Raw genomic sequence first — 72089 nt, forward strand, 5'->3', positions numbered from 1 at the left:
GTTTTATGATAAGATGCTAGACATTGTTGTTGAAAAAAGAGTGTTTGTGGTAATTAGGTATTGTGTTGTCAACGGGATTGAAGGAATTTGAGGGTGTCGATGCAGTATACTAACTTAAAAAAGATTGTCGTCTTGGTGAGATGAGGTTCATTAGACTTACGATATACGCTCTCGACAGGACTGAAGAGAAAGGCACTTAGACATAGACAGTGGCGTAGCTGAAGATTGAGCCCCCCCCCCGCGAAAATTTTTGTGGGCCCCCGTATTATAAACATAACGACAACTAATAACAGTATAATACTAAAATGTGTAAATGACAATATTTGGCCTTCATCAGTTAGTGTTAATACTTAGATTTTTTTGGGAATAGACATGAAAACCTGTTATTATACATGTTAATCCGACAAACACGCTCGGACAGGTCGATTTTTAAAATAATCATAGTATATTATAGCATCAAAGTTTCGAACTTTACGCGATCCCTCTTCAGGTAACAGTCATACTTTTGATTTTTTGAAGTTATACTTCTTTACGCGCGATGAGGGTGAATTTTTATATGTTAAAACCAGGCGCATACGCATCACCCAGGCGCATACGCGCATTATAACTTTTTTCTGATTGGATGTTCAAATGACATGTCAAAAATTATCCAATATGGCAGCTGTAGGACAGCTGTGATTTGGAGGAAAAGGTAAAGGTAAACAAATGTATAATATATTAGTTTTATTGTTGTGAGGACAGAAACAAAACAGTTTATAATATTGTAGTGACTTTTAAATAGTTTTTAAAAGCAACAGGTACGTAATAATTGTTAATGTATCATGAGTATAAACCTACCTGTTTGATCTGCCAAAATACATAGTATGTAATAATGTAATACTTTTATTTATATAATTTGATTACCATCAATATTCACCTAATATATTGTTTTCTTACTATATGTTTTGTTGTATTTTTTTTCAATTCTAAAGTCCACTTTACATCAACAATAATTGAATAAGAAATTGACAACAAGTTATTCAAGGTCAAATTTGGCTTATACAAAACACAATTCTACATCCAATTTTGCCGCGAATAAAAAGAAAATAAAGAAATTTGACAAAATAAAACATATCCAATTGTTCTATTTCATCAAATTCCTTCATTTTCTTTTACAAACCATACATTTTGTACTCGTCAAATTTGGCCTTGAATAACTTTGTCAATTTCTTGTTCAATTTATTGTTGATGTAAAGTGCACTTAAATCATTTCAATTCAAAATTAAAATAATATGATCAATTTTCAAAATATCACAAGTTTAATGACGTTCTACACCTTCGGCAAAGAATTAAGGATTTGTATGAAATTTTAGTATGTTATAGTTTACTTCAAAAAACTAAGACTTGATTTTTAAAAAAATGTTTTACCGTGCCGTTTAATTACTATTAAGGGTCAAAGTTAAGTTTTAACATGGGCTCTTATGGGAATTCTTAAAAAGTTAATAACTTTTGAGCCAAATTTACGATTTTTAATTATTTGTGCTTAAATTAAAGGTATTTTTGTAAGGAATAACATATTAAAAAATGAGGATTGTTTACCATACCATTATTAAATAAAAGTGAAATTACTGTTTCGAAATTTAACAAAGTTGGTAGTAGTGAGATCAGCTGCACTCATAATTATATCCGAAACGAACATGTCAATCACATGACCTCGGTGGTCTAGTTGTTGAGCGTTCGGTCAGAGTTCGAAACGTCCCGGGTTCCAATCCTCTACGATTCATTTTTTTTTAGTTGTTTTAATAAAATTTTTTTGAAAGTGGTAGATAAGAAAGTTAGTTTAATATTTAAATAGAATACAATTACTTCGTTAAAATTATATAATAGAAGTATAACTTCTTACGTGCGTACAAAGTACACACACATTCTTTTTAAATGGGAAAGTACATCATGTGACACCTCATTTAAAAGCTTTTAAAATACTGATTACAAAAATGTATAATACTTGACCAAAATTTTGGTCAAATATGCTTTTTAAATGCATTAATTTTTTTCGAACACTGACAAAACTAGTAGAACACTGAGTATTTTTAAAAAATTTAAACACAGAATGAAAGATTACATTATTACCGAGTGTCAGCAGTCCCTTAGAATAAAGAAAAAGTTTCTTTTAAGTGATTTGAAATTAAAAATCATACTAAATTTTCTTTCGTTTTCACCCCTATAACTTATTAAAATAAACATTATAGAGGTCTTTATGGACTTACGGCCCTCGATAATAATGTAATATTTTATTCTGCGTTTATATTTTTCAAAAATTCCTATTATTTTTCTCAGGATTAAAAAAATTAATGCATTTAAAAAGCATTGGACCCAAATTTTGCTTAAGTATTATACATTTTTGTAATCAGAATTTTTCAAAAGATTTTAAAAGAGGTGTCACATGATGTATCTACTTTCCCATTTAAAAAATCAAAGTTATGCCTGTCACCTGAAGAGGGATCGCGTAAAGTTCGAAACATCGATGCTATAATATACTATGATTATTTTAAAAATCGACCTGTCCGACCGTTTTGATTATGTGCTAAAAATAAATACGTTAATATGGGGGGGGGGGGGGGGTACATTGAAAACATTAACTTCAAAACTTGATGTCTCAGCGTCTCAGCTGAGCTCATCGTAAATTTTTTTATACGTTTTATCCGTTTATTTTTAAATTTTGATGTAATACCCCACTACTCTGCCATTTCAGATTGCAAAAATCTTGATGTTAGATTAATAAAGTTAAGTATTTTAGATTGAATAGTAATATTAACGACAAATTCAAAATTATTCATATGCTCTAATAATGCATTAGGTTCTATTTTTCATCGTTTTTAGATAGCAATGAAATTTTCGTTAAAGATTTCATCACTTGTCGAAAAGCTCGATGCAAAGCCATAACAGCATCATGTCTGGATGACCATAGGCGCCCATACACACGGGCAGGGGGGGGCCGTGGCCCCCCTAGCTTTTCGAGAAAGAACAAAAATTAAATTTATATTACATAAACGTATTTTTGTCAAAAAATTATTGGATAATTTTGAGAGATAAATTGGAAACAACATATTTATTAATAAAAAAAATTCACATATTGGGTAGTTATTAATAGTTTAAGAAAATCTTTGTGTCTGCGACAGTGGTCTATATAGAATGTGCATAATACACATTTTCCACAATCACGGTATGCTATTAACGAAAACATTGAAAGAGATTAGAGGCGTGGGAAACATAATATACACTGTAATCGACACCCAAAATTATCATTTAAATGAATCATTTATAATACTGCAAAAAAAAAAACCATATCAGCAAGAAATCCGATCTCTGACCGATAATCTTTGAGAACTGGTATAAAGTAATTATATTTTATATTTCGAAATAAATTCATACTGAAAAATAATTTTTTAAATTTATCGAACATAGTCAAATTTTAGTTTGCATAAGTATTTTTTTAGTAAGTAGATTATTTTTAAAGTGTGCATTATGATGAACAGAACAATTTTATTTAAATGAAAAACAGGTGATCTTTCATAATGAATGAGTGTTATATACAGGGTGTCCCAAAAGTAGCGGAAAGGTCGAATAATTCGCGAAATGAACATCGGATCGAAAAACTGAAAAATACGTGTTCAATAATTTTCAAAAATCTATGCGATGACACTAAACAAATCCACCACTTCAACCCCTGGGTGTGGAGCGGGGGGTAACTTTAAAATCTTAAATGGAACCCCTAATTTTTGTTGCAGATTTGGATTTTCCTTGTAAAAATAAGCAAATTTTATTCGAGCCATTTTGCGAATTGTGGATACATAGCGCTATAATCGGAAAAAACGGTATATCGTGATACCATAGCAAAATTATAGAAACGGTCTAATATCTCGAGAATATACTTCCAAATAAAAACTAAAAAACACGTGTTTAATATTTTTCAAAAATCTATAGAATGACACCAAACAGGATTTTTCATTCCACACTCTGGAGGTGGGGTGAGAGTTAACTTTAAAATCTTAAATAGGAACCCCCGTTTTTTCTTGCAGATTGAGTTTCCTCCTCAAAAAATAAGTAACATTTATTCGAACTTTTTTAGAATTGTTGACGGATGGCGCTATATTCGGAAAATGCGATTTATTTGCGCCATCTATCAACGATTCTAAAAATGTTTGGAATATGTGTGCCTTATTTTTCATAAGGATTCTAAATCTGCAAAAATAAAGGGGGCTCCTTTTTAAGATTTTAAAGTAAAAACTTGGTTCGACACATACTCATGGTTAGTCTGCTCGCCAAAGTTGAAGGGAAGGCTTTGCAAGCATTGTATTCTTTTCAAACGGGTTTTAAAGAGAGGTACAACTTTTGAGGTACCCATGACATTTCCATTTAAAAACTTGGTCTAGTGTTTAAATGTATGAATAATTTCTCACAACAGGGTTCATACTAGGTTTTTTAGGTGGTTTAAACTACAGTAGACTCCCTCTATAACGAGAACTGAAATGGTGGATTAATTATCTCGTTATAAGCGGATCTCGTTATATCAAACAATAATAATATTGAAATGTTTTGATGCCTCTTACGTAGTTTATTAGATGTCGATGGTCAACCTGAACAGTGAACAATATGTGACTTCGCCGCCATAAATTGTAAATTTCCTGTAGTATTCAATATCGGTCGATAAACAGGCAGATGTTTATTACAGGTGGCCGAGTTTATTACGGCACTGGCCTCGATAATAAGACAGATGTTGGGCATTTCTATGTACAGGTAGTTGGGGCATTTATTTATTTATGACCATTACAACGCTAAAAACAGGTAAAAACAAGTATTCTTCGATTTAAATTTTCCTCGTTATAACCAAATATGCCTCGTTATAGAGCGTTATAGTTCAATAGGAATTTCATGGGACACCTAATGTACCTCGTTATAAGCGAAACCTCGTTATATCCGTGTTCGTTATAGAGAGCGTCTACTGTATATATTGTCATCCGAAATATACAAAATGTAATGTGCAACATCTTCACGTTTGGCCCCCCCCTAAAAATTTTTATATGGGCGCCCTTGTGGATGACCACCGGGTTTCACCTTTTAAGTGTTGGCAAACGCAATGAATCCAAAGTCATAATAGTACATAGTACATAGTACATATCATCTTTTAATACTTGCCTTAAAAAAAACCTAATCGTTTAATTAGGTATATCCTAAAAAAAAAACAACTCCTGTACACCATCAAAGGCATCATTTAACACTAGGTTCAGATTATGGGATGCACACTGAACATATAAAGCTGTTTTTTCAATGTCAGTTATGCACCTTTGTATGCCTGAATATACACCACTAATAACGTCCCATCATCACCCTTTCCCCTGCAGCTGTGTACGGAAAGGTGCTTTGCTTGTATAAATTTTCAAATTTAATTTACAAGACTTTCTGCAATTTGGTCTAATATGCGAATAAATCCCAAAACACTTTCAACAACTTCTGCTTTGGAAGGTAAATTATTTTCATCGCAAGTTATTTTTATATACCGGAAAATAAACCTCAGCTGATCGTGTTTTGAAATATTTTGAGTGGTATCAAGAATTATGGAATAAAAACAACATGTGTTTTGGTTCCCAATTTAAAGAAAGTACTGTTCTTACGATGTCAGTTGGACCAGAAGCATTTTTGGGGTCCGGTCAATAATTCTACGAAGAGCATAGAAATAAAGATAAACCATATAAACATTTGCTTGCTTCAAAATTGATCACTCCTTGTATTAGTCCACATGGACGCGGGTGTGGCTTACTACTTTCTAACGTATCTTATTGGGCAATACTGAAGAGTAATTGGTCAAATTGTTCGGAAGTGCTTAGGCTCAAATCATATCGTTATCTGGTCAAAATACCTTCTCATGTTTCAAAGGCGGCAAGCAATATAAACACTAAATAAACAGTGTCGTCGTCATAACTTACAATTATTTTATTTTTATAATACATTTTTTGTCTCATTTCTTTAGTACTTAAAAAATGAATAAGCACATTAAATTGCATTTGTAAGTATTATATACTTTTAATGATCAATTTTAAATTTTATTGTATTGTATTATACTGAAACTGTATTGTTTATACAGGATGTCCCATATATTATGCGAGATTTAATGACGTCAATTTGCTATTTTCTGTTTTAATACAATATAATATATACTTACAAGTCAAAAGTGACATTTGGAAAAATTGTGTAGCTCATGTTCAAGTAAAATAAAAATATTATCTTGCTTTGTCACCAATATTAATGTCTTCTTCTTCTTTTCCTTCTTCTTCTTCTTGTGTAGACATGACTGTCTGTTTTTCAATGTGGCTCCAGTAAGTTGTCATTCCATCGTTTTCGTGGTCTTCCCACTTAGTTTTGGATCCCGCGTATGAAAAAAAAGTTGATTAATAGCAAGCTGAAAATTTTTGAATAGCTTAAGGGTGTGTAGTTGGAGAAACTTTGATATATGGGAACACTGGAATAGGGGAAGTTTTAATTGTGGAACAGGTTAAAAATTTGGAACGGCCAGACCACGAAAACGGCACATGTATTTTGTCCGACAGAACAGACTTAAACTCTACGAACAGAGATTAAACTCTCATGCAAAAATCAGCCTACTATTTATCACCAAATGGGCGTTTTAATGAGTGGAACATGTAGAATATGTCAAATGACAGGAATTATGACAGCTGATAAATAGCAGTCTGATTTTTGCATGAGAGTTTAATCTCTGTTCGGAGAGTTTAAGTCTGACCGTTCCAAATTTTTAACCACAATTAAAACTGCCCCTGTTACAGTGTTCTCATATATCACAGTTTATCCGACTAGACACCGTTTAAGCTATTAACAAATTTTCAGCTTACTATTAATCAACTTTTTTTTTTCATACGCGGGATACAGACCTAACTGATCGTCTTCCTATTGGGGAACCGTCTCTCGCCGTCCTTACTACTTTGTTTTTTGTCATTTGGCTCATGTAGTTGTTCCATTATACTCTTCTGCTTTTTACCCAGTTATTGATGTTGTCCACCTTGCATATCTGTCGTATATCTGCACTTCTACCTCTTCCCATATCCCATCGATTTTTCAAAGTATTTTCATCTCTGCTGTTTCTAGCATTCTTTCTGTCCTTTCTGTATCAAGTCGTGTTTCTGCCGCGTATTTATGTCATTATTGGTCTGATAACTGTTGTGTAAATTGCGCCTTTCACTTCTTTTCCAATATTGGTGTGGTAGTTATAAAGACGACAAGTGTCGAATCAAGTTCTGAACACACGGATAGTGATATATTTCAACTTGTCAAAAATATGTCCTATGTATAGTATTTTTACTACAAAAGCGATATTACGTAGGTCAAAATTTTTGACGTAAGAGAACTGTCAAAACATTAGAATGTGAATTTTCATTATTGCCATGTTTATTATAAACATGGATATAATGAAGAGTCACATTCTAATGTTTTGACAGTTCTCTTACGTCAAAAATTTTTACCTACGTAATATCGCTTTTGTAGTAAAAATACTATACAGTAGTAAAAGTGATCTCTTCATTAGTCATGAATTAGACAATTCGACTGGAAGAGGAATTGTTCGTTTTCATGTATTTTATGTGTATATTCAAAGTGTAGTCTTATTTTTTTAGTTCTCAAATTAATAAGCACGTTAAATTTCATTTGTATTATGTATTTTTAATTATCTTTGGTGTCAATTTCATAAAGAAATGTGAACAATTAACAACATTATTACTGTTTAACAAATATTGAACCATAATTTAAAAATAAAAGTTTACTCATTAATTTCTATTGCGCCGCCTATGTTTTACAAACGGTGCCGACAATCGGTGTCGAATTTTGTTTTTATACTGGTCCAACTGACATCGTAAGAACAGTAGAAGTATTAAGCTTGAAGGCTTTAAGGGGCCCATCCTAACGTCGGGGCCCCCCCGCCCTGCGGGCCTCTCAGCTACGCCACTGGACATAGACGGAGAGCGCCATTCTGAACAGAGTTTAATAAAATATATGTCAGATCTAGAGGCAGAGCTCTGAAGATTCTTAATAAAGTAGTTCTACGGAAATATCGGAGTCAAATATCATATCGAGAATTCTACCAACAGATAGGGGGAATTTAATAAAAATGGGGACAAGGGAATAGGTCCCTCTGAAAATTTTTATTAATTTGGTTTTGCTCTGAGAAAATAATAATCCTAGTTTTCTTTATCTATCTTCAAGAAGATTTACTGCGCTTTGTAGGTTGCTTGTGGTGGGAACAGATTTACCATGACAGTAAATGATTAGGTCATTAGCGTGCTGGAAATATTTTATGGGAGCACGGCCCCTGCATAGATCATTTATTTGAAAATGAATAAAGATCCATTTAATAAGGTAAACTAGGGTAATAGTATGCGGTCGGCTATAAGTACGCAGGGAATTTTTAAACACTTATCATCACTGCAGGAATTTCGTGATATCTTGTTTTAGTGTGCTTTCAATTGGAGAAGAACCCGCCATATTGTCATCCACCTGACACTCAATTTTATTAAGGTTACTTAAGGTTACTTAACAGCGGTAGGCATATTTTGTATTAATATGAAGGCAAAGACCATACCATTAGCTATCTAATGAGTGGAGTTAAAGAGAAGAGTCTGTTTAGTGCAGGCACATAGCCGCAATTCTTTGAATCATGTCACATGATTCTAAAAGTACGCAGTCTAAAGATTTCAAGGATGGAAAAGCGGATCAAAAGGAAAAATATGAAAGATAGTGACAAAGAAACCAAAAAAAAAGCTTCAAACGTCAACACTAAACTAACTTTTGAGCAACCCAAACCATCTACCAGCTCAAACCGAGAATCAGAAAAGATTGTTGAGTGCCCAGGATATGGACAGTCATTTAATGACAATTGGATTCAATGTGGATTATGTGCACGTGCAGAATGGTGGCATGAGGCCTATTCAGCGTCTGAAGGAAGCGGACCTTTCGTTTGCGGCCATTGTAAGACTCTTAGCAAGTGCGTACTTTTACCCTAACTCATTCGTACTTTTAGCCTCCCTGGAGCTCAAGAGTACGCAAATGACACTTTTTCAAAATAATCTTTTTACAGGGATGTTTTTTTGTTTAAACATAATAAAATATGATTTTATTGTTACGTAATAAATAAAGATCGATATTCAACAAATATGGTATTGTTACGTCTTTCTTTCACCAAGCAACAACCCAAAATAAACTAAGTGCGTACTGTTACCCTCCTTTACCCTACAGATCCTTGAGGCACACCATGATTTTATGTAGGTACCTTGACATAATCTGACGATTTGAGCGGGACGTAAAGAAATGGGTGAGTCACAAAGTTTCACAAAAAAAGCGAATATTTCGCAAAATAAACGTCAGATCGAAAAACTCAAAAATACGTATTCAATATTTTTTAATACTCTATCGAATGATACCAAACACGGCCATACACGGAGAGGGGTGGGGGGTAAATTTAAAATTGTAAATAAGAATCCTGCGATATTTCGCGAAATGAACATCAGATCGAAAAACTGCAAAATACACGTATTCAATATTTTTTAAAAATCTATCTAATGGCACCCAACACGACCCCCAAGAAGATGGGGTGGGGGTTACTTGAAAATCTTAAATATAAGCCCCAATTGTTATTGCAGATTTGGATTCTTTAAACTAAGTAACTCTTATTCAAGACATTTTTTCGAATTATGGATGGCGCTATAATCGGAAAAAACGAATATTGGAAATGGAAAATTAAATTAAAAATGGAAAGTCCCCCACTTTAGGGAGCGTTCAAGTATTACGTAACGCAGGTGGGGGGGAGGTCAATAATCTTCAAAAATTGCGTTACGCAATAGTTAAACGCCCATTAGAGTGCGTTACGTTGGGGGGAGGGGGGGGTCAAAAATCTTCAAAAATCGCGTAACGTAATACTTGAACGCTCCCTTATGGAAAACTTAACTTTTAGTACCTAATCTTCACAACCCAATAGGTCCCCACAACGCTCGAGTAACTATAAATTTAGCATACTTTCCTACCCTACTATAAATAATTTGTTTGCATATTACTTCAAAATTTGTAACAAATGCTAATATTTTAACTATTGTTGCAGTTGAATATACCTAGTATCTTTTTAAATAAATCTTTTTATTAATTGATTCCTTCATTCTATTTTCTTAAACACACCAACTTTAGATTGATGTAGTAACTTCCGCACGTTATAATTACACCGGAATGTTACATCTTCCTCTAGTAAATTAAATTTCAACTCCGATAAAACCAATTTATTCGCTACCCTTTAATTAATCTCTGCTCATTAGGGTCTACCTTTCTCACATATCGGCGTCATCACTGGGAGTCATATTGCTCTTTCCACTCTCGCGAAATCCACACTCCCTGGGATGCGGATTGCGTCGATTTATCACCTAAGCTGATGGGTATAACTCAGTTTTCTCAGAAACCGAAGACTTCGGAGGTTATGTTGGGAACAGTAATTTTAAATAAATATACAGATATATTAGGTTAAGTTAATAATAACGCGATAGAACAATCATCTACGCCTACGCTATGCCATTCAATTACCAATTGTTATTAGTCAATATAACAACCATTTCTTACTTACTTACTTAAGCCGTCCTCTTGTACCTTACGGTGTCGAGGTAAGTGGAGAAATCAGATGTCTCCATGCCTTTCGGTCAATAGCTAGTCTTTCTGCTTCTCTCCACTCAATATTTCTTTTTACGCAAGCCTTTCCAATATTTGCGTTCCATGTTCTTACTGGCCTGCCTCTTCGTCATTTGTTGTCAGATGCCGCTTTCCATACCCTCTTTACAGTTCTACCTTCACTCATTCTCGCCATATGTCCGAACCACGATAACTGTTTCGTTTCAAGTCTGTCTAAGGTCCTTCTAACACCGCACCTTTCACGTATGTCTTCATTTCTTATACGATCACGTCTGGTTACTCCGAATACCGCAAGTAAATATCGCATTTCGCATGCTTGAATTTTACTACGGTCGTTCACTGTCAACGTTTCACTACCGTAGAGTAGCACCGGCTCGTATACAGTTTGAAATACTTTCATTTTTGTTTTCAGGCTTACTTCTTTCTTCCTAATAAAACTTGTATTTAGTGCATAGTATAATTTTGTTGCACTCATTACCCTGCTCTTAATTTTTATATATTTCCTTGCCCATTCATTGTTGATCCTAGATACTTGAAGTCCTCTACTTGTGTAATGGTCTCATTATTCAGCTTTACATTTATATTTTCTTGATTTTTCGATATTACTAAAGCTTCTGTTTTTTCAATATTTATTTTCATGCCAAATTTCTTAAAGGCTTCATAGGGGAGTGCAATTAGAACGACAACATGCATTGTTTCGGAAAAATTCAAACAAGCTTATATTTTTCTAAAACTTTTTTTGTTAGTTTATATACATGTTAAAGTAAAAAGTTCTACTCGCAGATTTGGCGCTAATTGTTTATTAATTGTTTAAACAATAACAATTGTTTTGTATAAATAATTTTAAAAATATCGTTAAATTCATCATTTTACTTTCATAAAAAATGTTTCTATTTTGTTTTTGATTATGCTGAATCCGAATACGGCACTGCAATGCATTCCAATCTTATACAGAAGTTCTTATACAGTGTGTCTGCGTAGCTAGGAACCACGTGGAAAACTGTTTTATTATTAATTTTACGAAAAAAATTTATTCTTAATAAAATGCGCTGAATAGTCAAAAATCTAAAACTGAACCATCAGATATCAAATTTTATCAATTTTATACGAGTTATGTTAAAAATATGAATTTCGTTAAAGAGTAAAGTACCTTTATATTCCAGAATATCAAAAAATGCTTTTATGAAACGTTGTTTGAAATTAGAAACTATGTCTAAATTTACAATTACATCATTCTAATCGAAAAAAAAAAAAATTCAATTTTTTCTCAAATTACGGATTTTCATCATCATTTTATTACAATTATGATAACTATTTTATTATCACTTTTACGAAAAAAAGTTATTCTTCATAAAATGCTGTCCCTGGTATAAAATCTAAGATACAACCATCAGATATCAAACTTGTTTAATTTTATACGAGGTATGTAAAAAATATGAATTTTTCTTAAGAGTTAAGTGCCTTTATTATTCACAATATTTTAATTAGAAGAATGTAATTGAACACTAAAACAAATTTTTTAATTCCAAACAACTTTTCTTAATAACAATTTTCGATATTGTGAAATGTAAAGATACTTTACTCTTGAGTGAAATTCATATTTTTTGACATACCTCGTATAACATTAATTAAATTTGATATTTGATTATTGTATCTTAGATTATATACGATGCAGAGTATTTTATAAAGAATAACTTTTTTCGTAAAACTGATAATAAAAACGTTATCAATAGGTTCCAAGTTACGCAGACATACTGTATAAGAGCAAAAAAAAATTTTTTTGCTGAACATTTATTATTGTTAAAGCTTATTATTAAATGTATTTTAGGTCAGTTTTACAGAAAAAAGTTTTGATCACTTTGTATAAACATTTTTTTAGCTGGTAATTTTCGGTTTTTGTATTACATTTTTGTTATCTTTCTTAATTTTCTTAAAAAGAAATAGTTTTTTTCATTTCTAAAGTAAAATATTTCAGTGAATTTTAAAGATTATATCCTAAGCTTTAAAAAACCACTTATAAAACTGCAATAGATCTGTTCAAACTTGAGTAATACTGTCTTAAAGTGGTGGCAATTCTATAAAACTACGAAGATTTCAAAAATTACATTTTTTGAGACGTCATATCATTTGAATTAAATTTTTGAGATTTTTTTTGAACGAAACGTCATTTGGTAATATGCTTGAAAGGTAAGTTGTGCACAATTGAGAGTTTTTTAAGAAAAATTGTATAAGTTACACATTTTTAAATCATTTTTAAACAAAATTCATGTAAGGCTCACTTTCCGCCCACACCATACTTATGCCCATATATTTTATTTCTTTCTATTATAACCGTAAGATAGCTTAATTATTCTTCTTTCATGTTCAATTTGTAAAATTTCATTTGATCCATTAGTTAAAGAATTACATTAAAATAACTCAACCGTGCACTTCGCCGTACGTTAGTTTACAGTGCGCCAATGTTTGTGAGAAGGGTGACTTTAGAGTTATAAATAAAAAATTATAGAAGATACAGATTTAATTTTAGAAAATTCTTTATAAAGGGTTTTTTTGTAAAATTTTCTGAATTTTTTAATGGTTAAGTCAGTTTTTGTCTAAAATTTATATTTTCGGAGTTATTTAAAAAAACATCTAATTTCGTAGTTCATTTGTTTAATAAAAAATGAAGCACCCACTTCTCGGGTAGAACTTTTTGATATGTTGTTTATTAAACATTTCTTAATGAAATTACAAAAAGTTCTATCTTGTTTGATTTTTTCCGAAGTGAAAATCTATATGCACTCCCCTATCATTCCAAACATTCACATTCACTTGCAAGTCTTTTTCTGATTTTGCCACAATTACCAGGTCATCGGAATATATCAACTCTGGCACGTAAACTTGTTGAAGTTTATACACCCCAACCCTAGTTCTTTTTACCTTACCCCTGAACAACCATTTCTATAACATTTATTAATGTATTTATAAATAAGTTTCTATCTTGGGTCGTATCAACATCAATCCCCATTACCGACACTTAGTCCTGTCTAGGCGTCTCCTTCCAGGTCTTCTTTGGTCTTCCCCTCCTACTTCCTCCAGAAACCCGCAGATCAGCAATTCTTCGTATTCGGTGATTAACGTCTCGGCGTTGAACACGACCAATCCATCTTAACCTATGCTCCCTCATTTTGGCATGAATTGGTGCCACCCCTAGACTTCCCCTAATATACTCATTCCTAATTTTAACCTTTTTTGTTACTCCACTCATCCATCTGAGCATTCTCATTTCTGCCACATGCATTCGTTGTTTATCTTTCTTTTTACTGCCTAACATTCAGTTCCGTATATCATAGTCGATCTTATAACTGTTTTATACAATTTTCCCTTCAGCTTCATTGGAATTTTTCTGTCTCACAACAAACCACTCGCTTCCTTCATTTCATCCATCCAACCCGGTCTCTATTGCATGCATCTCCATCTATTTCCACATTACTCTGTAATACCGATCCTAGGTACTTAAAATTCTCACTTTTCACAACCATTTCACCATCCAAAGGTATCATTCTATTTGTAGCAACTTCATCTTTAAACGAACTTTCCAAATACTCTGTCTTTGTCCTACTAAATTTTAAACCTTTTCGCTTAAGAGCTTGTCTCCCTTGTTCTGGTTTTTGTTCCAAGTCGCCTTCACCATTTTCCACCAACACCACATTATCAGCATACATTAAGTACCAGGAAATGTTACCCTGTAGTTTCACTGTTATCTGGTCCAAAACTAATGAGAATAAATACGGACTAAGTACCGAGCCTTGGTGCAATCCTACTTTCACTTGAAGCTTATCAGTCTCTCCCACACCTCTCCTAACACTAGTTGTCACAATATTTACATATTCACCGGGGACTTCTTTTCCTTTTGAGTGCCCACAGAATCTCTCGAGGAACTCTATCATATGCTTTTTCAAGATCAATGAATACCATCTGATCGTTTGTTTCTTTATACCTGTATTTTTCCATCAACTGCCTTATAATAGATATATAATATATACTACATATATATAATAGATACTACTTTGATACATAGATTGTTTATATTGGGCAACAATTATTAAAAAAATAAAGCTTATTTTTGGTTTTTATCATAAAGTAAAATCTAAGAATTTAGCCCCCTTTATACCTGACCGACCATCTACCTTTGTTAAACATTGATCTTTTCCAATAACTTTGTCTCTGTAGATTGACCACCTAATGCGTCATATTTTAAATTATTTACAACATTCAAATTTCTAGAAAATACAATAAGATTAAAACTAAGTTATAATACAATAATACTCGAATTTCGAGAAATGGTACAAAGGGATTAAATTCTTTATATAAAATGTACGTTTGAGCACAAATACATTCAAACCATTGTATAAAATGTACATCTTAAGCGTCTTAAAGTTTTAGTTAATTTGAAAAACCTTTGTTTGAGTACTTCCTAATTTCTTACTAGTAGATAAAAGACAGATACTTTTCTGAATGCCACTATAGTATGCGGTCTACCCTGAGGATGTGATCCACCTGTGCATAATATATAATATCTATTATAGTGTGCAGTCTACCGATCTCAATCTGAACATTTCTGAATGATTTGCGGAATATAATGAAATGTAAGAAAACTCTTGTAGAAAAGAATATTTATTCACAAGTAATAAACATCTAGTCAGTGAAGCAAGTTATCGGAGGGCCTTAAAATCAACATTTAAAAAACAAAGTGGATGGCAGTTGGAAAGATTAATATAGATCAAGGTCAGCTTTCTCTTGATGGAGAGGAGTTGGCAGCTGGTTAAATGTAAATTGTAACTCTGATGAAGAGATAATAACTAGGATCGAAATACCACGGAAGGCTTTTATGACCTGGAAACCAGTTTCATGTAACAGAAACCTGTCGATGAATATTCGAAAGAAGGTGCTGAAATGTTATGTGTGGTCTATCCTATTGTATGGTTGTGAGACATGGACGTTAAAAACCACAATGCTAAACAAAAGAGAAGCATTCTAATTGTGGTGCTATCGACGAATCCTAAAGATATCGTGGTTTCGCACACTTCCAATGAAGATGTTCTTCAAATGATGAATTCAGAACGTCTGCTCATAAGCATCATAAAGAGGAGAAAAACAGAATACTTCGGCCATATAATTAGAGGACCTAAATACCATCTGCTTCGGCTTATAATACAAGGAAAAGTGGAGGGAAAGAGATGAATCGGTCGAAAGAAACTTTCATGGCTGCGTAATATTAGACAATGGTGTGGCTGCACAGTAGAAGAATTATTTCGCGCAGCAGCGTATATAGAGAGATTTCAGGAAATTGTAAACATGATGACGGCCAACGTCTGAATACAGACACGGCACCTAAAGAAGAAGAATAAACATTTGGAGTAAAAAAATGTCTACAATGAAAGAGGACTCTAATAATTTACCCCAACTAACTATAGGGTAGAACCTCACATAATGGACTCTGGCAACTCGTCAACTTCAGTTGCCAATAATTCGAGTTCATTCAATGAGGTTCTACCATCCGGGCATTGTAACCCATGTGGTAAGAGTCTTGTGATGGCTCAGGTTAAATCCAGGAATATTTTCAATATCACATCTTTTTAATAACATTATGTAACAAATTTTAAAATTTTTTGACATTTAAACGGTTTTTACTCAAACATTTTGGTGGCTCAGACATGAACATTACTGGAATTAAACACTGATGATGGAACAAGTATTCCGAAAACGTTCTGTTCTCTGATGTAACACTTTTTAGGGATGTAAAAATTTTTTTACCTTTTACAAAGTAATTTACAAGATTTTTTATGCATTTTATAAAAGATATTAATAATTTTCAAAGATAGACTTTTGAAGCCATTTTGCAATAACTTTGCCACTTTGCAGTAACAAATTAATAAAAATAACTTTGCAAACTTTCATTTAAATGGATTTTCTATACTTTTTCAGAGAAATTATATCACTTTTCTTTCAAAAATTGTCAAGAGTGCCACGAAAAAGGCTTTTATTTTGTTAATTGCTCTGGTCTACAAAGGGGAGCGTGCATTTAAGTACCTATGTATCATTAATTAAAAAAGAACGGAAAAAGGAAAATCCTCTGTTCTCTTAATAGAACTCCATCGGTGATAAGGTTCAATTTATTTGTTAGAAATTACAGAAATACAAAGATCAGAGAAGAATAAGAGAAAGATCCAGTTTTACAGAAGACAGAAGATTCGAAAATGAAAAGAAAAAAATAGTCGACCATCTTGGCAAGAAATATCAACCTTATGCTCAGGAGGTGACGATGGTTCAGCGAAGAGAACACACTTGGTGATTGGTGATTTCATAGAGCAGAATAGCCGAAGTACTTCGTCTGTTACATTCTGAAATTCTTACAGCTACTATATTATTGCAAAGGATATATTAGAAACTATTTGTGATGTTTTCACCATTCTCACGCGAAATTATAGATATTGTGCATTTTTAGAAAACTTATTAATAATCAACTATTATAAATGGGAACTAGCCACAATTTTACTAAAAAAATGATTTTATTAACGTTTCGTTGTCCACATCGGATGTCGTTTTCAAAATAAAGTTGTCAAATAGTTGACATCCGATGTGGACGTCGAACCGTTAATAAAATCATTTTTTTAGTTAAATTGTGGCTTATTTCCCAATTAGAATAGTTGATTACAAAAATGACACAAGGCAATAGCTTCAGAACAACTTATTAATAGTTTTACAAATTAACAAAAATAACTTTACAATCTCTCATGTTAAATGATTTTCTACACTTTTTCAGAGAAATTATCTCACTTTTCTTTCAAAAATTGTCAAGAGTGCCACGAAAAAGGCTTTTATTTTGCTAATTTCTCTGGTCTACAAAGGGGAGCGTGCATTTAAGTATGTATCATTAATTAAAAAAGAACGGAAAAAGAAAATACTCTGTTCTCTTAATAGAACTCCATCGGTGATAAGATTCAATTTATTTGTTAGAAATTACTTTCTGAAGTGTCACTAAAAAGTTTTCCTTCTTGGGAAGTTTCCGTGTCTTTACGACAGCAGTCTCGTCACCTGTTTTTGTTCCCTTTATCTTCAGAGGGGGTGATGTTACTCAGGTATTGTGATAAAACAATGGCGGAATTATGAAAATGAAGATCTTTGATGGTGATATTTAGGTTTATGCTTATTATGATCTTTCATGCTGGTTGTAATTAGTTGTAAAGAAGGAATATGTTAAAGGTAAAAGAAGTTATTGCGGAGAAAAGGCAATTATAAATCGTTAAAAAGTCGCTAAAGTTATTGCATCGCAAATTCCATTTGAAGGAATTTGCGATACATTTTTGGATATTTTTATTGTTTTAAGTTTATTTTTCGGGGGTAACTACAATATTATGCAAAAAATTATGTTGCATCGCAGATTTAAAATGCGTTTATCTCGAAAACAGTTGAGTTTAGCAAGATGAATGTAGTATACCTTTTTGATACAAGGTGTCTAAAATTTTTTTTCCAAATTAAATTTATTGAGACAAAAAGAAGAATGTATGTAATTTATTTAATTCAAAATACATTTTAGTGTTATCAAAAAATATGAAAAAATGTTTATTTGACAAATAAATATTGTTTTCGCTTAAATTAAATGATCAAACTGCCAAGAAGCAGGTGGGTGGCAGCTAAAACATCGAATTTAAGCGAAAAACAATATTTATCTGTCAAATAAACATCTTTTCCTGTTTTCTGATCACAGTAAAATGTATTTTGAATTAAATAAGTTACATACAATTTTTCTTTTTGTCTCAATTAATTTAATTCAGAAATTTTTTTTTGTGTACCCTGTATAAATAATTGTACGTTATCACGCCCAGATGGATGGATCACTAGTATGATATATACGCCAAAAAGTCATAATTTGAAAATAATCATCGACCTGTTCCGGGATTTATTTCCAAAATCGCCCGTTCACGAAAAAATGAATTTATTCCAACCTTTACGTACTCACTGTATATAAAAAAAGAATGGAATAACCATATACGTAACCAGGGGAGGTTTTGGGGGTTATAACCCCCCCATTGGGATGTACTTTGAGCTCTATAGTCTTAACACCATAGCCCTCAGAGACCTTCCAGTAGTTGTAACCCTCCCTTTAGGATCATCCTGGTTACGACTATGGGAATAACCACATAAGCAGAATGGGGAGACCCGTATTATACACATAAAATAGAAAGAGATCAATCGGCAGAAACAGTATTGGACGACAGCGAAAAAGATGGAGTGACATCCTTCCACATAGAGGTATGTGAACAAGCAGAATTTCTTATAAAGAAAAAGAAGAAGAATCTCTTTCTACAACTTGTTTTTTAGAATCTTACAAACAAACTAAAACTGATAGAAAGTTATACATTTTTCTAATTGCCCTATTTTATTCACCTACTTATTTTTATTTACGGTAGAATAAAGGTATACATAATAGTAGGCTTACCATAATTACGAAGAGCCAAACCGGGACGCAGAAGATGAAGAGGCTCATTTTCGTTTTGCTTTTCGTTTAGTTTGTGTAAAAAATGTGAATATATTTTTTATGAGAAAAAGAGATAAAGTACAATACAAACAACACTAAAAATTTGACCAGTTATATTATTTATTTATTTATTTTTATAAAATTATATTTGCCATAAAATTCAGTACATGACATGTTCAAGTTGAGTTTGCACGTAAACAAGGCATATTCTTCCTCCCGATCGTCAGACCACATTTTTTTCATCCGTGAAAAAATTCTCTCCAGTGGCGCTGAAGTACCGGGTAGACACATAGTAAACTCCATAATTTTTTTAATTCAGCACCTCAATACGATACTTGTGAAAATGGGTGAATAGCTGGACCCATTTCTCGGAATAACTAGTTTCATTAGAATTTTGGAAGAAGCCTTTTACCACAGTATAAAGAGGGGCAGTAGAACCACTCTCCGAAAAATTGGAAGTAAAATCTGTAGTCGCGCATGGCGACCGCGCAATGTTCTTAGTCGCTTTTGCCCCACTCTCGCATTGCTAGTCGCATAGAAACGTACGGGTTTTAACAGGGAAAACCCGCATCCACCACTGGTGAATTATCAAGTGCGTACTGCCGGTATTACTTCTTGAGATCAAAGTGCCGACAGAGAAGTGGTTTTACTGTCCCTTTTTATACTGTGCCTTTTACCATTAACACCTCATCAAATAACTCATCAATCTTTATTTGGGTTTTCGATTGAGGTTTTTGCATTTTATTTATATTTTTTGCTGCTTTTTCGATGTCACTCCAGTTAAGCTCATTTTTCAAGCAGAACTACTCAAAATCTTCGGCTCCGCCGAAGATCTTTTCCCACAATTCTAAATAAGAAATGCAGCGCTCATAGAAAGCGTGAACGTCACTAATGAAGTTTTCGACATTTATCAACATTTATCGACATTTCAACATTATCATTAAATTTATTTAAGAGTTTTAAAAAAATTTGTTTTTCATCCTGTTTTGAAGATTGTTTTTTAACTTTTGTGAACTCCATACCTACATCTGTCACAGTTGAGTTAGTCTTTTCCATAGACTAAACGGTTTTGTTGAATACATTTAACTGTCCGAGCACAAACCAAAAGTAAAGTGCTCCCAGTTCTGTTGTGAAGAAATTTAGCAATGCGAGAGGGTAGTTTACTTGAGCAAGAAAATAAGATTTCAAGCATTAGTGTAGCGGCAGTATCCTTTCCACAGCTGGTAATAAAGACAGCAATCTTGTATTTCCATGTTTCACTAATTTTTTGAACTCGATGACAGCTGTCTCACAAAACTCTTTTAAGTTTGTAACGCGTACTATACGGTATATATACAAAAATATTTGTATATTTTTACAATGATTGCTTGTATTTCGACAGGAAGACCATTAACTGCATGTTGAATTATTTTGTGAACGATGTGTGCGCTGGAACAAATGCCTTTTATGGTAACGCCGATAACTTCCTTGAACCTGGAATAGACGTTGTTGTTGTCTCGCCAGTTTTCCCTCCGAAATTCGTATTACAGTTATCACCACAGAAAGCTGCCATCTTGTTTTCTATTTAGTGTTTTTTTATTATCGACATTATGTGATTTGCCAAGATTTCAGACGTTTCTCCGGCGACAAATTAAAAATCGAGTAACTTGACAGACAGATATTCTGTCTCAGGTACCAAGTACCTAACAACTTTTGGTGCCTGTAAATTGAACATCATGTATGTTTGATGTATCTGTTGAAATGCCCGAAAATTTGCATTCTTTTAGCTCGTTGTGTAGTTCATCTCTTGCCATCGGTGCGAGGTGCAATCACTCCCGTGATGATCGCTTAGCACTTGGTGCGTGTAGACCCCAATTTGGGCTCAAACAGCTTCGATATTTATTTTGAGGAGCAATCAGATGTCTTAAATTTATGTATTATTGTGGATTGCTATATGGAATGCAAAAGTAGCTTCTTTAGCAGCAATGGAAAGTTCATTTTCTACGGGTTCAGCATTTTTGAAAAACGATGTTATGGTAGATGAGTTTGCAATGGTACTTGCGCTGGACTTGTGTTTTGAGCACTTTAGACGATCCTTGATCAATGGCTTGGGTGTCGGTGTTGTTCAAGTTTGACCGGGACACTAATGCAAACCGGCCGGGACGCCGGGACAGGGATCTCAAACCGGGACCGTCCCGGTCAAACCGGGACGTATGGTAAGCCTACATAATAGGTATATAGGGTGAGGCAGATAAAGGGCCTATTAGAAATATCTCGAGAACTAAAGGTAACAGAATCATGAAAATTGTAGTACAGGGGTTTTGAGGTATGAGCTATTTAATGAAAATATTTTGGTCTCTTTGCTACTTCCGGTTATACCGGAAGTTGATTGTAACTTCGTTTTTTTTTAATGGGACACCCTGTATATTTTTACATTTTTGGATTCTGCTTAATGTCTTCTTTCTTAAAATATGAGGTTTTGTAATATTATACAGGGTAGTTTAAAAGATACATAATTGCGATTTTTTATAAATTTTGTAGGAAACTTCACACCCTGTAGAATTGTACAGATTTGATATCAAAAACTCCATTTATGTTTAAGTAATTTTTAATATAGTCTGTTATTATTAAAATTTATTAATATAGCGAAATGTTTCATTTTAGTATACAGGGTTGGTCGAAACTCGGAATGAGTATTTTTTGAGTTTTCTTAAATGGAACACCCTGTATTTTAGTATTTAACTGAAATGGTATTTTATAGTATTTTTTTATTTCTTAAGCATTCCCCATACCTAACTTATTTAATTTGTAAGTTATTCGTAGTTCTTTAAGCCAAACATTAACTGCATAAAAAATTACGTGAAATTTTATTAGGTTTGCCGTGAAAATATTCAATCATAAATATTTTTGAAGTTATACTTCTTTACCGGCGATAGAGGGTGATTTTTTTATATGTTAAAACCTATCAGCCCGGCGCATGCGCATTATAACTTTGTTCTGATTGGATGTTCAAATGACATGTCAAAAATTATCCGATATGGCAGCTGTGGTTTGGAGGTAAAGGTAAAGGTAAACAAATGTATAATATATTAGTTTTATTGTTGTGAGGACAGAAACAAAAAAGTTTATAATATTGTAGTGACTTTTAAATAGTTTTTAAAAGCAACAGGTACGTAATAATTGTTAATGTATCATGAGTATAAACCTACCTATTTGATCTGCCAAAATACATAGTATGTAATACTTTTATTTATATAATTTGATTACCATCAAAATTTCTATCAATATTCACCTAATATATTGTTTTTTTACTCTATGTTTTGTTGTATTTTTTCAATTCTAAATCATTTCAATTCAAAATTAAAATAATTTGATCAATTTTCAAAATATCACAAGTTTAATCCGTTTAGTTACTCGATCTTCGTAAATAATGACACATAGTGTCCGTGGCTAAGCGGAGAAGGCGTATGAATTCCAATACCAACCGCTCTTATCAGCGCTATTTCGAGTCCCAATAGAAACTTTCTTTTTTGTTTTTTTTAATACATTTTATGATTGTAAGTATATTTATTATATAATTGTATTTTCAGAAAATACGTATTTAGTTAAAAAAATTTTCGACAATTAATGTTCAGACATCATTTGTGGCTTGTTTAATGTGTTTGTGTGTGTTTTATTCTTTTATTATTTTAATTTTTGGCACTGTTCTAATAAAAATGTTTGAGAAGTAGTAAGTATAAATTAGTTTAATATTTAAACAAAATATAAATAAAAAGTATATTAATTTCGTTTAAATCATATAATAGAAGTATAACTTCTTACGTGCGTACAAAGTACACACACATTCTTTTATTTTGAAAATAAATACAAGTTAATCTAGAATGATCCTTAATTTATTAATATTGGATGAGATACCAAAATGCCTACGTTGTTAAGATTGTTGGTGCATAAAATATTAATAAAAACAAACCATATTCTAGCTAGTTGGCTATGGCTTTGACACTAAACTTGATTAAACAGTAGACATTATATTACTTTTATAGTTCCAGTCAGTGGCGCACCTAGAATTTTCCTCTGGGAGGGGTTGGCTTGGACACCGAATTTTTTTTGTATTGTTTGTGAAAAACAAGTTACATTTTCCTATAGACGAGCATATAAACCATTACGTTATGTAACCTTTTGCGTTTTATTCGAGGGAGCTTTCGGAAAATTCTTGAATGCTCGGCATGAGGGACAAATGAAAATTGCATTATTGTAAACGGAAAATGCATTTTCCAAAGTGCTTCTTAAAGTGTCAAAAAATAAAAATTAAAAACTCGGAAAATAATCATGGAAATGAGTTCAATTTTTATACTCGGGGGTTTTGAGGTCGTTGAACAGATATATGGGGTCGGCGAAGCTGTAAGAGGTACCTGGTGCTCGGTAGACACGTCGTCTGCAGTAGTTTTATGGAAATTTATTATGAAAATCATTGAAACTTATTATTCCGAGGTGTTCGAGGTCGCTGAACACGAATATTGCTTCGGCGATGCTGTAAGAGGTACCTGGTAGGTATCTATATTATCTCCTGGAGTTTTGCAATAAATATTGTATGGAAGATGCTGTATGAGTATGAATTACCTGGTGCCCGGACTCGACTTCGTCTTCTGGAGTTTTATAGAAATTCGTTCAAAAATTCAACGGTGAGTAACAATAACAGTAAGTTGTTTTAGTTCAGAGCGCAAATTATGAAAAAAAAATAAATCGAATTTTTTTTCACTATTAATAATAATTTCTATTATTACGTATTTTTTATGGGAAATAAGCCACAATTTTACTAAAAAATGAATTTATTAACGTTTCGAAGCCCAAATCGGGTTTCGTTGTCAAAATACAAAATAATATTAAAATAAAACAAACATGTTGTTGCTAAGTAAAAAAATTCTTCTAATAATTTATTTAATCTGACTCATTTATATTGGCAATTCAGACGTATATTATACATTTTAAAGTAGAAGACTTTAAAATGATATCGCCAATATTTATGAGTTGCGTTCCTGGTATTAGTTTTTTGAAGGTAGATTAAATGTAAGACCAAATACTTACGATGTCGGGATAGTATCACGAGGTTTTTTCCTGGTTTTCCCTCGTGATTTACTATGGAATCTCTAACGCAAGAATTTTACTGTCATCGTTGCATTTGGTTGTCTTTTTAAAGACAGATCACATGCTATGATTTTTTTGCGACGGATATTCTTGAGTTGGGATTGATTTCATGTAATCGAATGAACTATCTTTTAGTAAAGTCGTCCCAGGAACGCAACTCATAAATATTGGCGATATCATTTTAAAGTCTTCTACTTTAAAATGTATAATATACGTCTGAATTGCCAATATAAATGAGTCAGATTAAATAAATTATTAGAAGAATTATTTTACTTAGCAACAACATGTTTGTTTTATTTTAATAGTATTTTGTATTTTGACAACGAAACCCGATTTGGGCTTCGAAACGTTAATAAATTCATTTTTTAGTAAAATTGTGGCTTATTTCCCATAAAAAATACGTAATTATAAAAATGCCACAAGGAAATAGCTTCAGAACAACAATAATTTTTATAGTTGCCTTAAAAACCCCGGAATAACAAGTTTCAACTAATTGAAGAGCTTATTGCAACATAATGGTAAGCCACAAAATAATAAAACCGAGATATCAATGTTTAAAGTTTTAAAAAAATCTAAAAAATATTGGTTTAAATGTAAAAACCTGAACGCTTGTTAGTTAGTTATATTAGTTATTAAAATACATGTACATTTATTATTTCACAAAAAAAACACATATTTATATTAAAAAAATAAGTTTATTAAAAAAAATGTGGCTTAACATGTTCTTACATTTAAAAAATCGCAATACAAAAAAATCAACTAAGTTCTGTTTCTACAATTTCCACTTCTTCATTAACTTCAGAAGCTGCGTTTAACTGATTATAAAAAGTGTGGTAGACTGGCGGGATATAAGGTAACAAACTTTTTATATTGTCCAGTTTATTTTTCGCAATTTTCAGAGGTTCGTTATATTTCTTGGGAATGTTTGACAACTCTATTATTGCAGGTCTGCCTTTCCGTAAAACGGAATTTTCTTCGCCAATTTCACGTGAACTAATAATCGTCTTGGTTTTCTTAGAAGTATACTGTAACTTTTTCTTTCATTTCGATCATAGTGTTCCTCATTTAGTTGTCTCCATCTTGTTGGTTTTTTCTTCTCTGGATTAACCTCCTTATCTTTAAAAAGCCTGGGTATTGGTTCCTGCAATTCATCCTAGAACAACAAAAAGAGACTGTATTACACTCTAGAATTTGCGAATATTTCAAAAATTTTATATCAATAACTCGATAAGCCACATGGCATACCATATTGTTCCATGTAATATATATGAATATTTTTGTGCAAAAACATGGTAAGCCAAAAAATCAGAAAATAAAGCTTACCTCACTAGATTGAGACGGAAAATCATCGCCACTGGGCTTATAGTCTTTGTCTGCTACACTGTCATCCCTATCATCAATAAAATTGACATTTAAACTGCTATTTTCGCTTAAAACCGCTCTTAATTCAGCACGTGCACCTGATGTCGACGCCATTTTAATGTGGCTTACCACGTTTTACGCGAAAAAGTGAACAGAAATGGGCGATTGTATAAACACGATACAGCAATAACTCCGCCATCTATTGCAGTAATCACCAAATAATTTTTATATGGCTTAACGTAGGTTTCTTTAAATACATAATGCAATAAAAGAGAATTCTGTAGAATTGTGGCTTACCATTATGTTGCAATAAGCTCTTCAATTGTATTACGAATTTTCATAATATTCCCGGAGACGACGTCGATACAGGGCACCAGGTATCTCGTTTAGCATCTTCGTTGGAATATTCGTGTTCAGCGATCTCAAGACCCCGAGATAATAAAATTCAACTATTTTCATAGCGAATTTCTATAAAATTCCACGAGATGACGTAGATTCCTGGCACCAGACACCTCTTACAGCTTCGCCGACCCTACATTCCTGTTTAGCAACCTCAAAATCCTCCGAATATGAAAATTGAACTCATTCCCATGATTATTTTTTGAGTTGTGAATTTATATTTGGTGAACACTTTGAGATGCACTTTGAAAAATGCATTTTATGCCTACAATAATGCAATTTTCATTTGTTCCTCATGCCAAGTATTCAAGAATTTCCCTGGAGCTCTCCCGAATCGAATGCAAAAGGTTTCATAATCCGTCTTACTTTAAAAAAGTTAGAAGTTTAGGCGATTTTAGTGCTTTTTTTCCTCGCCTACTACTATTCTTTATATATCTTTGTTATATGCCCTGGGAGGGGTTTTAACCCCCAAAACCCCTCCCTGGGTACGTCACTGGTTCCAGTTGCTTTGTTACCATTACTAATATACATTTTTGTAATGAGGAACTGATTAGTAAAGTTTTTGTTCTAGGAGAGTATAACAAAAATGTACTACTAGCAATATAGTCCAGGAACTGAAGCTTTTCACCTCGCAATTTTTACAGAATGGACCGATTTGCTTGAAAATTTGAGAACAAGTAGTGGATAGTCCAAGGATTAAAATCTTTATGATGCCGAAAGGCGCTTTTACCATGGGGGTGGTTGCCACCCCATCCCGGGGGTGGAAATTTTTTATTATATTTTGACCGCAAAAGTTGATAAAAACATTCATTCTAAGCAAAAAAGTTTCTATACATTTTTTTGATAAAATGAATAGTTTTCGATTTATTCGCTATCGAAAGTGTTAGTTTTATATCGAAAAAATAAGTGTTTTTCAATAATATATTAATTTACGATTCACCCAATTTTGGCCGTACAAAAATTTTCTCAAACCAATTTCTTGGGAATTAGATAACCTACAATTTCATATTTAAACATTTTTTCGTATCTCTGATGCTAATGTTTCTATTCTGAAGAAATCGACATTTTTACCAAACTACAAAAATTCGTTATTCGCTTTTAACTCCAGTTTTTTAAAAGCTAATCTTTCTAAGCCAGTCAAACTTCTAGAATCTATTAATAATACATAAATAAAGAAGAATGAATAAGGCCAATGACTAAAAACACCGCTAACTTACATTATTATGCTTCTAATTGGATTTCTCCTTTTTTTTTTTCTAAAAAATATATTGATTTTTTAACCGTAACTTTTCTATTTTTGATTTTAGAAAGTTTGGCAAAAAAGAATTTTGTAGGTTTTTATAAGGTCTATAAGTCTATTAATATTAATTCTTTTTAAAATCCTCAGTCGCAAAAAGAGGTGACTTTGAAAGGGTTGGTAAAGGTGGTTTTTGCATGTTATTACAAGTCTTAATTATCCATAGCTCACTAAATTTTCGCTTTAGTAAAAATTTTTGCAAACCAGTTTCTTGAGAATTAAATAAGCTACAATTTCATATTTACACATTTTTTCGTATCTCTGATGCTAATCTTTCTATTCTGAAGAAAAGGCCATTTTTTTCCAAACTACAAAAATTCGTTATTCGCTTTTAACTCCATTTTTTTAAAAACTAATCATTCTAAGCCTGTCAAACTTCTAGAGCCTATTAATAATATAAAAATAAAGAAGACCAAATAAGGTTAATGACTAATTTTAATTAGGGTGGTGATTAGGAGGTTGCTTCGGATCACTTTTTCGCTGAAAAAAGTAGGGACTAACATTCTTTTCAATATACGTCACTCAATTTTTGAGCTAAAGACTTTCTTTTTATTTCTGGAGATAGATATTTTCAAATGCTTTAAATTAGTTTGAACAAGTTATCCTCGAAAAATGCATAGTTTTGCCGTCTTTTGACTTTGAAACTACAGTATTTAGCATTTTACCAAGAAGAGCTATGATTTAATAATGTATTATAGCTCGATTACTATTGGTCTTAAAAAAATTAAAAGAAACGGTTTTGTTTATTGTTTCAAAAGGTACATTTTTGTTAAGTAAAGTTGTTTTGATAAAATGAAAACTTTTGGAGTTATTAGCCGAAAACTTGTTAACAACCATTGATTTTTTCGATATAAAACTAACACTTTCGATAGCGAATAAATCGAAAACTATTAATTTTATGAAAAAAATGTATAGAACGTCTTTTGCTTAGAATGAATGTTTTTACTAACTTTTGCGGTCAAAATATAATAAAAAATTTCCACCCCCGAGATGGGGTGACAACCACCCCCATGGTAAAAGCGCCTTTCGGCATCATATAGATTTTGATCCTTGGACTATCCACTACTTATTCTCAAATTTTTAAGCAAACCGATCCATTCTGTAAAAATTGCGAGGTTTTGTCCTATTTTAAGCTTCATTACTTGGACTAATAAGAATTTATCATCTGCAACTCCCTGATAGACGACAACCAAGAAGAAAAACTTTTCAAAGTTTACTAGAATAGTTTCGGCGTACTAGACACTTAGATTCTGAAAACGTTAATACTAATATGCAGATTCTCAGTAACACTAACATTTAATTCATTTTAATCATTTACAATAGTTTTTGTTCGATCAAATTTCTCGTAATCTAAATGTCCAGTTCGTTGAAACCCCTCTAGTAAATTTTGAAAAGTTTCCCTTTTTGTCGTCATCTATCATGGAATTGCTGATGATAAATTCTTATTGCTAGTACCACATTTTTATTTGTTGTCTCCTAGAACAAAAAAACATCTGAATCAGTTCCTCTGGAAAAACTGGAACTTCAAAAATAGTAGAATGTTTAAGCAAAGTAAATGTTTAAGCATATTTGGTGTCAAAGCCATAGCCAATTAGATAGAATATTGTATGTTTTTATTAATATTAAACACACCAGCAATCTTAACTACGTAGGTATTTTGATATATCAACCAGTATTAACAAGTTAGGGATAAGTCGAGATTAATATGTGTTTATTTTCGAAAAATTGTTTATGATTGAATATTTTCACGACAAACGTAATCAAATTGCACCCAATTTTTGTTGCAATTAATGTTTGGCTTAAAGAACTACGAATTACTTACAAATTAAAGCAGTTAGGTATAGGGAATGCTTAAGAAATAAAAAAGTACTATAAAATATCATTTCATTACAATACAAAAATACCGGGTGTTCCATTTAAGAAAACTCATTCCGAGTTTCGACCAACCCTGTATACTAAAATTAAACATTTTGCTATATTATTAATTTTTAATAATAACAGACTATATTGAAAATCACTAGAACATAAATGGTGTTTTTGATATCAAATCAGTAGGGGAACAAGGGGCTTGTTGTAACAGGGGTAAGCAGGGCCGCGTTTAGGTCAATTGACGCCCTAGGCAATTCTCTAGTAGCCGCCCTTCAAACATGTACCATTTTTGCGAAAAAAAAATTGCAGAAATTTTTATTTAAATAAGAATACACTAAAAATGTATTTAAACTACGATGTTTATATATCTATAACAGAAAAAATTGTCATTCGAGTTCGATCACATCAGAGACTTCTTTTCAAAAAAAAAATTTTTTCTTGACAAAATCGACAAATTGTTAACACCTTCTTGGATCATACTTGATGGAAAATTATTTTTAATTCTTGACATTTTCGAAAATGACCTTTCACCGGACACGTTGGCAACTGGGATGCACAAATAAATGTGCAAAGCAATTTAAAAATTAGGGAAAATATCTTTCAATCCACTTAGTGCAGTCACTGAAGGTTTTCACCTCCGATTTCGTTGAACCTTCATCGATTTTCATGAAAATTGGTGAGTATTTAGAGGATACATCAAGGAACAAAGGTGACATGATGCCAACTTGCGTTTTCCCTTCCCGGGGGTGAAAATTATTTTTTTTAAATAATACCATAAATCGATAGAGACAAATGCTAAACAAAATTTGTTATATAAAGTTATTAATATAAATCAATACTTTTTGAGTTATTAAAGATCAAATCAAAGATTTTATTTTTCGTAAAAAAATGCATGTTTTAAAGCTGTTTTTACGTATAACTCAAAAACTATAAGCTTTTACAAAAAAGTTATTATTACTAAAATTAAAGATAAAAAAAAGCTGAATACACTCCTCACTTAAAGAACTAAACTAATGTTAATTCAAAGTGAGCTATGGGTAACTGAATGTAATTTTTTTCGACGAGTACTCAAATCTAACGCTTGGTTCACACAATAAGAATTTTGACCGTGCGGTGGTTAAAATCTACAGAGTGGCTCGAGAAATCATATGGAATCTCTCTCCCTTCACCGCTTGAAACGTTCGGTGAAGGGAGAAAGGTTCCATATGATTGCTCAAGCTACTATGTAAATTTCAACCATCGTACGTTCAAAATTCTTGTAGTGTGTTTCGAGCGTTTGTATCCAAGCTTAAATAACGGGAAAACGATGCATTTTATAAAATATACCTGCTAAGCACTTGTCAAAGTACATCGGAGTACCTTTTAGAACTTTTTAGGAAAAAGTAAAAAATAAAACATACGCTATTTCCGCAAAAATTTTAATTCCTAGTAATCCTTAGAAGAATTTCTTTATATTAGCATAAGTAATGATTTCAACAATTTTGACCGGTTTAGAATGAATATTTTTGAAAAAAAGATTAAATTTAAAAAAGTCAGAATTTGTCAAATTATATCTTGATTTTCATTTTATTTTGACAATAACTCTAAAAATACTCAATATACGTAAAAAGTGATATATGTATAACCAAATTTTAGTTTTTTCTGTATAAAATATTTTACCTTTTTACTATTTCTGTAGGGTAAAAATAACCAAGATAGAAACGTTTAGAGCTTAAATTTTGCTGCGAAAACCATGTAGCCGAGGTTATTTAACGTTTTATTTTTAAAAAAGTAAGTAGTTTAGAAGATCATATTCAACGTGATTTAATAGCCATTAAAATTAACTTTCAAATGCTTTTTAGGAAAACCTGATATATGTAACCACTCACCAATTTTCATGCACATCGATGGAGGTTCAACGAAATCGGAGGTAATAGCTCATATCCACCTTCAGTGACTGCACTAACTCTTCTTTAAATATTAAGATATGTCAATTGGTGATTTTATTGTGGTATCCAAATGACCCTTTAAGTGAATGCATTCATGTTATCTTGGTCGTCTTTAATTTGTATCAGATTTTCAGCTTCTTTAATAATTTCTTCATTGCTTAATTTCGGCGATAAGATTCCAGACGTCTATTTAGGTCTCTTATCAGAGTGTCGATCATAATATAGAATGTGTGGATTTTCATCTCATCACTAGCTGAAACGTTAAGTTCATCATCGGCCCTCTCGTCAAATTGAATTTTTCTTTTTCTCTTTCTTATTTCTTTATATTTTTTATTTGAGCACAATTTTTTGGCTTCCTGTAATTTGAAAGAGCTTCATACTCTTGAATGGCAGAACCCAGATCCATAATTATTTATATATACAAATATTTTTTGTACAGTATTTTTGCCGCCCTCTCATAATGTGCCGCCCTAGGCAACTGCCTATATTGCCTAATGGATAAAGCAGCCCTGGGGGTAAGTAGTAACATGGCTTTTTCGTAGGTTATTTAACCGTTTTTAACTAATTTAGCTGACTCAATCTTATTCTCTTATCGCCCTGCAAATGACACCGTCTAGCCAGTCATGCAGTCATCCTCCTATAGTTGCAAATAGTAGTTTTGTGCACGTGCTTCATTTGGATGAGGTAATTTAAAATTTGACTCTCATAAAATTTTGGTTATCGCTATTGTTTTAAACGGAAATGAAACTTTCGGTGTTTATTTCTTTTCTAAATTTAGTTATACTTTGATGTTGCTTAACGATTTTACGATTAGCAAGATATTTTAACAAAACGTTGGGGCTTGTTGTAACATGTTACAAATTTCGCTGAATCTTACTACATTTATGATCTACAATATAAAAACGTATTATTTAGTTTAGTAATAGTCCAGAATGAGACAACATAAAAGAAAATCAGAAAGGGCAACTCAAGGCAACTTAGGAGGTCTAAGTATCTGAAGGGCTCACAAGTAAATCCTGCCCCGATATACCATAACCAATGGCAACTCAAAGCCAGAAAGTGAAAGTCTACCAGTTAGGTTCAGCGGAAATTTTAGATAATCAATGTAGCATAAAGCAAGCAAGTAAAAGAGCACGGACTGTGTCATGTATCTTGATACCGATATAGAAAAAAAGAAAAACATTAAGAGTCTACAAGTGGGCTGTACTAAACCAGGGATAGCTTTTACAGCCGAAGAAGAAAGTAAAATGGCTTCGTATATTCTGAAGTGCACCGAAATATATTTTGGACTAATTCCCATGAAGATGCGAAAACTGCTTTACCAATGTGCTGTGAAACTCAGTGCTAAACAACTTCTTTCTTCTTGGTATCAAAATTATAAGGTTGGTCCAGACTGGGTTCAAAATTTTATGCGTAGAAATCTACATTTATATTTAAGAATATCGGAAGCCACGTTATTAAGTCGAGCAACATCTTTCAACAGGATCAACGTTGGTATTTTCTGCGAAATATTCCAAAAGATTCGAATTTTCGTAATGTTACAACCTGCCCCAATAGATGTTACAACTAGCCCCAAGCGCGGGGTAAGTTGTAACAATGCACTTTTTTTGGTAAAATACTAGTTGATTAAAAAATACCAGTCTTTTTAACTTTTCTTCAGTTCAATTTTGTTCAGAAAGAGTTAAACTGACGTTTAGTGTTTAATTAGTGATAATTGGGAAAATAGCTGTCAAGATATATTTGATTTTATGAAAATTGTTACAACTAGCCCCCTGCTCCCCTACAATTCTACCAACGGCGGATCCAGCAACCTTGCAAGGAGGGGGCAATGAAATAAAAATTTTCTCGTCAGGATTCTTTTTCGGAATAGGCTGTTACTTTATTTTTCTTCATGTACCATGTCCTTTCAGAATATTTGTTACCATCATAGCTATCTTAGTTTTATTCATTGCCACCTTAAATCAACCACGAAGTGCTTCTTCGTCCTGGACTGCGTTTGCCTTCTATTTTCACTTGTATAATATTTTGTAGCAACCTATATTTGAAACTTCCAATTGCTTGTCCAAAATACTCCACTTTTCTCTTCTTGATGCCTTCTTTAATCTCAGTAGTCTTGCTGAGACGTTCTAGTATTGTGGAGTTTCGAATTTTCTTCACCCAAGATACTTTTCAAATTTTTCTATAGATCCACATTTCGAAAGCCTCAAGGCGATTTAGGCTAGTAGATCGATTTTATTCACAGTCCAAGACTCGACACCATAGAGTAAGACAGAGAACACGTACTTTGGAGAAGGAATTCTGAATTAAGTTTCATTCCGTTATTCAGTTATCAACAGAACACAAAACCCACTATTTATTTTCAATCGTAATTATCTCTTTCTTAAAAAAGGCGACACCAGGCGAAGTCTCAAGGAGGGGGCAATTGACCCCATTGACCCCCCTTGGATCCGCGCCTGAATTCTACAGGGTGTGAAGTGTGCTACAAAATTTATAAAAAATCGCATTTATCTTTTAAACTACCCTGTATAATATTACAAAACCTCATATTTTAAGAAAGAAGACATCGAGCAGAATCCAAAAATCTAAAAATATACAGGGTGTCCTATTTAAAAAACGAAGTTACAATCAACTTCCGGTATAACCGGAAGTAGCATAAAGACCAAAATATTTTCATTAAATAGTTCATACCTCAAAACCCCTGTATTGCAATTTTTATGATTCTCTTACCTTTAGTTCTCGAGTAATTTCTAATAGGCCCTTTTATCTGCCTCACCCTGTATATGTCATGACTGAACTTCATACATTTCAATTCAATACTGACTGACATGTAATTTACTGCAAAATCGATGAAATGAATAATGTAATTTCATATCTCATTTGAAATCAAATAGGAAAATACTTCATGTGCTTCGATACTTTTTAAACTTTTTAATTCAATTGTAATTAAAGATTTTATCTGGTAATATTTGTAATATCCTGCTTTAGATTATGTCTTTTATTTTAAATTCTATTATTACAGATTTTATTTTAACTTTAAATTGGTTGATTTTTTGTTTATTTTGAACCACAAGGGAATGTGATGTTGCTTTGCAGAGTGTCAATTTTGACGATTTCAATTGTTACATCATTTATTTCTAATGTGGTAAGTTTTATTCAAGTTTTTTGTAAAAAAATATTATCACACTATCCTGTGTGTAACCCAGCCTGAGAGACTTGTACTCCCCTTGAGAATGACATTCATGGTGAACCACTTTCTCAGGTTTTAACGCAAACATATTCTTCTTATTCTTCTTGGTCTTCCCTTTCCAAATTCTTTACCCTGAAAAATGAGTTGCACCAAGCCATATAACAAGCCAAGATATACTAATTTGCGCTCTTTAATTTTTTAAGAATCCCACATTCCTTGCTCAATCTACACGTAGGAACTCAACATTAGTCAAACGCAGCCCCGGATTAAGAATCTTGAGGCCCCTAGGCAACCAAAGCTATGAGGCCCCTTAAGAAACCTCCGCCTTCTCACTCCAACCCTGCATCTCCGAGCTATATTCCATAGATTATATTAGTGGACATTTTGTAGAAATTATAGAGAACAAAATTTGAGTTTTTGTTTCAACAAAGATTTGACTTCATTTTTATTTTTGTATGAAAAAATGGATAGGTAATGTTTAGGTCTTAGGTAAATCCTACATTTTACTGCAAGAATCATGAAACCGTGGCCTTGTAAGAGCGTAGGCGTAAAATTTTGACCCAATGCTTTTTAAATGCATTCATTTTTTCGAATCCTGATAAAATTGATAAGTATTTTTGAAAACTTTAAACGCAGAATGAAGGATTATATTATTACCGAGGGCCAAAAGTCCCTGAAAACTTCTCTAATGTTTATTTTAGTCAGTTACAGGGGTGAAAAAAAAAAGAGAAAATTGAGTGTGATTTATAATTTCAAATATCTCATTCAAACGAAACTTTTATTCTAAGGGACTTTCGGCCCTCAGTAATAATGTAATCTTTCATTCTGCGTTTAAATTTTTCAAAAATATTTATTAGATTTTTTAGGATTCTAAAAAATGAATGCATTTAAAAAACATAAGCCCGAAATTTTGTGCCTACGCCCTTAAGCTTTTATCTTTAAAAAATAAGGGATCTAAAAGGTTAAATAAGGTAACACGATTTAATAGCTTTAATATTTTTGCACGTTGCACACACACGACCGCCGATCAGCAGTCGGTGTGTGTGCAATATCCCTTTTGTTCTGTAGGGCTTCTTTATCTGAGTCAATACTTTTCAAGTGACTTGCTAGTGAAAATGTCAACAAAAAAACCACGGATTCAGGCGGTTTTTCGAAAATAACTCAAAAAATAAATATTTTACCGAATTAAATATTATCGAAAAATTATCGAAATAATATTCTTAGCAAAAATGTATCTCATAAAAATAAAAAAAAAATGGTGTACCTATTCATGAAGTCTATCAACATAATAAAAGGAAAGTTGTAGCTCATGAAAAATTGTTCTTATTCGTTCAATTTCAAATCGGATATTTCAACGTGAAATAACCAACAAACGAAGCACTTTTCGGGGAAAACTCATCGGAACTTCGAACATCGCAAGCTTCTAGCATCCAAACTAAGCGAGTTACGCTCAAAATAAAATTGTCCCCTTTTTTGTTAAAAAAAAAACGTGAAAATCTCCCCCCAAGTTCGATCGGTTAAAAGTTCTTATCTTTGAGAAAAATTGGTTTTATAGTAATAAAAGTTTTTTTTATTTCAGAAAATTGCCTTTTTTTTTTCAAAATAACATAAAAAGTATTAGCAAGTTCATGGCCCTCCCGAAAATCGGTCTTGGATCCGCTCTTGAGTATTAGTAATACGAAAAATCTTAAACAGTAAAGAAATGTAGGTTTTGCTTTTATAAATATTTTTTTTTCACATTGAAATATTCTATTTGGAATTTGACTCATAAGAACAATTTTTCATGAGCTACAAATTTGCATTTACTTGGTCGATAGACTTCATTTTTGTATAAGCTAAAGTTTTGCTACTTAGGAATACTTACTTTTTGAGATATTTGCGAAAAACCGCCTGAAAACGTGTTTTTTGTTGAATAATGTTGAACATTTTCACTAGTAAATAACTCGAGAAGTATTGACTGGATCAGGATCACTTCGGTGATGACATTGAAAGTTACACTGTATCGCCGTATTTCACGTTTATTTAATGGGCTATAACACATGTAAGTTTTTGCTACACAATCATGTCACGTTTAGAAATTTTTTAAAGGGGGCCCATTTCCAATTCTGCGGGGGGCCCCGACGGATTTTGTTACGCCACTGAACAACAATAATCTTGAGTTTTAGTACATACATACAATAGAATCATAAAGCTTCAGAATGTAGGTGAGAAATATGCATACTGAAGTAAATTTCTTATGGTTGATATAACCTTGCACTATATTGTACTTATTCTACTTATATTGCTTAAAGATTTACCAGGTATTTACCTGAAATGTTTCCAACTAAAAATATTTTAGAAGGTATTATTCAAATTAGATACGACGCCGAAGGGTAGGAACATATTGTTTAGATTATATTGTCAGTTGGGTAGAGATAAAAATTTGTCAATTTTTTATATTTTAAAATTTTATAGTTTTCGTTTTGAGCCCTGCGAGGCCCCCTTTGGGGCCGAGGCCCCTAGGCAACTGCCTACTTTGCCTATTGGTTAATCCGGCACTGGTCAAACGATTCACCCACGAAATTCTTAAGATGCGTCAGTAACACCACATCTCTAAAACCTCAAGCTTTCTTGAAGAATTTTCCCTTCAGAAAGTAAATTTTCCCTTTTAAAAAATGTACTCCGTATCTTCTTTAAGTACCATCTCCGCGATGGAGGTCGGCAATCATCTTAGCTATTCGGTCTTTAGAGACAGCTGCTCTGAAAAGTTTATTTGATGTACATGATATTCTACGTCTCCCTATGTTTCTTTTTCCTTGAATCTTTCCCTGCATAATCAATTGGAAAAAGTTGTATCTTGTGTAATACCGTTTATTGATGTATTGGGGGGGGGGGCATATTAATATTTCAATCAACGGTAATAGTTGTATCCATGTGTAATAATCATCATCATCAGCCCATAGTCGTCCACTGCTGAACATAGGCCTCCTCGAAAAACTTACATTCAGATCTATCCTGCGCTGCTGCAATCTAGTTGGTACAAATCCTCTTTATGTCGTCAGTCCATCTTGTGGGTGGTCTTCCCGGGTTTCTTCTATCCGCTCTCGGTCTCCATTCCAAGATTTTTTTGGTCCACCTATCATCTCTCATTCTGGCGACGTGTCCTGCCCACTTCCATTTAATTTTGGCTATGTGTTTTATTATGTCTTCTACACCACTTCTTCTACGAATTTCTTCGTTTCTTACCCTATCTCTTAACGTTATGCCCAACAATGATCTTTCCATTTTACGTTGCGTCACTTGTAGTTTTCGTGCAGATGTCCTTGTTAGGGTAAGTGTGTCTGCGCCATATGTAAGAACAGGCAGGACACATTGATTAAAGGCTCTTCTTTTTAAGCTGATAGGTATATCACCTTTAAAAATATCACGTAGTCTTCCATATGCTGCCCATCCCAGAGTTATTCTTCTTAGCAGCTCAGCAGTTTGATTGTCTCTGCTAATTTTTCCCGTATGTCCAAGGTATATGTAGCTGTCAACAACTTCAATTTCGACGTCTTCTACCTAAAGTATGGCTCGGAACTAAATGCGTCATCATTTTGGTCTTTTGGTAATTAATATTTAGATCTACTTTACGTACTGCATCGCGGAGTTCACTCAACATATAATTGGCAGGTTTTAGGTCATCTTAAATCAGAACAACATCATCTGCGAATCGTAGATGACTAAGCATCTCACCATCGATATTTATTCCTTTATTTTCCCATTCCAGTGATTTCGAAGCATGTTCAAGTACAGTAATGAACAACCGGTAGGACCGTGCAGATTGGTAGGACCGTGCAGATTTATAGTTGTTGTAGCATTTCTGTATATATTTTCTATAATATTGGTGTACCTATGATCAATTCGACACTCTTCCAATGCCTTAAGTAGTGCGGGTAGTTCGATAGTATCAAACGCTTTATGGAAGTCTATAAACGTTAGAACTAGAGGTCTATTGTATTCAATTGATTTATCAATCAAGACTTTGATGCAATGTAGGTGGTCATTTGTACCGTAGTTGGGGCGAAAACCAGCTTGTTCTTTTGGTTGGTACTGCTCAAATTTTGAGCTATGTGTAATATGTCCGAGATATTCTAATTTTCTTGTTTTGATTGTATTAAGACTTCTATTTTTCTTTATCCATCTCAGAAGTCAGAATTCAGAACTTCTTTGTTTGTGAAGTGTTCTGTCCACGATATTTTCAGAATTCTTCTATATACCCACAACTCGAATGATTCTAGTTTTTTTATTGATGCCGCATTCAAGCTCCAAGTCTCCATTCTATAAAACAAAGTCGATAAAACGTAGCACCTAGTATAAAACACCAAGTTAATTTGCTTTAGCCTCTTCTATTCTGATTTTGATTTCCTTGAACTAATCATTTGTGGAGTTAATCATTGTTCAAAGATATGCATATTGGTCTACTCGTTCGACGTTGGTTGTCTATGAAAAAATTCTCGTTATTTCTTTGAGTTGTCAATATTCTCATAAATTTTGTCTTCTTGACGTTCATTGATAGACCGTATTCTTGTCCATACTCCGCTTTTCTGGTCACCAGCCTTTGAAGATCTTTAATATTTTCTGGCCAGATGAATATCTTATATGAATAACAGTGTCATCCGCATATCTAATGTTGTTAATGGGAACTCAGTTTTCCTTTATTCCAGCTGTTTCAAACTCAAGAGTTTTTTATATTATTAGACTTTATTTTACATTATTTCATGCTCTGTCTTATGCAGTCTCTATTTGATTTTTATTTTTTTACAGGATCTGAAAGGGTCAGGATACATTTTTAATAATGAATTTGCACGATTAATTGATGGTAATACCTCCTGGTTAAAACTGACATATTTCACCTTTGGTCCGTATAATCGTACAGTAAAAACAGCAAACGTTGAATTAGAACTCTTTATGGACGTAACCAAAGAAAATGATGTAATGGTAATAAAACATACGAATTCTATTTACAGAATAATCTGCCTTAAACCCATACATAAATTCTAAAATTAGTCGGTTTTATATTTTCAATTTTACCAATATGTCATATTGATATCCTTTATTTTTTATTTTCAAGGCGCATTTAAGTTTTTTCATTTTTAAAAATAATGAATATAAGAAGACACCAATCAGTTTTCCAAAAAAAGTTTGTGATGTTCTGGGAACCAGATATTTCGATCTACCAAACATAACAAAGAACTCAACTTTTAAAGCTTGCCCGGTACTAAAGGTAAGTAGATCATAAAGGTGAGATAATACATATATAATTATTTTTGAAAAATTTGCTATCATTTATTATTTGTTGAGTTGTTGCATTGCAACACTCTGTAGTCCATTTAGGAATGCTTGTATACTTACTATACTAATTTGTTTACCAAAACTATTGCATGTACGCCAAATGCAATAGTACTTTCGTTATATTTTTGATATCGAACTTTCAGCCGACTTCGAAAAACCTTCTTTAGACGCTGCTGGCCATATACCTATTGTTTCTAAAACTTGAACCAAAGAGGTATAACTGGGTGTATCCTATTCCTGGAGAAGAAATTCCAAGATGATTGCTGCCTGTCCTTTAAGAAGCCGTGCCATTTCTTTCTCAGTCCAGCCATTTCTTTCTTGCTCCTGCCATTTGCTCTAGCTTTTCCATGAAGTTTTCCATGATGTTTGACTATCGAATGTGGGTTGTTCTAAAATTTGTTGCGGCTCGAAACAGTTCCGTTGAGGTTTTCTTAAACCACGTTCACAAATTCCACAGCCATAATATTCTCCTTCTACCAGGTCCACGCTTACCTTTGACTTTACCTTGCAATATGGACAGCAGCAGGGAGTAACGGTGCTGATTTCTCATAACGTGTCCCAGATACTGTAATTTTATATGTTTAATGGTAAACACAATCTTCGGTTCCTTCTTCCTTCTTCCTAGGACTTCCTTGTTCGTGATCTTTGCATGATATTCTCAGCATTCGACATTAGTTACTAAAACAATATTGTATACGGAAGCAATATTAGATATAGAAGCTTGGGTACCGGTTTTTCTTTCTATTTTTCTATCTAAATTATATTTGAAGTCGTTTTGTTGTTGTCCTATTTTATTTTCTAAACAGTTTTCTTATTTGTGTAATTTGTGTTTTAAATCGATTTTTTATTGGTCAGTTGTTCTTCTAATTTGTCTATTCTACAACTAATTGGACTTACCTCTAACAAGTTTTCGAGAATTTGAGATAAACAATGATTTCTACTTCTACATTTTTACGCCTCTCTCCCTCTTCTTATCTACGCTTCTTCTTCACCTCTTGCTCCTCTTGCCTAAGCCTCTCCTTTGACTCTTTCTTTCCTTGTCTACGCGTCTTCTTCACCTTTTCCTCTTCTGGCCCACGCTTCTTATTTGCTTCTTCCATTTTAGAAACAATGCAAGGGTCCGCACGTATCTATTTCTTTACGAAATTCCAGTGAACTGGGTTAGCTGTATACCGTATTCGCTGTGTGCAAGTACTTGGAGGGGATACGAGAAACGATCGTGAGCAAGTAGTGGATAAATATTGCAACTTTCTTAACATATGTCTTAAATAATTCATTTTGTTAATTGAAATTTTCACATTGACGTTTATTTCATACCTACTGTCATTGAAGAAAATGGGATTTCGCAAGTGATGTGTTATAAATTGTAAAAATTATATGTTGCTCCATAATATTTATATGATATGCAATTATTAAAGTGAATTTAATTAATGGTATTTTGCTTGTAACACAATGTTTACATTTTAATAACATAACCTCAATCTTACTTTTTCTTCTTATTCTTTTTTGGACTGTGGCCTTGACAATTATCCAGTAACCAGGACTAATATACTTGGCCAATAGAATTAAAAGTGCTAAACATGTTGCTGAGCTATGAAACCAGGTGTCGCTCTTCCAAACTGCACGGTCCCAATACTTAAAAGGAACTTTAACATTGAAGTAAAATATCCTGTTGTAAATTGGTATATTTTAATTAATTAATTTTAAAAATGCAGATGGATTAGATTAATGTTCAGAACGTTTTCGGACTTATCAGTTTATCTTCAGTGAACTTTGAAGTATGTACTTGATAAATAGCCTCACAACCAAATAGGTTGGAACCAAATATGTAAGATTTAAAGTATTTGTTATATTTTAAAAAGTATTAAATTAGCTGTAAATAGCCGTTGAAAACGGATAACTTTCCAGGAATATAAAGTCCCTACTTTAAAATGGACGACCCTATCGGAATTAAACGTTCTGAACATTAATGTAGGTAATCCATAGTTAATAGTATATTGTTCAACGAGCATGTAATGATAGCTATTACTCACGATGATGAGGCGAGTGTCGTAAATTCATTAGAGTATATTTATATTTATATTTATAGAAGTATTTTGTATTTTGACAACGGCACCCGATTTGGGCGTCGAAACGTTAATAAAAATCATTTTTTAATAATATTGTGGCCTATTTCCCCTTATAAATAGTTAAAACTATACTTTTTCTACGACTTTTTTTTATTTTAATTAGTAAAAAATATAATTATCAACTACTCAAGATTCAAATTATAATAATTTACAAAAATACCTAAATGCTGTTTACCCCTAGTACGTGGCTGAATAATTGGTTGCCTACTTTTACCAAATTCTTATTTATTGTAAAAATACAACAAGAAATAGTCAATCCAAGTTCTATTCGTTTCCGAAAAATTATATGCATAAATTTGCACCTACTGTCAATGAATCTAATAAATAGGAAATTGCCATTATCGGCGGACTTGTTTCATTCATAAAGTTTTATGTATAATTTACATTTAACTATACGGGTGAGGCAAATAAAGGGCCTATTAGAAATATCTCGAGAACTAAAGGCAACAGAATCATGAAAATTGGAATAAAGGGGTTTTGAAGGATGATCTATTAAGTGAAAATATTTTCATCTCTTTGCAACTTCCGGTTATACCGGAAGTTGCTTATAACTTCGTTTTTTTTAAATGGGACACCCTATATATTTTTACATTTTTGGATTCTCTTCGATGTCTTCTTTCTTAAAATATGAGGTTTTGTAATATTATACAGGGTATTTCAAAAGTTAATTACGTTTTTTTATTAATTTCGTAGCAAAATTAACACCCTGTAAAATTGTAGTAGTTTGACATCTAAAACTCTACTTACGTTCAGATGATTTTCATTATACTCTACTATTGTTGAGAATCATTAGTATAGCTAAATTTTTAATTTTAGTATACAGGGTTGGTCGAAACTCAGAATGAGTATTTTCTGAGTTTTCTTAAATGGAACACCCTGTATTTTAGTATTGTAATGAAATGATATTTTATGGTACTTTTTTATTTCTTAAGCATTCCCTATACCTAACTGCTTTAATTTGTGCTTAATTGTTAATCGCACCAACAATCTTAACTACGTAGGTATTTTGATAGCTAAACCATTATTGGTAATTTTAGGGACCAGTCTGGATTAATATGTATATATTTCTGAAAAATTATTTGGGATTGAGTATTTTCACGGCCAACCTAATAAAATTTTACGTATTTTTTGGTGCAATTAATGTTTAGCTTGAATCACCAATAACTCACAAATTAAAGCAGTTAGGTATAGGGAATGCTTAAGAAATAAAAAAGTACCATAAAATATCATTTCATCACAATACTAAAATACAGGGTGTTCCATTTAAGAAAACTCAGAAAATACTCTTTCCGAGTTTCGACCAACCCTGTATACTAAAATTAAAAATTTAGCTATACTAATGATTCTTAACAATAGTAGAGTATATTAAAAATCATTTGAACGTAAGTAGAGTTTTAGATGTCAAACTATTACAATTCTACAGGGTGTTAATTTTGCTACGAAATTAATAAAAAAACGTAATTATATTTTGAAATACCCTGTATAATATTATAAAACCTCATATTTTAAGAAAGAAGACATCGAAGAGAATCCAAAAATGTAAAAATATACAGGGTGTCCCATTTAAAAAAACGAAGTTATATTCCGGTATAACCGGAAGTTGCAAAGAGATGAAAATATTTTCATTTAATAGATCATCCTTCAAAACCCCTTTATTCCAATTTTCATGATTCTGTTGGCTTTAGTTCTCGAGATATTTCTAATAGGCCAGTTATCTGCCTCACCCTATATATAATATAATAATATAACTATATACTATGTTAACATATTTATCACAATACAACTTAAAAAATAAACACAATATTAGTTATAAATTCCAATTAACACAAACAAAATACGCTAATGTCACTGTCACTAAAATAAATGATACCTAAACGTCAAAATTTTTAGTAAACAAGATATAAACGTAAAAAATATACGGACATTGTTACAGTTAAAATTCCTTTAAAAATTTTTTGAAGTTAATTATTGATATAAAGTACAATAATTATTGTATTAAATAAACAAATTTAAGTACTTTTATTTGCAGTTTACGATTCATATAAAGTGGCATGCACCACTTGAACCTAACTTCAGCCCGTGAGTAATGACCCGTGAGTAACTTCAGCCCGTGAGTAATGAATTATTACTCACGGGCTAAAGTAATGGGTGCTATTATCTATTAAAAAATAGCAAATAATGAGCATGTTATTAAACGGTCGTAGAAAAAATATTTTACATTACAACAAGAGTTTTTACTTCGTTATTAATGTTTTTCTAAATAAAAAAAAGAATAGAACATCCTTCAATGTTGGCATCCAAGCCATTTTTTCACATTGATGTTGTTCTGAAGCTATTCCCTTGTGGCATTTTTATGATTAATTATTTATATGGGAAATAAGCCACAATTAAAATGAAAAAAATAATTTTATTAACGTTTCGACGCCCAAATCGGGTGCCGTTGTCAAAATACAAAATATTACTAAAATAAACTAAAGTGTTGTTGCTAAGCAAAAAAATTCTTCTAATAATTTATTTAATCTCACTCATTTATATTGGCAATTCAGACATATATTATACATTTTAAAGTAGAAGACTTTAAAATGATATTGCCAATATTTATGAGTTGCGTTCCTGGGACGACTTACTGAAAGATAGTTCATTCGATTACATGAAATTAACCCCAACTCAAGAATATCCGTCATAAAAAATTATAGCATGTGATATGTCTTTAAAAAGACAACCAAATGCAACGACAGTAAAATTCTCGCGTTAGAGACTTCATAGTAAATCACAAGGGAAAACCAGGAAAAACCCTGTGATACTATCCCGACATCGTAAGTATTTGGTCTTACATTAATTTACTCTCAAAAAATAATACCAAATTCTGACTTGTAACATGTTTAAATTATAAATAATATTAATAATACTAGATATATAAGTAATACTAAAATATAAAATATGTACTAGCTCGATATTATTGACTTATTAATCTTGGTATTTTCTTTCTATTGACTTCCTCTTTCAGTATGGGTAACCACATCCTACTGCATTCTACCGAGGAATTTGCGATACAATTGGTTTCATTTAGCATAATTAGAGCCGCTTCTTTGATTTTTCTCTTTTTACTATCTGATTCTTTCAGGACTATACTTGAATCTCTCCACTGAACTCTATGTTCATTATCCCATGCGTGTTGACATATTTGAGATCTCTCAAATTCTCTATTTTTAATATAAGATTGATGTTCACTTATTCTAACGTCTAATGGTCTTGATGTCTCACCTAAATAAAATTGTTCGCATTCACAAGGTATTTTATAAATGCAATTTTTTGTTCTTTCTTGATCATTGTTAGGTTTAGTTTTAGATAGAATAGATCTCAATGTGTTTGTTGTTTTGAATGTTGTTGAAATGTTGAATTTATTTCCTATTGTTTTAAGTTTCTCGGATAGTCCTTTTATATATGGTATTGATATTTTCCTCGTATTATTTCTGGTGAATGTTGTAGGATCCCGTTCTAAGTTGTTCTGTTCCATTCGATCCAATCTTGACAATTCCTTATTTATAAACGATAAAGGATAATCATTTTTTAATAAAACAGATGTTAACAATTGTTTTTCTGCTAAAAAGGAATTTTCGTTAGAAATATTATATGATAGAGCCAAAATTATATGATATATAAAAATTATATGATAGAGCCAAAATTACTTGTTCTAACGAAAATTCCTTTTTAGCAGAAAAACAATTGTTAACATCTGTTTTATTAAAAAATGATTATCCTTTATCGTTTATAAATAAGGAATTGTCAAGATTGGATCGAATGGAACAGAACAACTTAGAACGGGATCCTACAACATTCACCAGAAATAATACGAGGAAAATATCAATACCATATATAAAAGGACTATCCGAGAAACTTAAAACAATAGGAAATAAATTCAACATTTCAACAACATTCAAAACAACAAACACATTGAGATCTATTCTATCTAAAACTAAACCTAACAATGATCAAGAAAGAACAAAAAATTGCATTTATAAAATACCTTGTGAATGCGAACAATTTTATTTAGGTGAGACATCAAGACCATTAGACGTTAGAATAAGTGAACATCAATCTTATATTAAAAATAGAGAATTTGAGAGATCTCAAATATGTCAACACGCATGGGATAATGAACATAGAGTTCAGTGGAGAGATTCAAGTATAGTCCTGAAAGAATCAGATAGTAAAAAGAGAAAAATCAAAGAAGCAGCTCTAATTATGCTAAATGAAACCAATTGTATCGCAAATTCCTCGGTAGAATGCAGTAGGATGTGGTTACCCATACTGAAAGAGGAAGTCAATAGAAAGAAAATACCAAGATTAATAAGTCAATAATATCGAGCTAGTACATATTTTATATTTTAGTATTACTTATATATCTAGTATTATTAATATTATTTATAATTTAAACATGTTACAAGTCAGAATTTGGTATTATTTTTTGAGAGTAAATTAATGTAAGACCAAATACTTACGATGTCGGGATAGTATCACAGGGTTTTTCCTGGTTTTCCCTTGTGATTTACTATGAAGTCTCTAACGCGAGAATTTTACTGTCGTTGCATTTGGTTGTCTTTTTAAAGACATATCACATGCTATAATTTTTTATGACGGATATTCTTGAGTTGGGGTTAATTTCATGTAATCGAATGAACTATCTTTCAGTAAGTCGTCCCAGGAACGCAACTCATAAATATTGGCAATATCATTTTAAAGTCTTCTACTTTAAAATGTATAATATATGTCTGAATTGCCAATATAAATGAGTGAGATTAAATAAATTATTAGAAGAATTTTTTTTGCTTAGCAACAACACTTTAGTTTATTTTAGTAATATTTTGTATTTTGACAACGGCACCCGATTTGGGCGTCGAAACGTTAATAAAATTATTTTTTTCATTTTAATTGTGGCTTATTTCCCATATAAATAATTAATCATTTTTTCACACACACACACATCCTTCAATGTTGCCTTTACCAAACACTTGTTATGTACTACTACTAGTCTCTCTTCAAATTGAGAATCTGTGTTTTATAAACTTGTCTATTTATTTTTAGGGCCACCAATATGCGTATGATATAATGTTAACATCTAATGGATGGCCTAAATTCTTGCCAGAAGGACGATTTTTAGTAGAATTAGATTACGTGTATAAAGACGAGCATATTGCCAAAATTGAGTGGTTTCTAGAAATTATTGCTGTTTAGCTATTTTAGTTTTTTTCTGACTTTGATGACAATAAAGAAGTAAAATAATGCGATGTATACTATTTCTTTTTAGATAGACCTTGTCCTTTTGGAAAAAAACTATAGTAGATAACGATAACGTAAAGCAAAAAAATAATGTGTACGTACTTTGTAAGCACGTAGGAAGTACACTTCTATTATATGATTTCAACGAAATAAAATATTTTAAATAGTTTATTTTTATTTTATTTAAATACTAAACTAATTTTAATACTTACCACTTTCCAAAAATCCAAAGAGCAGAATGCAGAATAGCCGAAGTACTTCGTCAGTTACATTCTGAAATTCTTACAGCTACTATATCATTGCAAAGGATATTATATAGCAACTATTTTTGATATTTTCACCATTCTCAAGCGAAATTATAGATATTGTGCATTTTTAGAAAACTTAATAATAATCAACTATTCTAAATGAGAACTAGGCCAGAATTTTACTAAAAAAATGATTTTATTAACGTTTCGACGCCCACATCGGATGTCATTGTCAAAATACAATTATTGTCAAAAAGTTGACATCCGATGTGGACGTCGAAACGTTAATAAAATCATTTTATAGTTAAATTGTGGTTTGTTTCCCATTTAGAATAGTTGATTACAAAAATGACACAAGGCAATTAGTCTAGTAAAATAAAATTACACTACATGTAAATCAAAATGTAAATTCGTACAGGTTGAAACAAATTTTATATCAAAGTTTAGGTGGGTACAAAAGATATTTTCAAGAAAGTATCCAAATCATACAAGGGGATCATTGTTTAAATAATTAAAAAGTGGTCATTTTTGCAAAAAGAAACCTTTTTTAACTTCTGAGGTCATTCAATTAATAATGAAGGTTATAGGATTGTTTTCTGCAAAGTTGAAGAGTAAATCGTTCACATAAGACTTACTAAATTAAATTTGGCCCCCTATTTATTTAAATAATTATACATAAGTCTTTAAAAACAAATTTGCAAAAAAATATTTTTAGAGTTTTAAGTAAGCACTATAAAATATCTTATTTTATAGGAGAAGTTGCGCTATATTATCCGTATTAATTAAAAAAAATTTGGTCCCAAATTATTTTATATTTTTTGAGATATTCAATTTGTTTATTAAATGTTACTCTATTTTTAATTGCAAAAACGCGGTTGTTGCCAAAGAAATACTCACCTGTATTAAATCTTATTATTTTTGTTTTTATTTATATTTTCGATAAATGTATTGATAAATTCAAATTTCAATTAAACTTCCCCCTAAAATGGCATTTGAAAATTATTCAAATTTGTTTATAATTTGTTTTTTTAATAACGTCGCGGGGATTAAATATTTTGAAATGCCGTTTCGATAATTGGGTTCCTTGGAATTTTTCACTAATTAACGAATTTTTTGTCTTTTTTTCCTTTTCTATTTTTTTCTTGGAGTTATATTACGACGGGCTCTTTTAGGGTTAAGTTTCATTAAGAATGTCGAATCTCTAAGTTGTAGATTCTAGACCTAAAAATATTAAGATTGGTCTAAAATCACTTAAATAAAATGTGGCTACTTGCTGAGTTACAGGGTGTTTTATTTAAAAATTTAAAAATTATTTTTACCAAGTACTTTCAAACTATTTGACATATCCTTATCATACTTGGCAGAAAGTGTGGGTACTATACAGTCTACTAAATTGTGATAAATAAAAGTTTCTAGCTACTACCAGAGGCGTACGACAGGGGATAGTTAATGGTTGACCCTTCCCAAATTCTACGCCACTGAGGGAATTACTATTTTAGCGAAATTTTTAGATTCTTCAATACTTTCTATGTAAATAATATACTCTTTACTGGTAACGATTAAGTCATTAGTTTTCGAGATATTGGACGTTAAAAATGAAACGGCATAGTTATTTTGATTCATTCATTCATTCATTTTAAACTTCCAATATCTCTCAAACTGATGACTTTATCGATACCAATAAAGTTATTTGCATACAAAGTATTGGAGAATCGAAAAATTTCGCTAAAATAGTAATTCACTCAGTGGCGTAGAATTTGGGAAGGGTCAATCATTCACTATACCCTGTCGTACGCCTCTGGCACTAGCTAGAAACGTTTATTAATCACAATTTAGTAGGGTGTATAATATCCACACTTTCTGTCAAGTATGATAAGGATACGTCAAATAGTTTTAAAGTACTTGGTAACAATAATTGTTAAATTTTTAAATAAAACACCCTGTAACTCAGTAAGTAGCCACATTTTATTTAAGAGATTTTAGTTAAATCTTAATATTTTTAGGTCTAGAATCTACAACTCAGAGATTCGACATTCTTAATAAAATTTAACCCTAAAAGGGCCCGTTGTAATATAATCAAAAGAAAAAAAAAAAAAAAAAAAAAAGGAAAAAAAGACAAAAAGTTCGTTAATTAGTGAAAAATTCCCAGGAACCAATTATCGAAACGGCATTTCAAAATATGTAATACCCGCGACGTTATTAAAAAAACAAATTATAAACAAATTTGAATAATTTTCAAATGCCATTTTAGGGGGAAGTTTAATTGAAATTTGAATTTATCAATACATTTATCGCAAATATAAATAAAAACAAAAATAATAAGATTTAATACAGGTGAATATTTCTTTGGCAACAACCGCGTTTTTGCAATTGTAGTAACATTTAATAAATAAATTCAATATCTCAAAAAATATTAAATATTTTTTGACCAATTTTTTTTGCTTAATTCTGGTAACATAGCCCAACTTATTCTGTAAAATAAGATATTTTATAGTGCTTATTTAAAACGCTAAAAATAATTTTTTGCAAATTAGTTTTTAAAGTTTTATATACAATTATTTAAATAAATATGGGGTCAAATTTAATTTAGTAAGTCTTATGTGAAATATTTACCCTTCAACTTGGCAGAAAAAAATCCCATAGACCTTCATTAATAAGTTTTTTCCTCATTTACATTTTACATTTAATTACCTCAGCAGTTAAAAAAGTATTTTTTTTGCAAAAATGACCCCTTTTTAATTCTTTAAACAATGATCCCCTTGTATGATTTGGATACTTTCTTGAAAATATCTTTTGTACCCACTTAAACTTTGATATAAAATTTATTTTAACCTGTACAAATTTACATTTTGACTTTTTTTATTTTATTAGGCTAAATAGCTTTAGACCAACTTATTAATAGTTTTACAAATTATCAAAAATAACTTTACAATCTCTTATTTTAAATAATTTTCTATACTTTTTCAGAGAAATTATCTCACTTTTCTTTCAAAAATTGTCAAGAATGCCACGAAAAAGGCTTTTTCTTGCTAATTTCTCTGGTCTACAAAGGGCAGCGTGCATTTAAGTATGTATCATTAATTAAAAAAGAACGGAAAAAGGAAAATACTCTGTTCTCTTAATAGAACTCCATCGGTGATAAGATTCAATTTATTTGTTAGAAATTACTTTCTGAAGTGCCACTAAAAAGTTTTCCTTCTTGGGAAGTTTCCGTGTCTTTACGACAGCAGTCTCGTCACCTGTTTTTGTTCCTTTTATCTTCAGAGGGGGTGAAGTTACTCAGGTATTGTGATAAAACAATGGGGGGATTATGAAAATGAAGATCTTTGAGGGTTATATTTAGGTTTAGGCTTATTATAATATTTTATGCTGGTTGTAATTAGATAGGTATAGGTATACAAAAGGAAAATGTGTCAAACGTTAAACAAGTAATTGTGATAAAATAGTAAGTTATAAGTTATGATATAAGTGTTAAAAGTACAATTTTAAGTTAGTCCAGAAAGCCACTGCGCATCCGCTAGGAAAAATATTCTAATTCGGATTTTTTACAAAATCTTACTCAAAAAGGACTCCTTTTAACAAATTTGTATGTTGCCAGGACCAAAAGGTGGTCAAAAATTTTTTAAACGTTTTTTTTTTCCTAAAATTATTTTTTTGCATGGAAAAAAGTTTTTTTAAGTTTTTTGGATCATTCCAAATAGAAAAGGTCTTTAGTGACTTTTTTTTTAAAAACGATAGTTTTTGACATATAAGCGATTAAAAATTGAAAAATTGCGAAATCGGCCATTTTTAACCCTCAAAAACTATGTGAAAAACTGAAAATTTGAATGTTGCCAAGGTAGGTAGATATTGTTTAAACATCGATTGATGAAATCCCGAAGAGTTTTTTGCAATTCAATATTCAAAACTCCTTTGTTTTTTAATTGCTAATCAAGCGTGCGCGACACTATTTTCCACCGACAGTATGGTGCAAATGAAAGGAATAAATTCGTTATTTCGTAAACCGGCGACTTTAAGGAAAAATCCCGAAATAGGTCGATTTTTATTTTTAAGTTGTGATATTGTGGCATATATATACTAGTGACTTCATCCATCTGGGCGTGATGACGTAATCGATGATATTTTTAAATGAGAATAGGGATCGTGTGCTAGCTCATTTGAAAGGTTCTTCAATTCTCTATTAAGTAATATAAACATTTACATAATTATTTATACAGGGTGTCCAAAAATTTTTTATTAAATTAAATTATTTGACAAAAAAAGAAGTAGAAGGACACCCTGTATAAATAATTATGTAAATGTTTACATTACTGAATAGAGAATTGAAGAACCTTTCAAATGAGCTACCACACGACCCCTATTCTTATTTAAAAAAATCATAGACTACGTCATCACGCCCAGATGGACGACGTCACTAGTATACCATATATGCCACAATATCATAACTTAAAAATAAAAATCGACCTGTTTCGGGATTTTTCCTTAAAATCGCCGGTTTACGAAATAACGAATTTATTCCTTTCATTTGCACCATACTGTCGGTGGAAAATAGTGCCGCGCACGCTTGATTAGCAATTAAAAAACAAAGGAGTTTTAAATATTGTATTGCAAAAAACTCTTCGGGATTTTATCAATCGATGTTTAAAGAATATGTACCTACCTTGGTAACATTCAAATTTTCAGTTTTTCACATAGTTTTTGAGGGTTAAAAATAACCGATTTCGCAATTTTTCAATTTTTAATCGCTTATATGTCAAAAACTATCATTTTTAGAGAAAAGTCACTAAAGACCTTTTCTGTTTGGAATGATCCAAAAAACCTAAAAAAACTTTTTTCCATGCCAAAAAAATAATTTTAGGAAAAAAACAAAAAAAAAACGTTTAAAAAATTTTTGACCATCTTTTGGTCCTGGCAACATGCAAATTTGTTAAAAGGAGTCCTTTTTGAGTAAGATTTTGCAAAAAATCCGAATTAGAATATTTTTCCTAGCGGATGCGCAGTGGCTTTCTGGACTAAGTGTAATGGCTTGATTACACGTAACGAGTACAGTGGCGAGATACAGTGGCTGTGGGTGAAAAAACGTGATATAATTCAGGAATTTTTGAAACCTATCAGGTGTTGTAAAGGGCGATGCCAGGAATAACTTCTACTAAAATGTAACCAAAAATATTGTGTGCTTTTTTTTATTGCGATTTTCATTTGTTAAATTTGCAATTTTTAATGATTTTTAATTTTGCAGCTTAGGATATTGATTTTAGAGAAAAACTTTTTAATAAAAAGTTGTAGTAAATTACTAAACCTACAATTTGAGGTATGGTATGTTTAATTTTGTTAATTGGTTATTGCAAAACAGCTTGCGAAAGGTCCAAAATGGCCGTTTTTTACAATTGCACTATTTATTGTACAAATAATTTTTTTTATTTTTTAAAGCTTTAAAATGAAGATCTTTCAATTCCAAACATAAAAAAAATTGTAAAGCCAGATTAACGAATTTGTTGCTTAGATATTATAAATTGTTTATCCCAAGAGGTAAAATGTCGAAGGCCATAACTTTTTGAAAAAAATCGTAGAGAGTTGGTGAAACATCCAATCTCCTTCTAAAGAGTTATATTTTTATATTCTGATGTAAATAAATGCGTAAAACATTTTTAAACCTCTAATTTTTGGGTTTGAAAATAAGGGGGCAAAATTCGTTATAAACATTTAGAGGTGAAGCGGCCCTGTACATCCTATGAGTTTTTAACTTACAGATTATTGTTGCTGAAGATGAAAAAAGATTTATAAAAAAATAAAAAAATTCTACGACCAACTGGAGCCGAGATAATTTTTGGGTTTGAAAATAAGGGGGCAAATTTCGTTATAAACATTTAGATCTGAAGCGGCCCTGTACATCCTATGAGTTTCTAACTTACAGATTATTGTTGCTGAAGACGAAACGAAGATTTATAAAAAAATAAAAATTTTCTACAACCAACTGAAGCCGAGATAATTGTTTTTTTTTCTTAAATCGTAGTGCCTTTAATCGCTCGGAAAATTTTTACGTAACTTGTATTAAATTTTGACAGAAAACATATTAATAATATTACCATTATAATATACAGTCTATTTACCACTGTATTTGTTTTTCTTGATAAACTTTTATATGTGAAATCCAAAACGAATAGTCACTACAAGAAGAAAAAGTTTTATATTGTATATTATAGTAAGAAGTAACATTATTATTATTATATTTATATAACAATGAAAAAATTAAAAATATAGTTATATATTTCATATATATGTATCATTTTTGTAATATCTATTATTTCTTCCGAAATGAAATTTCACATATAAAAGATTATCAATAAAAACAAATACATTGGTAAATAGACTGTATATTATAATGGTAATATTATTAAATTGTTTTCTGACCAAATTTAATACAAGTTACGTAAAAATTTTCCGAGCGCGCGGATTTGAAGCGAGCCGGGCGATTTGCAAAATTCGGCCGCTCGCAAATGCACCGATTTTAAAAATAATTTTTAATAATTAAATGTAATTATATTTTATAATAATTTTTATTTTAAGATAATATAAGTCTTTCTTTAGTCAATGACTGTAAAATAATTTCTTAGTTAGAAAATCTTCTCTCGGCTTCAGTGGGTTGTAGAAAATTTTTATTTTTTTATAAATCTTCGTTTTGTCTTCAGCAACAATAATCTGTAAGTTAGAAACTCATAGGATGTACAGGGCCGCTGTACAATAAATATATTATACACGGCTCACTAAAATAATTAGTTACGCCCCTGTACTACTGATTACTTAAAATTCAAGTAGTATTTATGTAACCTTTCTGGAAACTCCAGGTTATTGTTGAGACTCGCATTTGAACCCCTCGCCGGGGCAGATCGTCAAAAGCTTCCTAACGAGAATCATCTCTAATCTATCGACGCTCCCGCTATTCGTAAAAAGGCCGCATTTTACCGGCTTTTTTTTGCTATCGTTTTATACCGCTCAGATAATTCAATCTGCTCAGTATTATCGACGATGATTTATTTAGCGTATTAGTGAGTGCCTTACAAATGAACCAAATGGATTATGGAATTCAATCAGAGCTCTGATGTGACACGTCATCAAGGAATAAAACTGTAAGTACTCTACATGTATGTGAACATAACTTATTAGTCGTGATACTGTATGCATTTTGAACCATATACCTCTCGTAGCAAATATTCTTTGTGCCATTTATGCAGATAATACTTTAAATTACATATGAAAAATCGTTATCTACTCTTAACCAGCTTACCTATGGGAATATACTCTATAACCGTACAATAAGTATAGGTTACTATTGTTAAGGATACTTTACGTATTGCCTAAACATTTCTGTTCCATCGAGCCGTATCATATTAATTATTTATTAATTAAATCCTCAAGGTCCTTCGTATTTGCATATTTTGATAATCTCTATTCTGAGAATAACGGTTTTTCATTTATAGTGTCTTTCTGTTGCATTTGGAAATTTCCAAGCCACGCCGCCCCGGCACAAAAATAAAATATTCCTCTCTTTCTGCACTCAAATTCTCAGTATTTAACCCAGCACGTCTCTACAATAGCTGGTAGGTTGTTAAGCCCGGTCTACACGTGCAATTTCAGAAACTACTTGCTTTGTTCAAATAAAGGAGTCGTTTTGTTTGTATGAAAAAATATTTGCATATATTACATTATTTTATTTTCGTAAATATATTTTTCTGTTTATAGTATACAAAAAGTGTACTCATTTCTTGGCTGATAGTACGGGTGTTATAATTTTAACATTGTTTGTTCAACCTTTTGATTTAAATTAAATTTATAATTTTGAATCCGATTAAGCCTGGTTCACAGGTTACAAAAATTATTAAAAATAATTTTGTTTTCTTGCATAAATTGTAAGTTTTTGCTACATTTAGCTTCGCTTAAGCTCATTTTACACTTCTAGAAAACTATAGAAAATAAATAATTGTTTTTTCCTTCAATTTAATTAATTTAAATACTTGTTAAGGGTGTCTCACACTTGCTGAAAAATACCCATTTTGGAAAATTGCATATATTTTGAAATTTTATAGTTTTGCATTTCATATACTAATCTGCGCTCATACAGGGTGATACTATTAAGCCAATCTCACACTATTAAACGTGTAATATATAATATATTGTACATATTCTCTCATTTTCGCATCGATTTATAGGTTTAGACATTTGCAAATAATCTATCTAATCTCACATTCTCGCAACATGGCTGACCGATCAAAATATAACCGACAGAGGCTCACCGCAAAACTTGATATAACCAAGTTGGCTGATTCGGTTCCCACAACTCTTAATTCTCTAAACAAATATAAAATTCGTGAAATAATTTCACAACTCAAACATTCTTACGGACTTTTCCGCGATGCTCAAAATGTGCTGGAGACGATCCCCGAGGAACCTACCCCCTCTACTGATTCCTCTGTGGTTTTTGATAAATATTTGGATACAATTTCTCTATTGGAAGAAAGGTTAGAGGTCATTGAAAGTTCTAATGTGACTGCTACCCCCTCCCTCCAATTTGACCCTAATTCTTCTCTAACCTCACAGTCTATGGCTAGGCAACGAACAGTAAACCTCCCTCGTATTCAGTTAAAACCATTTAGTGGCTTAGTTACTGAATACAATTCATTCATTGAGACCTTTGATACAATAATAGGATCTGATACTACATTAAGTGATCTGGAAAAACTCATTTACCTCAAAAGTTTTCTAACTTCCGAGCCTTTGACGCTTCTCGAGCATATCCCACTCACAGGTGACAATTACAAAATAGCCCGGGATAACCTGACACAAAGGTACGCCAACTCTAAATCGCTTATCAAAACTCTCATCTCTCAAATTCTTGATGCGCCTCCTATTTCTGGAAACGCAAATCACTCACAATTAAGAAATTTTCATACGGTCATGTCAAATAATTTCAAGGCCCTATTGAACTTGAATAGGCCCCCTTCAGATCTCTTGCATTTACTTCTCATACATATCGCTACTCAGAAACTCGACGCACCTACCATTAGGGCTCTTGAGTTCCAATCCGGTGGTAGCCAAGCTACCCCTGATTTTGTCCATTTTCTAGGGGAAATCGAGACACGCGTTGTTCATCTTGAGAATATTCAATCTCAATCAAAACCAAAATCGACTACTACTTCCAGACACTCTTTACACCTAGCCTCAGACACTTCTACCAGTAACCTTTCGCCTCGCTTAGGTCCTAAGAAATGTTCCTATTGCAACGACTCTCACTCGATCTACTCTTGTCCTCAGTTCAAGCAGTTGAATTCTAAAGAACGTTTTAGTTTTGTCAAACAAAATAAATTTTGTATTAATTGTCTTGGGTCTCACATGCTCGATCAGTGTAAATCCAAATTCTCTTGCATAGTTTGTAAATCTCGTCATCACACGTTGCTCCATTTCGACAAAACGGGTCATAGTAACCCTTCCGCGGCTGTTGGCCAACACAACTCAAATAATCATAATAAAACCGCTATCTCAAATAACTCCCATACACAGGGTAATTCACAACAGGGGCCCTCACATGTTAGAGCTCCTGAAACGGAAGTTAATCTTCAAAATTCGACTCCACATTCAATGGCTCTATCTGCAGCCTCGCTTGATAATCATTTGGTGTTATTAAGCACACTCCAGGTCTATCTTGTCGCTCCTAGCGGCAAGAGGGTCTTCGCAAAGGCACTTTTAGACTCGGCCTCACAGGTTTCATTTATTAGTGCTGACCTCGTAAAGGAACTGTCACTCACCACTAGAGATGGAAAATTACGGATCAATGGAATTAACTCCACCTCATCCTCGTCTCAATCTATTGTAGATACAACAATTTTCGCTGTCGCTAACGACGTTCCTTTTGACATCTCGTGCTCTGTACTCCCAAAGATAACAAATCCGCTTCCTCAAATTTCTATTTCGGCGAGCAAACTAAACATACCCTCAGAGATACCATTAGGTGATCCGATGTTCCATGTAACATCCCCAATTGGTATCCTGCTCGGTGCAGACCTGTATAACGATATCATTCAACCTGAAATAATTCGTTTGGGAAAAGGTCTTCCCGTTCTTCAACGCACTCTACTCGGGTACACGATATCAGGGTCAGTTCCAGACTTTGCTCTTAAGTCGAAAAATACTAAAAAGGCTTTGGAATTTTATTCAAACTCTCTCGTTACTTGTTGTTCTCATAACACTCCTTCCGCCGTAAATGAGCCGGTAGTGTCCAACGAGGAACTATCCGATCATTTACAAAAATTCTGGGAGCTGGAAGAAGCCGCTCCTCAGAACACCGATCTCATTAATGATCACCCCGCTGAAATTAATTTTGTAAAACATGTTAATGTTCTCCCCAATGGACGATATGAGTCCACACTCAATCTCAAACTCCCTATCGAAGATATAGACATGGGAAATTCGTTTCTCTCGGCAAAAAGACGTTTTCTCAGTCTCGAGAAACGTTTTCAACTCAACCCTGATTTATTGGAAAAATATCAGGACATTATATCGGAATATCTCAATAACGGACAAATAATTCAAGTGCCGTTAAAAATGCTAAATGACTCAGGTAAACCTAATTACTTTCTCCCTCACTTTCCCGTTTTCAAATCCAACTCTACTACTTCCACTCGTATAGTTTTCGATCCAAACAATAAATCGTCTACGGGAATCTCCCTCAGTGACGTCATAGACAAAGGTTATGTCGTCCAACATGAACTTTTTGACATTCTCGCTAAGTTTCGTCAGTTTAAATTCGCACTAGTAGGCGACATCAAGGCTATGTTCCTACAAATCGCCATTTGTCCCACTGAAACATTTCTGTTAAATTTTCTCTTTAGGGACAATATTCAGCAGCCTTTACGGTGCTATCAATTTCAAAGATTACCCTTCGGGCTCCCAAGTAGCCCATTTATCGCTCAAAGAGTTATCAAGCACATCGCTGACAACAACAAACATACCCACGAACTTGCTACTAGTGTTCTGCAAGAATCTATCTATATGGATGACCTGATCAGCGGTGCTGACAGTCTTCATGAATTAAGTTGTCTTTTCGAACAATTAACTTCTTTGCTAGAAACCCATGGTTTCCTCCTCCACAAGTGGAACTGCAGTTCTTCAGAATTTCTGTCTCAACACAATTTAAATCCCGTCTCTGAAGTCAGTCTTAACTTCACGGGATCTGATAAAGTCTTAGGCATATTCTGGGATTCAGAACGCGACCACTTTTCGTTTAAAACTCCTATCTTCAAATTGGCTAATGTTGTTACTAAACGTACTATTCTCTCCTACATTGCTACTTTGTATGACCCGCTAGGATGGTTATCCCCTGTCCTTGTGAACGCTAAGCTCTTGATACAGGAAATATGGTCCCAGAAACTGGACTGGGATCAACCCATTGACTCACCCATCATTATGAAAAATTGGCAAAACCTCTTATCGACATTCAAAACTATAGAAGAGGTCAAGGTACCTCGATGCTTACTTTTACAAAAGAAAGTTGTTGATGTTCAATTAATTATTTTCACCGACGCATCGGAAAAAATATACAGCACTTGTGTGTATCTCAAAGCGACATACTCAGACTTTTCTGTATCGTCGCGGCTTATCGCTTCTAAAAACAAAATTTCTCCGCTAAAAAATAAACTCACCATCCCCAAATTGGAACTTTGTGGAATAGTGTTGGGAGTCACTCTGGCTCATAGACTTTTTCACATCTTCAAGAAAAATTTGAGTATATCTTCATCTCATCTCTTTGCTGACTCTACAATTGCCTTGTCTTGGATACTTTCTAAAAAACACATTTGGAACATTTTTGTACAAAACAGAATTCAAAAGGTCAATTCCTTGTTGGAAACCTTTCCTTGTGATTTCCATTTCGTCAGAAGTCACGAAAACATCGCTGACCCCGCTTCCAGAGGGATAAATGTCTTTGATAATCCCCAGACCACCGAAGACTGGTTATGCGGACCTAGCTTTATTAGAGACAATCCCATCGATTTTTCTCTTCATCAAATTCCTCATTTTCAGGATGATCTTCCTGAATTAAGGAAGTTAGTTGTCTCAAACATAGCAACAAATCACGAACTCAACGACACCTTTGAAAATCTATTCGCTAAATCTTCTTCTTTTCGTAAAATTCAAAGAATTGTCGCTTATCTTTTTAGATTCATCAGTAATATTAAAAAGAAAATAAATAACTTTCCACGAGATACGGATATATTGACGCCACCCGAAATGGAGATCGCTGATCACGCGATCATCAGGTATATCCAAAGTATCTACTTTAAAAAAGAGATTCTTGAATTGAAAAATGCTAAACTCGTGACCAATAAAGCCATTCGTAAACTCAACCCCTTCCTACAACATAATGATGGGCTGATTCGTGTGGGAGGACGTCTCCGACACGCCCCCATATCGTATAATCAAAAACACCCCATTCTACTTCCTTCTAAATGTCGAGTTGTAGAACTAATCTTGACTCAAGCTCATCATAAGTTATTACATTCAGGCGCGCAAACAGTACTTTCGTATGTCAAAATGAAGTACTGGCCAATTGACGGATTAAGACAGATTAAACGCTTAATTCGTAAGTGTGTAAACTGTTTCCGATTCATGACACCCAATTCTGTTCAACAGATGGCAGATATGCATCCCGATCGTGTACTCCCCACTAGACCCTTCCAAGTCGTCTCAGTGGACTATGGGGGGTTCTTCTTAATTAAGTCCTCACATTTGAGGAAGGCACCGCTTTACAAAGCATACGTAGCCTATTTCATTTGCATGAGCACTAAATGTGTTCATATCGAACTCGTCACAGGATTAAGCGCAGAAGCCTATATTCTTACTCTGAAAAGGTTTATTGCCAGAAGATCCACGCCCAGTATTATTTGGAGCGACAATGCCACAAATTTCCATGGGGCAAAAAATGAAATGCGCGAATTCTATGATTTTTTCTTAAATCAAAATAATTCGGAACAGATTAAGGAATTCTGTACTCAAAACTCCATAACTTTCAAGATGGGTGTTCCCCGCAACCCCCATCAATTCGGCCTCCATGAGGTAGGAATAAAGAGTGTGAAGTATCACCTCTATCGAATTATAGGAAATTCCCACTTCACCTTTGAAGTGTTTAACACAGTATTATGCCAAATCGAGGCTATTCTAAATTCGAGACCCATCACTAGGATGTCGTCTGACGCCAATGACTTCGCTTTCCTATCTCCAGCTCACTTCTTAGTTCAAAGAAGTTTAACCGCGCCCCCTGAACCAAGTGTTTCAGAGATACCTGAAAATAGGTTGAATCTTTTTCAGCGTATTAGTAAAATTCAACAGCAATTTTGGAAATTGTGGAAAAAAGACTATCTTTGCCTCCTGCAGCAAAGAAATAAATGGACCGACCCTACTGACCCTGTCAAGATCGGGGATTTGGTTCTGTTGAAGGAGGATGGTACTCCTCCACTCTTATGGCCAACTGCCAGGGTAATAGATGTATTGCCTGGTAAGGATGGTCTAGTTCGTACTGTCAAGATTCACACTACTCACGGTGATTTTCTTCGTGGTATTACGAAAATCGCTGTGATTCCCCTGGAAGATTAAAATCTATCCCTAGGGGGAAAACTTATCGTTTTCCTCCATTTTATCGTTGTTACCCCTTGTGTATATAAACTCTAATTTCTTCAAACATTTCTTATCGTTGTGCACATCTTTGCCAATCCCCTCTCTTCGAGGTGATATAGGCCATCTCTCTCGCCTGTCGCCCCCGGCAATATGTACAATAAATATATTATACACGGCTCACTAAAATAATTAGTTACGCCCCTGTACTACTGATTACTTAAAATTCAAGTAGTATTTATGTAACCTTTCTGGAAACTCCAGGTTATTGTTGAGACTCGCATTTGAACCCCTCGCCGGGGCAGATCGTCAAAAGCTTCCTAACGAGAATCATCTCTAATCTATCGACGCTCCCGCTATTCGTAAAAAGGCCGCATTTTACCGGCTTTTTTTTGCTATCGTTTTATACCGCTCAGATAATTCAATCTGCTCAGTATTATCGACGATGATTTATTTAGCGTATTAGTGAGTGCCTTACAAATGAACCAAATGGATTATGGAATTCAATCAGAGCTCTGATGTGACACGTCATCAAGGAATAAAACTGTAAGTACTCTACATGTATGTGAACATAACTTATTAGTCGTGATACTGTATGCATTTTGAACCATATACCTCTCGTAGCAAATATTCTTTGTGCCATTTATGCAGATAATACTTTAAATTACATATGAAAAATCGTTATCTACTCTTAACCAGCTTACCTATGGGAATATACTCTATAACCGTACAATAAGTATAGGTTACTATTGTTAAGGATACTTTACGTATTGCCTAAACAGCCGCTTCAGCTCTAAATGTTTATAACGAAATTTGCCCCCTTATTTTCAATCCCAAAAAAAGTTGGTCGTAGAAATTTTTTATTTTTTTATAAATCTTCGTTTCATCTTCAGCAACAATAATCTGAAGTTAGAAACTCATAGGATGTACAGGGCCGCTTCAGCTCTAAATATTTATAACGAAATTTGCCCCCTTATTTTCAAACCCAAAAATTAGAGGTTTAAAAATGTTTTACGCATTTATTTACATTGGAATATGAACATATAACTCTTTAGAAGGAGATTGATGTTTCACCAACTCTACGATTTTTTTTTTCAAAAAGTTATAGCCTTCGACATTTGACCTCTTGGGATAAACAATTTATAATATCTAAGCAACAAATTCGTTAATCTGGCTTTATAATTTTTTTATGTTTGGAATTAAAAGATCTTCATTTTAAAGCTTTAAAAAATAAAAAAAATATTTGTACAATAAATAATGCAATTGTAAAAAACGGCCATTTTGGACATTTCGCAGGCTGTTTTACAATAACCAATTAACAAAATTAAACAAACCATACCTCAAATTGTAGGTTTTTTAATTTACTACAACTTTGTATTCAAAAGTTTTTCTCTAAAATCAATATCCTAAGCTGCAAAATTAAAAATCATTAAAAATTGCAAATTTAACAAATGAAAATCGCAATAAAAAAAAGAGCACAATATTTTTGGTTACATTTTAGTAGAAGTTATTCCTGGCATTGTCCTTTACAACACCGATAGGTTTCAAAAATTCCTGAATTATATCCTGAAATCGACCTATTTTTTACCCACAGCCTGGGGTAAGACAGTAAACTGTTACTAGGCCGAGACAGTGGTGAGGGCGAGAGATGGTTTATACGTATTTGGCACTTTTTGATTTCGAAAGCGAGTCAGTTCAGTTTCGATCCACAAAAATAAGAAAGTAGTGTACTTATTAAGGATCGTAAAGCTATAATTAAAAAAAATATATCAAGCGGCTTATACCACTTATTATAGAAGAATTGACTGATATATTACGAGAGGGAGATAAGCGTCTTTGGACTAGAGAATGGATTTTAAGAAGACCAAATTTCGGTGGTACAACTACCCTCTTTAGTGAACTGCAGTTTGAAAATCCTCATGAATTTAAAGCACTTCTTAGGATGGATGGAGAACGTTTCAATATGCTGTTAGAAGATATAACTCCAATGATACAAAGGCAAGATACTGTAATGAGGGAAGCCATACCGGCAAGGATTAAACTACAAATAGCATTAACCTATTTGGCAACTGGGCTTAGCTATCGTTATCTACAAGCCTTTTATCGGATTTCTCGTGCTTCAATATCACTACATACTTATACCAGAAGTAATGGATGCAATATCTATCTATTTGGAGAAATTTTTGAAGGTGAATAGTTTTTTCTATTAACTGTAAATAATTGTTGTTCTGAAGCTATTTCCTTGTGGCATTTTTGTAATTAACTATATATGGGAAATAAGCCGCAATTTTAATAAAAGCATTTGTTTAGTTAAATTCTGGTTTATTTCCCATTTAGAATTGTTAATTGTAAATAATTGGTTTTTCTGATATTTATAAATAAAAACAGGTCTTTATAACTGAAATTTTAATAGAGAAAAATCATAAATTTCAAAATTTTTATATTATTTCAATTCATTGTCATATCAACAGTTAATATAAGCGTTGTTTAGAGCTATTATAATACTGGTAGTACCAGTTTCGAGTGATGTGAGTTCTGAATTAGAACTAGATGTATGTTCATCAACATTTGTAGTATTGCTATTTGAATCTAAAGGTGATGGTACTGGACTACTAAAATTTGTGATCAATGAAAGGGATCCGGTCCTTTCCCGATAGTCGTGTATCCCAATCTCGGTCAAGAATTTCTTACTACAACTTGTTTTTTCGAATCTTTCAAACAGTCTAAAACTAACAGGAAGTTATTAGTTTTTCTAATTGCCCTATTTTATTCATTTATTCACCTACTTATTTTTATTTACGTAGAATATGTCATGACTGAACTTCATACATTTCAATTCAATACTGACTGACATGTAATTTACTGCAAAATCGATGAAATTGATAATGTAATTTCATATCTCATTTGAAATCAAATAGGAAAATACTTCATGTGCTTCGATAATTTTTTAAACTTTTTAATTCAATTGTAATTAAAGATTTTATCTGGTAATATTTGTAACATCCTGCTTTAGATTATGTCTTTTATTTTAAATTGTATTATTACATATTTTATTTTAACTTTAAATTGGTTGATTTTTTTTATTTTGAACCACAAGGGACTGTGATGTTGCTTTGCAGAGTGTCAATATTGACGATTGTAATTGTTACATCATTTATTTCTAATGTGGTAAGTTTTCTTCGAGTTTTTTGTAAAAAAATATAATCACACTGTCCTGTGTTTAACCCAGCCTGAGAGACTTGTACTCCCCTTGAGAATGACATTCATGGTGAACCACTTTCTCAGGTTTTAAAGCCAACATATTCTTCTTATTCTTCTTGGTCTTCCCTTTCCAAATACTTTACCCTAAAAAATGAGTTGCACTAAGCCATATAACAAGCCAAGATATTCTAATAATTTGCGCTCTTTAATTTTTTTTAAGAATCCCACATTCCTTGCTCATTCTACGTAGAAACTCAACATTAGTCACACAATTCACCCACGAAATTCTTAAGATGCGTCAGTAACACCACATCTCTAAAACTTCAAGCTTTCTTAAAGAATTTTCCCTTCAGAAAGTAAATTTTCCCTTTTAAAAAATTTACTCCGTATCTTCTTTAAGTACCATCTCCGCGATGGAGGTCGGCAATTATTTTAGCTATTCGGACTTTAGAGACGGCTGCTCTGAAAATTTTATTTGATGTACATGATATTCTACGTCTCCCTATACTTCTTTTTCCTTGAATATTTCCCTGCATAATCAATTGGAGAAAGTTGTATCTTGTGTAACAGTTGTATCCGTGTGAATATGTCCGAGATATTTCAATTTTCTTGTTTCAATTGCATTAAGATTTCTATTTTTCTTTATTCATCTCAGAAGTCAGAACTCAGAACCTCTTTGTTTTAAAGTGTTCTGTCCACGATATTTTCAGAGTTCTTTTATACACCCACAGCTCGAATGATTCCAGTTTTTTCATTGATGCCGCATTCAAGCTCAAAGCTTCCATTCTATAAAACAAAGTCGATAAAACGTAGCAACTAACCAAGTTAATTTGCTTTAGCCTCTTCTATTCTGATTTTAATTTCCTTGAAGTAATCGTTTGTGGAGTTAATCATTGTTCCAAGATATGCATATTGGTCTACTCGTTCAACGTTGATTGTTTATGAAAAAATTCTCGCTATTTCTTTGAGTTGTCGATATTCTCATACATTTTGTCTTTTTGACCTTCACTTCTAGACCATATTCTTGTGCATACTCCGCTTTTCTGGTCACCAGCATCTGAAGATCTTCCATATTTTCTGGCCGGATGAATATCTTGGCCAGATATTCATCTGGCGGTGTCATCCGCATATCTAATGTTGTTAATGGGAACTCCATTCTCCTTTATTCCAGCTGTTTCAAACTCAAGAGCTTTTTTGTATTATAAGACTCTATTTTACATTATTCCATGCTCTGTCTTATGCAGTCTCTATTTGATTTTTATTATTTTACAGGATCTGAAAGGGTCAGGATACATTTTTAATAATGAATTTGCACGAGTCACTGATGGTAATACCTCCTGGTTAAAACTGACATATTTCACCTTTGGTCAGTATAATCGTACCGCAAAAGCTGCAAACTTTGAATTAGAACTCTTTATGGACGTAACCAAAGAAAATGACGCAATGGTAATAAAACATACGAATTCTATTTACAGAATAATCTGCCTTAAACCCATACATAAATTCCAAAATTAGTCGGTTTTATATTTTCAATTTTACCAATATGTCATATTGATATTCTTTACTTTTTATTTTCAAGGTGCATTTTAGTTTTTTCATTTTAAAAAATAATGAATATAAGAAGACACCAATCAGTTTTCCAAAAAAAGTTTGTGATATTCTGGGAACCAAATATTTCGATCTACCAAACATAACAAAGAACTCAACTTTTAAAGATTGCCCGCTACTAAAGGTAAGTAGATCATAAAGGTGGGATAATACAGATATAGTTATTTTTGAAATGATAGTAAATTTTTGCTATCATTTATTATTTGTTGAATTGTTGCATTTCAACACTCTGTAGTCCATCTAGGAATGCTTGTATACTATACCAGTTTCCTCCTCTTCTTCTTCTTTCTACTTTTAAATAGGCTCAATGCCTGTTTTACTTCGGTTTTTAGCCTCAATTGACATTGTCTGCTCATGTTTTCCTCGGTCGTCCCAATGATCTTCCTCCATTTGGCGATTTGTCTCTTGCTATTCGTACTATTCTATTTTCTATCATTCTTTCTATGTGTTGATTCCATCCTATTTTTCTTCTTTTGGTCCACATGCTTATTTCTTCTATACCACATCTCTTGTATTTCCTTACTTCTTACTCTGTCTCTTAGAGTTTGGTTTGTTATTTTTCGTAAGAATTTCATTTCTGCTGTTTCCAGCAGTCTTTGTGTTTTCGCCGTATCTGCTCTTGTTTCCGCTGTATACGTCATTATCGGTCTTATTGTGGATTTATATATCCTGGTTTTCGTTTCCATTGTGAGGTATTCCTCACTCCAGATTGTGTTGTTGAGACATCCTGCTGCTCTGTTCGCCATGTTCACTTGTTTTTTTACTTCTTCTTCCACTTTTCCGTAGCTTGACAGTTTTATTCCCAAGTATTCCGTTTCCATCACTTGTTTTATTATTTTGTTATTTACGACCAATTGACATCGTCTCGGTTCCGCTGATACCACTATCGATTTAGTTTTCTCTGTTGAGATCACATATGAGAGCCGTGTCTTCGAATTCTTTAATTAATCTTTGTAGATCATCTTCATTTTCGGCTGTTATGGGTTCGGCTCAATATGGCGTCGTCGTCGTAGCAGATTATTTTTATTTCCTTTTAACCCATTCTATATCCTCTCCTTTTTTAACTTTCTTTACCAACTAACTATACCAATTTGTTTACCAATACTATTGCATGTACGCCAAATGCAATAGTATTTTCGTTATATTTTTGATATCGAACTTTCAGCTGACTTTGAAAAACCTGCTTTAGATGCTGCTGGCCATATAATATACCTATTGTTTCTAAAACTTGAACCAAAGAGGTATAACTGGGTGTATCCTGGAGAAGAAATTCCAAGATGATTGCTGCCTGTCCTTTAAGAAGCCGTGCCATTTCTTTCTCAGTCCAGCCATTTCTTTCTTACTCCTGCCATTTGCTCTAGCTTTTCCATGAAGTTTTCCATGATGTTTGACTATCGAATGTGGGTGGTTCTAAAATTTTGTTGCGGCTCGAAACAGTTCCATTGAGGTTTTCTTAAACCATGTTCACAAATTCCGCAGCCATAATAATCTACTTCTACCGGGTCCTTGCTTACCTTTGACTTTACCTTGCAATATGGACTGCAGCAGGGAGTAATGGTGCTGATTTCTCATAACGTGTCCCAGATACTGCAATTTTATGTAAATAATTGATGGATTCGACCGTTACTTGATGGAAGTTCATTTTATCTAATAATAAAACACTGAAAACGTTTGTTTTCTATACTTCCACAGAATTTATTATAACTAAGTGACTACAGCTGTTTCGACAGAGTGCCTTTCTCAAGTGATATAGTTTACAATGTGTTTGCCTTTTTAAGTCTTCAATTGAAGAGGTTGAGGAGTGGGGAGCTGTTTGTCTCGAGTTGGTCATTCAGAATTATATCTGTATTTTTCAGTTTATTAATTTCCATAGATTCTAAAAAAGATAGCTTAAGGCCTTTATTTTGAATATGCAGAATTTGAATTTCAATGAAGAGTTTCAAATTCTGCATATTCAAAATAAAGGCCTTAAGCTATCTTTTTTAGAATCTATGGAAATTAATAAACTGAAAAATACAGATATAATTCTGAATGACCAACTCGAGACAAACAGCTCCCCACTCCTCTACGTCTTCAGTTGAAGACTTAAAAAGGCAAACACATTGTAAACTATATCACTTGAGAAAGGCACTCTGCCGAAACAGCTGTAGTCACTTAGTTATAATAAATTCTGTGGAAGTATAGAAAACAAACGTTTTCAGTGTTTTATTATTAGCAATTTTATGTGTTTAATGGTCAACACAATCTTCGGTTCCTTCTTCATTCTTCCTAGGACTTCCTTGTTCGTGATCCTTGCTGTCCATGATATTCTCAGCATTCGACATTAGTTACTAAAACAATATTGTATACCGAAGCAATATTAGATACAGAAGCTTGGGTACCGGTTTGTCTTTCTATTTTTCTATCTAAATTATATTTTAAGACATTTTGTTGTTGTTCTATTTTATTTTCGAAACAGTTTTTTTATTTGAGTAATTTGTTTTAAATCGAATTTTTATTGGTCTGTTGTTCTTTTAATTTGTCTATCCTACAACTCATTTGACTTACCTCTAACAAATTTTCGAGAATTTGAGATAAACAATGATTTCTACTTCTACATTTTTACGCATCTCTTCCTCTTCTTGTCTACGCTTCTTCTTCACCTCTTGCTCCTCTTGCCTAAGCCTCTCCTTTGACTCTTTCTTTCCTTGTCTACGCGTCTTCTTCACCTTTTCCTTTTCTGGCCTACGCTTCTTATTTGCTTCTTCCATTTTTAGAAACCATGCAACATGCAAGGATCCGTACGCATCTATTTCTTTACCAAATTCCAATTAAATTTAAAAATCCAGATGGATTACATTAATGTTCAGAACGTTTTCGGACTTATCAGTTTATCTTCAGTGAACTTTGAAGTACTTGATAAACAGCCTCAGAACCAAATAGGTTGGAACCAAATATGTAAGATTTAAAGTATTAGTTATATTATAAAAAGTATAAAATTAGCCGACTAAAAAGCCGTTGAAAACGGATAACTTTCCGGGAATATAAGGTCCCTTCTTGAAAATGGACGACCCTATCGGAATTAAACGTTATACGTTCTGAACATTAATGTAGGTAATCCATAGTTAAAATATTTTACATTACAACAAGAGTTTTTACTTCGTTATTAAAGTTTTTCTAAATAAAAAAAGAATAGATCATCCTTCAATGTTGCCTTTACCAAACACTTTTTATGTTTTTATCTACTACTAGTCTCTCTTCAAATTGAGAATCTGTGTTTTATAAACTTGTTTATTTATTTTTAGGGCCCCCAATATGCGTATGATATAATGTTAACATCTAATGGATGGCCTAAATTTTTACCAGAAGGGCGATTTTTATTAGAATTAGATTTCGTATATAAAAACGAGCATATTATCAAAGTTGAGTGGTTTCTGGAAATTATTGCTGTTTAGCTATTTTAATTTTTTTTGATTTTGATGACAATAAACAAGTAAAAGAATGCGATGTGTACTATTTGTTTTTAGGTAGACCTTGTCCTTTTGGAAAAAACGATAACGTAAAACAACATTTTTTGGATAACGATAACGTAAAACAAAAAAAGAATGTGTGTGTACAGGGATTCTCATTATATTTTGACCCCCACTTATTTTCCTTAATTTCGGGAATACAAAAAAAAGTTTCAAATAAAAGTTGTACTATTTTATCTGTACCGACCAACAGTGTAGCAACAGACCAAATTTTGTATACAGGGAGTGCCCAATAAAATGCATCTTCAATATTTCAAATAGGACACCCTGTATTTTTTTATAGTTTTGAGTAGCCCTGCATTTCCTGATTACAAATATATAACATAGTGTAGCATTAGTTTTGTTCTATAATGGCGTATGGTACTACAAAATGGTAACCATAGGCTATGCAACTGACATTTCAAAATGAAACAATTATTAATTTATTATAAACTGTCAGCCCTCATACCGAAATGGGTTATACTGCAGATGAAAAAGTAGATATATTCTCAATTTATGTAAAAAATAATAAAAACAAGCAAGCGGCAAGAAGAGAATATAGGCTGATTTATCCAGATCGACAGACTCCTTCTGCAAATACATTTTTATATACACTGAGCGTCATAGAAAAGGGGCACCCTAAAAAATGGGTCATTTTTGATGTCGCGTATCTCCTTAACCTGTTGTCCGATTTAAGTGATTTTTTGAATATGTTATAGCCTTATTCTTTGTCAATAACCTTGTAATAATATTTTTGCTCAATAGGTAAATTTTCATTGTATACCGGGTGTACGAATCAAACTGTGTTTTTTTCTCAAAGTTCGCAACACCCTGTGGAATATTCTAGCCTGTATAAAATACTGAAATGAAATCCCGACTATAGCCTAAGATTTTCTGAACATTCTGTTTTTTGATTCATTCTCTTATGTTGGATAATACATGTTGTTTGTAAATAAGTGCGACAAACTTTAAAGGGCAATTCTGGATGAAAAAATAATGACCCGTTTGTTTTATAAATTTTGTCCGCAAATGCTTCGTTTACGAGATACAGGATTAAATTTGTTTTACAAACTGACGATTTATTTTATTGCCCTAAAACCGGTTGAGATATGCAAATGAAATTTGGTAGGTTTTAAGAGATAGTTATTGCGAATTTTTTGACTTGCAATCAAGAATTTTATATTCACTATTGGCGTGCATATGGGTAATATGACCGATCATATTACCCGTATGCACACCAATGGTGAATATGACATTCTTAATTGTATGTCAAAAAATGTGCAATAACTACGTCTTAAAACCCACCAAATTTCATTTGCATATCTCAACCGGTTTGAAAGCAATAAATAAATAGTCAGTTTGTAAGAAAAATTCAACATCCCGTATCTCGCAAACGAAGCATTTGCGGACATATGATTATAAAGCAAACTGTCATTCTTTTTAATGCAGAATTACCCCTTAAAGTTTGTCGCACGTGTTTAGAAACACCCTGTACTGAAAAAGAACATGGCTAATTGTTAAAGTACCTAACTTTTGTATTATCCAACATAAGCGAATGAATCAAAAAACAAAATGTTGAGAACACCTGAGGCTACAGTTGAGTTTTAATTTCAGTATTTTATAAATGCTAGGATATTTCACAGGGTGTTGCGAACTTTGAGAAAAAAACACAGTTTGATTCGTACACCCAGTATACAATGAAAATTTACCTGTTCAGCAAAAATATTATTACAGGGACATTGACAAAGAACAAGGCTATAACATATTCAAAAAATCACTTAAATCGGACAACAGGTTAAGGAGATACGCAACCTCAAAAATTACCCATTTTTTTACCGTTTATTTATCGTCATGTCATAAATGAAAAAATGTTTGAACGGAAGAAACGTACTATCGTAGGAAATGATGATGAATATCTTAATACTTGGCTTTACTTTGAAGGTAAAAATTAAATACTTAAATAATAGATTAAATCCATAATAACATTTTTATTTTAGAAAATTCCGAAATTAGTCTAAACAATCCTACTAATGCATTAGAGAAAAGCCGTGCGACGATACATGAGTTTTAAAAAAGCACAACTATAAGCCGTACAAAATATTACCGGTACAAGAACTTACCGATGTTCATAGAGAAAGCGTTTACAGTTCTGTCAACAAGACATGCTTACAAATTTGAACAATGATCCTAATTATTTTTATAACATTTTATGGACAGATGAATCAAATTTTTCAACTTCAAGCATTTTTAATAGAAGAAATAGGTATTCGTGGGAACAGAAAAATAATAGAAAAAGAAAAATTAAGCAAATAAAAAAGTCAGGAAGAAAATCAATAAATGTGTGGTGCGAAATGTTTCAAAACAAAATAGTTAGACCATTGTTTTATGATTATAAATTAACTGGGGAATCATATTTGGACACAGTCATTACAGAAGTGGATGAGTTATTAAATCAAAATTATACACAAAATCAATTAAATAGTATGATATGGCAACAAGATGGAGCACCGCCACATAATGTCGTAGCCGTTCAAGAACATTTAAATAATCAATTTAATGTGTGGATTGGCAATAAGGGTACCATTACATGGCCACCAAATAGTCCCGACTTAACACCATGTGATAGCTTTTTATGGGGGTTTTTAAAAGAAAAAGTGTATTTTGATTCAAATACAAATATTAACACTATCACGGCAAAAGTTCGCGCGGAAATTAAAAATTTAAATGGCCATAATAACACAATATATGACGCATTAGAAAATTTGAGAC

At 32.5% G+C, this 72089-nt stretch overlaps 3 protein-coding genes across 3 annotated transcripts; 2 read left to right on the plus strand and 1 right to left on the minus strand.

The window, feature by feature from the left end:
* Nucleotides 1–24864: 24864 nt before the first annotated feature.
* On the minus strand, nucleotides 24865–25979 carry LOC126884732 (uncharacterized). Its single transcript, XM_050650862.1, has 2 exons — nucleotides 25676–25979; nucleotides 24865–25505 (listed from the first exon to the last, which is right to left on the minus strand). The coding sequence occupies exons 1-2, from the start codon at nucleotides 25826–25828 to the stop codon at nucleotides 25290–25292; spliced, it is 369 nt and encodes a 122-aa protein (XP_050506819.1). The 5' UTR covers nucleotides 25829–25979; the 3' UTR covers nucleotides 24865–25289.
* An 8280-nt stretch (nucleotides 25980–34259) lies between these two features.
* On the plus strand, nucleotides 34260–47285 carry LOC126884730 (uncharacterized). Its single transcript, XM_050650860.1, has 4 exons — nucleotides 34260–34349; nucleotides 39180–39353; nucleotides 39487–39639; nucleotides 46922–47285. Exons 1-4 carry the CDS (start codon nucleotides 34287–34289, stop codon nucleotides 47069–47071), a joined length of 540 nt encoding a protein of 179 aa, XP_050506817.1. The 5' UTR covers nucleotides 34260–34286; the 3' UTR covers nucleotides 47072–47285.
* Nucleotides 47286–64089: 16804 nt separating this feature from the next.
* Nucleotides 64090–69313, plus strand: LOC126884731 (uncharacterized). Its single transcript, XM_050650861.1, has 4 exons — nucleotides 64090–64191; nucleotides 65497–65670; nucleotides 65804–65956; nucleotides 69117–69313. Exons 1-4 carry the CDS (start codon nucleotides 64129–64131, stop codon nucleotides 69264–69266), a joined length of 540 nt encoding a protein of 179 aa, XP_050506818.1. The 5' UTR covers nucleotides 64090–64128; the 3' UTR covers nucleotides 69267–69313.
* Nucleotides 69314–72089: the final 2776 nt, after the last annotated feature.

Source organism: Diabrotica virgifera, chromosome 5 (assembly GCF_917563875.1).
Source record: "Diabrotica virgifera virgifera chromosome 5, PGI_DIABVI_V3a".
NCBI classification, from domain to species: domain Eukaryota; kingdom Metazoa; phylum Arthropoda; class Insecta; order Coleoptera; family Chrysomelidae; genus Diabrotica; species Diabrotica virgifera.

What these genes read in the sequence shown, in the direction of transcription:
- LOC126884731 (XM_050650861.1), top strand. Translation starts at nt 64,129, where the DNA reads ATGTTGCTTTGCAGAGTGTCAATATTGACGATTGTAATTGTTACATCA. An exon ending in CATCATTTATTTCTAATGTG is followed by an intron (nt 64,192 to 65,496) that starts GTAAGTTTTCTT and finishes ATTATTTTACAG; the next exon opens with GATCTGAAAGGGTCAGGATA. An exon ending in CCAAAGAAAATGACGCAATG is followed by an intron (nt 65,671 to 65,803) that starts GTAATAAAACAT and finishes TTTATTTTCAAG; the next exon opens with GTGCATTTTAGTTTTTTCAT.
- LOC126884732 (XM_050650862.1), bottom strand. Translation starts at nt 25,828, where the DNA reads ATGGCGTCGACATCAGGTGCACGTGCTGAATTAAGAGCGGTTTTAAGC. An exon ending in TTCCGTCTCAATCTAGTGAG is followed by an intron (nt 25,506 to 25,675) that starts GTAAGCTTTATT and finishes TTGTTGTTCTAG; the next exon opens with GATGAATTGCAGGAACCAAT.
- LOC126884730 (XM_050650860.1), top strand. Translation starts at nt 34,287, where the DNA reads ATGTTGCTTTGCAGAGTGTCAATTTTGACGATTTCAATTGTTACATCA. An exon ending in CATCATTTATTTCTAATGTG is followed by an intron (nt 34,350 to 39,179) that starts GTAAGTTTTATT and finishes ATTTTTTTACAG; the next exon opens with GATCTGAAAGGGTCAGGATA. An exon ending in CCAAAGAAAATGATGTAATG is followed by an intron (nt 39,354 to 39,486) that starts GTAATAAAACAT and finishes TTTATTTTCAAG; the next exon opens with GCGCATTTAAGTTTTTTCAT.